Source organism: Wolffia australiana, chromosome 2, assembly GCF_029677425.1.
Source record: "Wolffia australiana isolate 7733 chromosome 2, ASM2967742v1".
NCBI lineage: Eukaryota > Viridiplantae > Streptophyta > Magnoliopsida > Alismatales > Araceae > Wolffia > Wolffia australiana.
The window spans coordinates 16,458,347-16,528,565 of NC_135836.1; the positions used below are offsets into that span (position 1 = coordinate 16,458,347).

The 70,219-nt window shown below is 41.8% G+C and overlaps 5 protein-coding genes and 1 long non-coding RNA gene across 9 annotated transcripts; 3 read left to right on the forward strand and 3 right to left on the reverse strand.

Annotated features, from left to right (window-relative positions):
* Positions 1-6,955: 6,955 nt before the first annotated feature.
* On the reverse strand, positions 6,956-9,981 carry LOC144717014 (protein PIN-LIKES 7-like). Its single transcript, XM_078592323.1, has 10 exons — positions 9,672-9,981; positions 9,445-9,524; positions 9,254-9,378; positions 9,039-9,160; positions 8,781-8,951; positions 8,589-8,696; positions 8,411-8,511; positions 8,292-8,344; positions 8,030-8,215; positions 6,956-7,194 (listed from the first exon to the last, which is right to left on the reverse strand). The coding sequence occupies exons 1-10, from the start codon at positions 9,912-9,914 to the stop codon at positions 7,070-7,072; spliced, it is 1,314 nt and encodes a 437-aa protein (XP_078448449.1). The 5' UTR covers positions 9,915-9,981; the 3' UTR covers positions 6,956-7,069.
* Positions 9,982-26,355: 16,374 nt separating this feature from the next.
* Positions 26,356-30,314, forward strand: LOC144717018 (phosphatidylinositol-glycan biosynthesis class F-like protein). The gene is made up of 8 exons (XM_078592331.1): positions 26,356-26,582; positions 26,653-26,718; positions 26,808-26,850; positions 27,450-27,504; positions 27,629-27,677; positions 27,884-27,951; positions 28,376-28,484; positions 28,866-30,314. The coding sequence occupies exons 1-8, from the start codon at positions 26,433-26,435 to the stop codon at positions 28,974-28,976; spliced, it is 651 nt and encodes a 216-aa protein (XP_078448457.1). The 5' UTR covers positions 26,356-26,432; the 3' UTR covers positions 28,977-30,314.
* On the reverse strand, positions 28,741-30,045 carry LOC144717017 (FKBP-like peptidyl-prolyl cis-trans isomerase family protein). Of its 3 annotated transcripts, none has more exons than XM_078592328.1 (6): positions 29,823-30,045; positions 29,657-29,727; positions 29,500-29,586; positions 29,287-29,436; positions 29,142-29,201; positions 28,741-29,061 (listed from the first exon to the last, which is right to left on the reverse strand). In XM_078592328.1, the coding sequence occupies exons 1-6, from the start codon at positions 30,043-30,045 to the stop codon at positions 28,999-29,001; spliced, it is 654 nt and encodes a 217-aa protein (XP_078448454.1). In that variant the 3' UTR covers positions 28,741-28,998. The 3 variants fall into 3 exon arrangements, with proteins under 3 accessions (XP_078448454.1, XP_078448456.1, XP_078448455.1); XM_078592330.1 differs by having other exon boundaries at positions 29,801-30,045; XM_078592329.1 differs by having other exon boundaries at positions 29,795-30,045.
* Positions 30,315-38,977: 8,663 nt separating the features above from the next.
* LOC144717019 (uncharacterized) lies at positions 38,978-41,014 on the forward strand. Its single transcript, XM_078592332.1, has 5 exons — positions 38,978-39,210; positions 39,902-39,965; positions 40,289-40,388; positions 40,528-40,614; positions 40,725-41,014. Exons 1-5 carry the CDS (start codon positions 39,150-39,152, stop codon positions 40,857-40,859), a joined length of 447 nt encoding a protein of 148 aa, XP_078448458.1. The 5' UTR covers positions 38,978-39,149; the 3' UTR covers positions 40,860-41,014.
* Positions 41,015-41,344: 330 nt separating this feature from the next.
* On the forward strand, positions 41,345-43,982 carry LOC144717016 (protein PIN-LIKES 7-like). Of its 2 annotated transcripts, none has more exons than XM_078592326.1 (10): positions 41,345-41,591; positions 41,791-41,870; positions 41,935-42,059; positions 42,134-42,255; positions 42,330-42,473; positions 42,551-42,664; positions 42,744-42,844; positions 43,239-43,291; positions 43,371-43,556; positions 43,627-43,982. In XM_078592326.1, the coding sequence occupies exons 1-10, from the start codon at positions 41,457-41,459 to the stop codon at positions 43,749-43,751; spliced, it is 1,185 nt and encodes a 394-aa protein (XP_078448452.1). In that variant the 5' UTR covers positions 41,345-41,456; the 3' UTR covers positions 43,752-43,982. The 2 variants fall into 2 exon arrangements, with proteins under 2 accessions (XP_078448452.1, XP_078448453.1); XM_078592327.1 differs by having other exon boundaries at positions 41,504-41,591; positions 41,832-41,870.
* A 12,593-nt stretch (positions 43,983-56,575) lies between these two features.
* On the reverse strand, positions 56,576-57,381 carry LOC144717020 (uncharacterized). Its single transcript, XR_013585036.1, has 2 exons — positions 57,165-57,381; positions 56,576-56,942 (listed from the first exon to the last, which is right to left on the reverse strand). It is a non-coding gene; the product is annotated as an uncharacterized LOC144717020 (long non-coding RNA).
* Positions 57,382-70,219: the final 12,838 nt, after the last annotated feature.

A 70,219-nucleotide genomic window follows, 5' to 3' on the forward strand; every position in this document is an offset into this window, starting at 1 on the left:
TATGTCTTAAGTTGAGTTTTTATAAATTTTATTGCATAAGCCAAAAATTCACAACGACAAGGGCTAAAAATTTGCGTAATTTTCACCCCTATTTTTGGCTTATCAGATGTCCTTGGGAAGGACAAAAAAATATCATTTAAGAGTTCCCTGATGATTTTCAATGCATCAGTACTAGTTGGGATGATTGATTAAGGTTTGACAGTTGGCCATTCAAAGGAACATCAAGGGGATGAGCAACTACATGTACATGATAAATGAATGACCATAAAGTTCCATGAAAGACGTTACGTACTCAATTTTCTCTTGTAGAGCACGAGGTGTAGCTTGGCACCATTCAAGTTTTTCCATTCAGTAAAAAGCCACCACTGAATTTTTTTCCCAATTAATTTTAGCGTCGTGACTTTTTCATTAAAAATATCGGTTGTGTCCATTCCAGTATTTCATGAGTGAAGGATGGGAGTAGTTAGTCTGATCAAGGGTCATGATAAAAAAAATACCAATCAGATAGTTGGGAAAATGATATGTTTATCCTTTTTGCTAGTGTATCTTTTTGAGGATAGCCTAGGTCTTCAACTTTGCCAACAAGGTTAATTTGGATTTATGCAGGGTACCACAAACCCAGTCTCTTCTTGAGGTAAATCAGGTTCCATTTTTTACGTACTAGTGACACTTATCCACATCATGCCCTCTACTTTGCTGCCTGTTATAAAGTTTTAATAGTGTTTCACAATCCCCGCACAACATTACTTACTGGTGTCATGATTCAACATTGCCAGGCACTATCGAAGCCTAGGTTAAGGTAGTTTAGTTATAACTAAGAGTAATTCCCCTGAAAATATCCATTAATTTCTAAAATTAAGATAAATTAGGTTGAATGGGAGAAATATTTTCTCACGTTCTTATAACTATTTGCAATTTTTTCTAGTTGGCTTGCATTAAATCCCATCTAATTCATAAAATGTCAAAGTCAAAATAACATAAATTAACTGCTTTCATTAGATTTTACTAAATTAACTAAAAATCACCTTTTGCATGTCAGATCTCTCGAGACTTTATTACATTAAGCAAAATGTCACCTTTTCTTCATCTGCTCTCTCTAGATTAGACTAAGTTAGCTAAAAATCATCTTTGAAACGCATGATCTCTCTATATTTGACTAAGTTAACCAAAAAATTATCTTTTCAATGTTGGTCTCATTATATTTGAACTTTGCTCATTGTGGTCTAGTAAGGAAATTTATGATATTGCCGCATGAATCAGAAACCTCAAATGTATTTTTCAACCCTAAGTTATGGTTAATTATTCTGCGATATCCCCAAGCAAGAACCCTTTTTACAACCGCTTGAAGCATATCGATTAGTAACATTGCTTGATTTGTCATGTTTGTAAGGAAATGTTGGGGTTGATTATTTTAACACTAAAGAACAGTAAGCTGACATTTTTGTCACCTGTTCGCAAAGACTCAGGTTTCTCGAGATGAGGACAGATTAGGGAGTTCAAGAAGTTATTTAGGTCTCGGGTAACTCCTGTAAATAAGGATTGGGGCTCGCATCGATCAAACTTTGATTCAATCGATCAAAACCTTATTTTATAAAAATGATGCTTGGAGTCAAATGATTCAATCAAATGGATCTGATTCAATTTCAGGAGCAAACAGTGAGTAGGATCGAGATCATCTTGAGACTCGATCAATTTGATTCCAATAATCATAATCGATTGAAAGGTTAATCGAACTGTTTTAACAAATTCAAACAGTTTGAAAAGAATTGAACGGGCTAATACAGTTAAATGCATGTTAACTCAGCCAAATAACATGCTACCAAAATAAAATATCCACAGTAATGTGTGAGAGAGATGTTTGAAACACTAAATGGACAAGGACGATTGCCCCTATGTGGGGTTTGACCTTTACTAGGTCCACATGTTTTTTATTTCCCACTCACCACATTTCAACTCCCGCTCTATGTTCCTTTGATAAAGGGAACATTCTTGAACATTATTTTCTAGAACGACTGTTTCTTCTTTTGTGGTTTCATGCTTCCTTCTTCTTCTCCCTTGTTCTCTCCCACTAGGACATGTGCTGCCAAGGAGTGGCAGCTAGGATTCTATCCCAACATTTGGTATGAGTGCTTGAAGTCTGGTCCAAGGAGGAAGTAGGAGCAGATCCATGACACGATGGGCTGGTGAATTTGTCTCACAAGCAGGTGGGATGTCTTCGGTAGAAGGTGAGTCTAGTGGAACCTCTGTTGTGATGCCCAGGTCTTTGGTCAAGACTGGACATTGTTTCCCCATTCTCTCCAAGCATAACTATTCTCTCTGGACTATGAGAATGCAAGTTTTGTTGGAGGCGAATGGCTTATGGGAAGCTATTGAGGTAGAGATGGTGACGAAGAAGAAGGATCGGCAAGTGTTGTCGGTTATCTATGGCGCAATATCTTATGAGATATTGGCTTAGTTGGATAGCAAGTTGACAGCCAAGGAGACATGGATGATGTTGAAGACGAAGAATTTGGGAGCTGCTCATGTTCTGAAGGCTAGAGTGCAAGCCCTCAAACGCGAGTTCGAGCTGCTCACCATGAGAGAAGATGAGCCTGTGTCTGATTTTGCAGGGAAGCTGTCCAAAGTTGTCACTCAGCTAAGGACCATGGGAGAGAAGTTAGAAGAAGAAGACGTGGTGGCCAAGCTACTCTGAGCTACTCTGGCAAAATTTGATTCCATTACATCATCCATTGAGAAATTTGGGGAGATGGAGTCAATGACGTTGGAAGAAACAAGGGATCCCTCAAGATACATGAAGACAAGTTAAAGGATCGCCAATCAAGAAGAGAGGAACAAGTTCTGTTAGCAAGAGCTATCAGAAAGGGCAAGAAGAAAGACGAAGGTGAAAACTCCCATGGCCATGGACGTGGACACGGGAAAGGAAGAGGTCGTGGCCGAAGCAATGATGACAAAGGATGGAGCAAAGATGACAGCTACAGACCTCGAGATAAGTCAAAAATTAAATGTTATAATTATGAGAATTAGGGGATTTTGCTCCTGAATTACGCATCGATAAGAAAGAGGAGAAGGCAAATTTGGCCAACGCCGACGAGAAGGGCAAGTCAACCTTGCTGATGACGTTGATAGAGCCTCTAGATCATGCACTACTCTAGGGGAGTGAGGGCTATTCTCCGATGCCAGATATGTGGAACCTCGACACAGGGGCCAGCAACCATATGATGGGCATGAGAAGTTTGTTCTATTAGCTAGAAGAAGCTCACCTTGGCAGTGTTCGCTTTGGTGATGGGTTGAAGGTGGATATTCAAGACAAAGAAAGCATCATACTTTAGTGTCAGAGTGGAGGAGAAATGACACTGAGTAATGTTCTCTTTATCTCTAAATTACGCTCTAACATTTTGAGTATTGGGCAGCTTGATGAACAAGACTGCAAGACTGTGATGGAGCGTGGTCATTTGATCATATACGATCAGCAGGGGAGACTGCTAGCTCGTGTAAAGAAGACTAATGGTTGTTTATATATGTTGAAGCTAAATACTATCAGAGGTTGTTTGGTTTCAATTGATGATTGTGATCGAGTATGGCATGAGCACTATGGGCATCTCAACCACCAAGCATTGAAGTTGTTAGCTGATTGAGAGATGGTCAAAGGATTACCCTCTCTACCATCTCAGGACCAGCTATGTCGAAGTTGAATAGTAGACAAGCATTCGAGAGCTCCATTTCCATCTTCATCAACATATAGAGGGAAGAGACCACTTGAGTTGCTGCACGTTGACTTGAGTTGTTTGGTCCAATCACTCCGTCAACACAGGGTGCTAATTCTTATTTTATGTTGATAGTTGATGATTTTAGTTGACTCACTTATTTTGCCTTGTTGAAGAAGAAGTCTGAAGCTCTTGGCGCTTTCACAAAGTTTAAGGAGATCGCGGAAGGCGAGAAGAATTTGAAGGTCAAAATTCTGAGGACTGATTAAGGAGGAGAGTTTGCTTAAGTAGAGTTTTCAGCTTATTGTGATAAGCATGGGATAAAGAGACACTTGACGGCTCCATATTCTCCGCACCAGAATGGTGTCGGTGAAAGATGGAATCAGACAATTATGTCCATGGTGCTATCTATGTTGAATGGGAGTAGCCTACCCTAGGAGCTATGGGGAGAGGCAGTGAGCACTGCCATGTACCTCATGAATTGTGCCCCGACTAGAAGCCTAGAAGGAGCTACACCATACGAAGCTTGGACGGGGTCAAAGCCTAAGGTTGTACATCTTAGAGTTTTTGGCTGCCTAGCTCATGTGAAAGTGTTGGGTGGGCACTTAAATAAGTTGGATGATTGAAGCAAGTCTATGGTCGTCAGTAGTTATGAAATTGGGTCTAAAGCTTATGGCTGGTATGACCCTAACAGTGGAAAGGTGCATTTGAGCAAAGACATCATCTTCGAAGAAGATGCAAAGTGGGACTGGGATGTCCATGAAGTCAAGAAGAAGCAAGGTACCCCGCTCTCTCATGATTTTCTAATGTTAACTAACGATTGTGACGGTCAAGTGGATGAAATACCGATAGAGGAAGCTGATGTTGCATCACCTCCACATAAAGTGAGCCCTGAACCATGGGAAGGAGATCCTCTTCTCACTACTGAAGAAAGCTCGTTCGGGAGGTTTTGATGTTTACGTTGAGTTTATGAAGACACTGAGCAAGTTCACCTTGACCAAGAAGAGTGCTTAGTGATAGAGGGGAAGCTTCCAAGGAGGAGGTTTGGAGATATTCCATGAAGGAGGAGATGGACTCCATTGAGAAGAATCGGATATGGGAGCTGGTAAATCCAACTAAAGGATGCAAGAAAATTGGCCTTAAGTGGGTTTTCAAGCTCAAGAAGAACTCACAAGGAGAAGTTGGTGAGACACAAAGCCATACTGGTTGCGAAAGGCTATGTCTAAAAGCTTGGAGTTGACTTCGAGGAGGTGTTTGCACCAGTGGCGAGAATTGACACCATCCGTGTCTTGGTGTCTCTAGTAGCACAAGGAGGATGAGACTTGCATCATCTTGATGTCAAGTCAGCTTTTCTCAATGGAGAGATAAAGGAAGAAGTGTATGTGAAGCAACCCGAGGGGTTTATAAAGAGGGGCAAAGAGCATATGATTTTGAAGCTGAAGAAGGTCTTGTATGGCCTAAGACAAGCATTGCGAGCATGGTATACCTAGTTGGGTAACTTTCTTATTTTCATTGGTTTTACCAGGAATGTTCAGGAGCACACAGTCTACATGAAGATTACAGATAATGTGCACTTGCTCGTGGGAGTGTACGTTGATGACTTGATCATGATCTGGCCAGAGAGCTGTCATATTGAGGCGTTCAAGGGTGAGATGATGGACATGTTTTAGATGAGCGACTTGGGATTGCTCAACTCTTACTTGGGAATAGAAGTTATTCAGTTAGATGGGCAGATGAAACTGAGTCAGAAAGGTTATGCAATGAAGATTCTACAACAGAGTGGGATGATGAATTGCAATCCAGTCCATACGTCGCTTGAAGGAAGACATAAATTTACAGTTAAAAGCTTGTTCGCTTTCGTTGACTCCATGGATTACTGGAGTCTGATCAGTAGCCTAAGGTATTTGACTCATACCAGGCCTGACTTAAATTATTATGTGGGAATTCTAAGCAGGTATATGGAGAGACCGACTACTGAACACATGACGGCGGTGAAGAGGCTCTCGAGGTATTTCAAGGGAACATTAGACCTTGGTCTATGTTATGAGAAAGCTGTCGGAGAACAAGAGCTGGTTGGCTATTGCAATAGTGACCATGCTAGAGAGCTTGATGAACGTAAGAGCACCACTGGTATGGCATTCTTCATCGGGCCAAACGTGAATTTGGACCTTAAAGAAGCAAAAGATCGTAGCTCTCTCTTCTTGTGAGGCAGAGTATATATCCATGACTGCTACGGCGTGTCAAGGAATTTGGTGGGCCAGGTTGATTGCATATTTGAAAGGAGAAAGTTCGAAGCCTATGAGACTGATGGTTGACAACAAATCTGTCATTGCCCTTGGCAAGAATCCTGTCTACCATAGCTGCTCGAAGCACATCGACATAAGGTTTCATTTTATCAGGGAGTACATTGAAGAAGGTGAAGTTAATGTGCATCATGACAGCTCAGAATATCAGCTGGCTGACATATTCACGAAAGCTCTTAGACGGCTGAAGTTTGAGGAGCTGCGTGTGAAGCTAGGAGTTCGAAGCGTCTATGGGGAATGACGTCAAGATCAAGGGGGAGATTATGGTGTTTGACCTTAACTGGGTCCCACATGTTTTTTATTTCTCACTCACCACATTTCAACTCCCCCTCTATGTTCCTTTGATAAAGGGAACATTCTTGAATATTATTTTCAGAACGAGGGTTTCTTCTTTTGTAGTTTCATACTTCTTCTTCTCCCTTGTTCTCTCCCATCAGGACCTGTGCTGCCAAGGAGTGGCAGCTGGGGTTCTATCCCAACACCGTGCAGGCCTGATCGACTTTCTCATCTATCTCCTCTATCCCCCCAGTTGTGTAAAATATTGTTAATTTGGACGCTTTGCCATGAAACATTGTTAATCTCGCCCCATCATTCCGCCTTCTTCCTTGATGGTCATTAAAAACTCGGAAGGGCTTGTCACGTAAGGCAGGTTTGTTTCAATGACGTTGTTTTTGACTTTAGAGTTACGTTTCCTTTCTGTAAGCTATTGCGTATCTTCATCGTTCTCTTAACAAAATCAAAATCTTCTTTCATCTTCTCTGGTTGCCATCTGTTCGTCTCAATTCCTCGAATACCAGTTATATATTAATTGCGTATCGTTGTCGTTTTCTTCTCCATTTCATCAATTTCCACTGGTTTCTGCGCTCATGCTTTCTGTGCGACGACCACTTGGCACTCTTTCTTTCAGGAGCAGCGACCTTTTGACGGATTAGTAATCGGGAAGAAGGATTTTAAATCTCACTGTAGATATAATTTCTGAATCTTTAATTTCTTTGGAAGATAAGACGAAAAAATTGGAAGGTGAGTACCACCCAAACAAAATCGAGATCTCCACGCGAGCGCTCAGGAAAGAAACCAGATGTAGAAGGAGGTCCAGAGGGTGAGGGCGAGCGCGGAGAGCAAGTAGTTCCATAGTAAGAGAACGGAACATTCCTCTCTCGCCACGTCGAAGAGCTCCGCCATTGTTCCTGCGCGAAGCGTGTCCAGTCATGATAACAGCTAGGTGATGATGTAGAGAGAGAGAGATAGAGGGAGAACGCGAGAGCGTGAGAGAGAAAGAGAAAGAGAACGAGGGAGCGTGAGAGAGAGAGAGAGAGAGAACGAGAGAGCGTGAGAGAGAGAGAACGAGAGAGCGAGAGAGAGAGAGGAGAACGAGATAGCGTGAGAGAGAGAGAAATAGAGAGAAAGAGAGAGCGAGAGAGAGAGAGGGAGAACGAGATAGCGTGAGAGAGAGAGAAATAGAGAGAAAGAGAGAGCGAGAGAGAGAGAGGGAGAACGAGATAGCGTGAGAGAGAGAGAAATAGAGAGAAAGAGAGAGCGAGAGAGAGAGGGAGAACGAGATAGCGTGAGAGAGAGAGAGAGAACGAGGGAGCGTGAGAGAGAGAGAGAACGAGAGAGCGTGAGAGAGAGAGAGAGAACGAGAGAGCGTGAGAGAGAGAGAGAAAATGAGATAGCGTGAGAGAGAAAGAGAGAGAGAACGAGAGAGCGTGAGAGAGAGAGAGAGAGAGAGAGAGAGAGAGAGAGAGAGAGAGAGAGAGAGAGAGAGAGAGAGAGAGAGAGAGAGAGAGAGCGTGAGAGAGAGAGAGAGAGAGAGAGAACGAGAGAGCGTGAGAGAGAGAGAGAGAGAACGAGAGAGCGAGAGAGAGAGAGAGAGAGAGAGAGAGAGAGAGAGAGAGAGAGAGAGAGAGAGAGAGAGAGAGAGAGAGAGAGAGAGAGAGAGAGAGAGAGAGAGAGAGAGAGAGAGAGAGAGAGAGAGAGAGAGAGAGAGAGAGAGAGAGAGAGAGAGAGAGAGAGAGAAGGTACCGATGGCCATGGCGGCGGGGTTCGTGTACTGAAGGAGCAGTATGTAGCGAAATAGAGGATCTTTGGGTAGCAAGCCAAGCCTCACTGCTACTTCTGTGACGACGAGCCCCATCGCCGGAAGGAGAATTAGCTTGACGATCATCACGGCGATGATCGTCGACAGGTTTAGCCTCGACTTGCGGAGACCTGTAGGGAAATAGAGGATCTTCTCCGATTAAAGTTTTTTCATTGAGGAAACTTGTCTCAAAAAGGTTTTTCTTACCCTTGGCCAAGTTCCCGCCTAAGATAATCGTGATGGACGGTATGGTCGCGTTCCTGCATCATCTTCCACAGTGAGAAAGAGAGAGGAGGAGAGAAAGAGAGAGTGTATGAGAGAGAGACCCCATTAGGCTGATGGCATCGAAGACGGACCGGAGGGGAGCAGAGGGGCCGATAATCAGAGTTTTAAGCCATGGTGTGGCGCCGAAGACGAAACCCATGATCTGCGCCATTTCCGGAATCAGTTTTTGGATGAGAGATGGAAAAGGGTGAATGGAGAGAAAGATTGGGAGGACCATACGACTCCGGCGGTAGGCGGCGACATGAGCTCTTCTGCGATCTGCAATGTCGATTCTTTCGCTCTCTCGAAGAAATTCTGAGGCGCGTCGTCTTCAGGGAGTTTCTGTGACTGCGGCGAAACAGCTTAATAAATATGGACGGCCATTTTCTTGAGTAAGATTCTACTTCTCCAGGACAACGATTAGGATCATACGCCGTCAATGGCGGCGGAGCTCGTCGATGGAAGCAAAAGCGGCGCCTCCATGTCATTCTGTTTTTCCTGGGCGTCATCCTTGAGATCGCCGTATTCCAACATCTTGATGCGAATCTTCCCCGAGTTCTTCATGAGGCTATATGTATGAGTCCAGATGTAGATGCCCCCAAGCTGCAGATGTAGATGAAGGTCATCTCACAAGATTTGTTCAAACCGCGTGGTTGTCAAGAGATTCTACGTCTGTTCTAAGATTTTTACCGCCATGGAGAAAGAAGAATAGGACAGGGCTCGGGAGTGGCAGCGAGTCGTCTCCCCGAAAGAGCCGCTGTTGTCACTACAGATCGCGGGGGCGACGATCACCATCAGGTTTCCCAGATTTGCTGTTCCAGCAAATCGAAAAGGAAAGGGCAAGTGTGAGTTTCTCCGAGAAACTCCAAATAAGGAGGAATAAGACGGAGAGGCTATGGAGATACCGGCGGAGCAGACAGCTATGATGAGGCCACGGAGGTGTGGCTCGGGTTTCACGAGCTTCACCACGAGCCAGCCAAGTGCACCGCCGATGACGAAGGTCAGCCCAATATTCACCGGCATGAACCACCTGCCTCAGAAAGGAAGGTTTTTCGGTTTGTCTCTTCGCTCTCGATTCACAAAATAACGACCTTACCAGGATATGATATCGCCAAGCGTGATGGTCTTGGCCAAGCTAGCGAATATGAGAGACGGTGTGAACACCACGTACACTACCTGCAACGAATCGAACCAGACACAGGCTAGTCAATATTATCTTTTCTTCCGAATAATCGAATTATCCTCTTCTTCTTCTCCATTCTTGTCTGTTGTTTTCTTCTTTATTTGTTTCATGGGTAGAGAACAAGAGATATGGGAGGGAACCTTGTTCATGTGCTTGAGGGCGTCGGCGGAGAGGATGGCGTGCGAGCCGACGGCGAGGAAGGCGCCGACGAGGCCGATGAGCATGACCTGCACAACTGGCTCGCTGGCCACCACCAACAAATCCCAGAACCCCATAATACCTTCCTTGCTGCTTGACAGGAAGCTCTGGGCGATGACACGACTGAATTGGACAGAAATACGGCACCCCCTTATAACGATGCTACTCAATCTTATCCTTCGCATCCGGCGCTTCGTGTGGCGACCGAGTTCTTATTTCAGATCTTCGAGAAAAAGGTCTCGAAAATGCGACAGATATTATGTTGGAGTTAAAGAGATAGATAGATAGATAGATAGATAGATATATAGATATATATATCGATCGATCGAGAGAGAGAGAGAGAGAGAGACGCATTCTCTACTTCCATGCACATCGATCCAGAGAGAGAGGTCGAAACCTTTGTTTTTTCTCGCTTAAAGAGGAAAACAAATATCTTTTTGCATTTATTCACCGACGTTTAAGGTGTCCCACTCAAACCAGCTTTTCTCACCACCGGACGCTGTCATGGCCCGTGAAAGCCATAGGGTCTCCATGAGAGAGAGAGAGAGAAATAGAAAGAGAGACAGAGAGAGAGGGAGAGACAGAAAGAGAGAGAGAGAGAGCGCGAGAGAGAGAGAGGCGAAATCAAACTGAAACTCATGAAGTAGACGATGTCTGCTTACGCGATGTGCGGCTTTCGTTAAGATTTCGTTTCTCAAAGTTGGTCCAATGACGGGTCCTACTCTGCTTATAAATTAATCGAGACACGTCGTCTCCTCGAGAAGTCTATCCATATATACGACCAGTCAAATTAACACAAAGTTCCCCGGGCCCATGCTACACTACTGGTTGGTACAAAATCCAGAAAAAATATACGGAGATAGGACAGGAGCAAGAGTGAGAAAAAACAAACCTTAACGTGGAACATTTTGCAATCCCGAAAGCGAGCAAGAATGTGCTGAGTGCGCTGCAGCGTAAGAATTAGTTACTTCCTCCGTAGTCAGAAGATGCCCATCAAACTGAAGATGGGAGTTTACATTAACATTAAATAAAAGCTGATTAATTAAGAGATGCTAGATAGATATGGAAAGTGCCAACTAGAAAAGTCACGTCATTTCTAGTCTCTTCGTATTATATAACAAGGATTGATTACAAAGCGGACGCTATTACAGAGCCGAAATGGTTCTTGTCCTATCAATGAAATAAACCTAAAAACGATAGGGACAGCAATACCTTATAGAAAAACGACCAGCACAAGAACTTTCCAGTGTTAAAAAAGGGATGTAGTACGATATCCAAAAGCATAACCCATGTTATGATATGGTTAAAAATGGGTAAGCAGATATTTTGTATGATGCGAATGTAATAAAACAGATCCACTGAACACAGATATTTTGTCCACGTCACCTGACGATCGCTTGAAAGACGTTGGAGAAGGCTGAACCAAACAAGTCACATCGAATCAGTGTTATTGACATAGTAATAAATCAAATCACAATGCTGACTCTTGGTTGCTTAAAGATACTAATGATGTCGGGAAAATATCCAGTGAACCAATTTGCTCAGGAATAGAATGGTAAAAAGTTACATAATGATCAAGATAATTCCACGCAACCTAATTGGCTGAAAGACAACAAATTTTAAAGTTGTGACCCCACTGAGCTGAAAAAAAGTAATCGTTGATGGTAAAACTTAATGACATTGGACAATTCTTAAATATAGAGATGTACAAGCGGGATTTTCTACATATACATACTTTAAACTACAATATATAGATTCAATCATACTCAGAGCTAGTTGGAAAATTTCTATTTATTTAATATCACTCTTTAGATTTTAGGAAGCAAATGTAACTTTAAGTGGATGATATTAGACCACAATAACACACAAAGCTATAGATAAAAACTTTGGTAGAAATTGATTGTTGTCGAAATTTATACATAGTCAAAATAATAAAACAAGACAATACAATATATTAATATCATTGTTTTATACCACTAATATGTGCTGATAATGAACGTTTTTACTTGAACTGTATCCTAGGCATATTTTTACACATTGAGGTACAACACAGGAAGCATTTGAATTTTTTATCAATTATTCACATTCTCACGTATCAAAATCACATCTGGGGTGCTAAGTCAAAATTCTGGAGAATTTTAGTCATTATTTATTTAGACTTAATAAATATAATTACATGATTTTACGTTTACACTTCACAATTAACAAAGGGTGAGGAGGTTAAACCACATGGTATAAGGATAATGGTCTCTTCACATACTTAAAACTAGATGATGAAAAGTAAAAAAAAAGGTTTGTAATATGGGACCAAATGAGGAAGCAGACAATCCACCTGGTGTGTGGTGCTCGATGCGCACAAAAAATGGAACCATCCAACAAAAAGGGAAAATGCATTGTTGGCAGAAAATGCATCTCTTGGATGAGTTTATAAAATTTATAAAAATATGTTTAGTTCACCCAAATCAGACATTTGAGAAAACTTCAAGATCAAGGAACCAAAATTTTTTTTCTTCAACCTGGCAAAACAACTGGATTTTAGAAAAATCCTTGGTTGATATGACCAGAAACTACTAAGTATAATTCCATAATGCGGATAGAGAATATGGGAAATAGTATGTGTAGACGTGGCCATCTTCATAGAAGTCCCTTCTCTGTTTTTTATTTCATATTTTGCTTTATTGTGATGACCCACAAACTTGGGTTAATTCATGCCATTCAAGGCATCTGATTTAAACATAAATATTTCTAGTTTCATTTACCAGCACAGAATGAGTAAGAGTCTACTCCATAGGAGCTAGTGATGGAAACATCTAATACATATTTCTGTTCTAATTCTTTATCGGATAGTCATATACTAATTACCTACCTTGAAGAAGGCTATTGGATCACATGATAAATACATTGTTTAGAAACTTTTCCTACAAAGATCAGTCAAACTCTTGGAGGAAGGGTGGTAAAGCAAGCTTCCCCTTTATGATAAGGCGACAAAGTCAATAGTTTCTCTAGCCAAATTGACTAAAAAAGTACCTGGACTAGGTCTCCAAAAAGGAGCTTTGTGACTAGTGAATACTAAGTTTCATTTACATTTTTTTGTATTTTTATATTAATTTTAGTAATTAAACATAGTTTAATGAATTTCAACTCATTAGGTGCCTTAGTCAGTGCTTTGACAATGCTTGGTGATAATTGATTGTGGTAGTGTGAATGGGCTGAGAATATTAGCCAAATGATGTGGTGAAGTTGGAAACAAATACACAAGATTAAGCTTTGGGACTGGGTGAATGATGAGGTTTTTTAACCATCGCTGGTAGAAATGGATGGAAGCAGATATTTTTCGACTAGCAACAGAGTTCAAGATGGCATGAGTGATGGTAAAAAGTGAGCCTATCAACAGCGATAACCTAGGGAAAAGGACAAAGACACGTCCTAAAAAGACAAACATCATACTAATCTCGTCATCACACGCCCAACAGGCACATCGGTGCTTTCTCTTCAGAGTCTTGATATGGAAGTCACTCCTTCAATCCTTCACTCTTGGAATGTAAGAACAGATGTAAATGCTATTTTGAATGAGCATATCATTCTGCTTATCGTAATAATAACCAATCCAAGAGGGCATTTTCCAAAAGGATGAAGGGACCTATTTGTAGATTTGAGATGGTAGATGATCAGGGAAGAAAGACAACGCATCTCTCAAAATTTCAGCTCGAAACTCTTTTAATATCATTAAATATTACCATTTGAAGCTGACACAATCTAGGCCCTTCATTTTTCTCTCTCCTCATCATGGACCAACCTTGTGGCACAAAATCATCAGATTCCCTAAAGATTTGAATTACAATCTGGATTACAGTATGAATTAACATACACTCTTTTTTGTCAAAATCCCACCAATAATTAGTGTAAAAATACATACGTTGAATCAAACAGACACACATATATCATGAAGTTCAACAAAAATCCCAATTATCCATGTGTCCAATCATGCCTCGGTGCATAAATAAAAAAAAGTGAAAACAAGAAACTGATTTTGGCACATTAAATTCACATTTTTTTCTTTATGATTTTAATATCATAAAACTCCATTAAAATGCTAGAAATCCATAAAGCAGGATATCATTCCAAAAAAATCAACCCGTAATAATATTTGAAAAATTTTGTACTATAATTTTTTTTGACATGTAAATTTATTTTCTTGGTGAAAGTAATATCTTAAAATCTTCTAAAATACCATAAAATCCACAAATTTCATAAATTCATTTAAAAAATATAATCTTCAATAAAAAGTATTTTTTAAGTTAAATAAATAAGTACATAGTATCAAAGAAATTACTACTAAATTTATTGTATTATTTATGATTATGACATTGGGACCCTGGAATTTAAATTTTGTGATCCTCCTTTAGGATGGAAGTTTATATGCTACTGGAGAGAGTGACACATATCTATAATGACATCCTTGAAGCTCACTTGTGTGATTTCTCCTTCTTGGCTCATGATCCTATGTTAGACTCTATCTCCAAGCACAACATTCCTTCACAGTATAAAATAATTCTGAATTTATTCCCGCGTGATTATTTTTCTCATATGTAAATCATGTAAATTGGTTTAAGATGTCATGACTTCTGTCAAGTGATGTAGGGTTAATCAAAATATCAATTTAACACTATAATTTGTAATACATGACATGGGGTATATTATTCTTCATGTTGGATTCTGTGTAGTAAATGGCATTCATAGTCTGCGTAGAGTAACAATAATAATTACATAGAGAATTTAACTTTAAAATAAATAAAAAAAATTTGTTAGAGCTCATACTACATTTCATGGAGTCAAATCCATGATTAAATTATTTATTGCAGGATTTTTTTGGAACCGAATAGTTGTCTAGCCTTCAAACATACCACAGTCCTTAATAAATAGAATATGATCACAGTTTTGTCTAATATCATCAACAAAAAACTGAGAGGATCTCATCACTATTCCACTCTCTAAGTTAGAGGTTAGGTGCTCAACAAGAAGGCGTCTATGAGGATATCATCACTATGGCTCCTTTTAAACTCGCGTCAGTAGGTTTCTTAAAAGAGATACTTTCCCTTTAATACACAAATGGTAAATTTATAAAAAATCTCCTAGACTTAATGTTTATCTTATGATATCCAACAAAGGTTACGTGTGTGACCCTCTAGGATCATGAAACATTATTGCTTGTAAAACAAAAGACTCACTAATTCTTTATTAACTAACAAAATTATTCTACTGTATCTAACGTATTGATTGATTCATCATGGATTTCTTTCATTCAATCAAATATCATGTCTTCAACAATTGATGTGCTAAGGTACATTAGTGTTCCAGAAAAAGCCAAGGGGTTTAGTAACCCTTTCAAGAAACATGATCCCTCAATTTGTTGTGAATTTATAATTCATCAGTTATTCAACACTTTTAGAATGACTTAGGTAATAGCGAACTTTCAAGCCCTAATCAGTCATCCTAAATAGGACTAGTATATGTTAAAATACTTAGAAAAGTCATCTCATAATTTTAATACCCAAAAAACTCAAGTATCTTATCTTCCTTGAGTCTGTCCTCTCTTACACAAAAGGTAAATGATCCCATGTATGACCCTTCTAGACTTGTTGCTCTTGGGTTCTTAGGGCTTTGATTGACTACTTGAAATCAAATTTTATGCAACAGAATGATAAAATCACTTCATAATTGATCAAACAAACCGTAGATGATTCTTATCATCTTATCTGTTACTGATTCCACTCTAAATTTTCTTCCCAAGTGTTTGTAAAAGACATTCACTTTTGTAAGTTTAGACATATCCACACAATCAATATGACGATGGATCTGATCTTGAAGTAATTAAACTCTCCTTCATGATCTTGGAGTTCTTCTTAACATCAAGTCACACCAGTGGAGGGAGTGGTTTGAGAACAGAAGAATACTAAAATGGGCACTCATATCTGTCTAACATGTACACCAAAAATGGGCACCTCTAGTTATTATGCAACTCTTCATAAAAGCCATTATTTAAGTTTATCCACCAACATCCATAGATATTTTGTTTATAACACTTTAGGCCTATGTATAACTCTATTCAATAACTTCAATGGTTCAATACAACTTATTCTCCAACATTATAGATTGAATTTATTAACATAGAGATTAATTAATCAAGGCTCAGTTTTACCCAATCGATAAGAAAAGGTTTCAGCCCATGGAATGGTAAGATGCATTGTGTGTTTTCAAAACATGTATATTGGTAAATTAACTATCTCGTGGAACCTTTACTGTTGTCGATTACTGGATATATTTTGACTTTTATCCATGTGAGACTCGTAATAAACATAGGGAATAGTTAAGTATCGCACCCAAATGTGTTAATCCAATGTGTATTGATTCATAACATGCATCATTGGAGACTTTGCACTATGTTGGTCATGTATTTAATGCATATTCTTACTCGATTGACTATCCTCTCATAGTGATGCATAGAATCTCATATTGACCAGTCAATCACCTTTTTGTACATCTTTCTATGTATGTGCAAATAAGTTTTTGAATATTTGAGTAGGGGCTCGTAAGTTATATCAAAACATAGCTTCCCATCTATAATGTTTCTTGATGTCTCAGATTAAAAAACCATTAAGCGATTGTGACATGAATCAACCAAACTCATGTTTAGTTAGAAAACCATTTGGGAATTCATACAAACTAATTCAATGAATTCTTCCTCTAACGTGCATGTACCATCTGATATTAATATCTCCACATTAATTTCCAAGAGGGAAACCATAATTATCATTCAAGTAGGATCAGAAAGTGATTTTCTTTTCTGATAGTTTGATTACTGTTTGAGTATCATTTGAATATAAATTTAGTAAGTTTGTATTTAAAGACCAATGAATATGTATATAAAATACTTATTTGAAGACCAATAATCATTATATTATGATCTCAACGTAATTCACTACATCATTGCATGAGTTTGGGGACTTAATATAAAACTCACGTGAGAACAATAATAGACAAATATTTATTCCAATGAACATAGACATGACATAGAATTTTGATAGGCTTACCAACCACATAATACGCTTAAAACTCCAACTTGGACTAAAGACAATCACCCTTATTCAGAAATCCTTTTGATGCTATAAAAAAAATCCTGAGCTAGGTGCTTCATGAGTGGATCTCTAATGTTTGAATATATCCTTAAGAAATGATCTCCCTAATGAAGTGAAATTAGCTCAGAATGTTTTTAGACTTTTAATTAGACACTATGTATTGATTGTGATATTGCATAATTATTGTCAAACAACAAACACATGTTCTGGGATAAAAAACAACACCAAATTCAATGATGAAATTCTTCAACTATAGAGCTTCCTTGCAGCATTGACTGCTACAATTTATTCAGCTTTTGTGATTGAGTCTATAATAGTGTTTTTCTTAAACTCTTAAATGAGACTACACATTTTTTCAAATTGAATCAGAATCCAGATGTGGATTTATTCTATATAAAATTTGACTATAGACTTGAGTTGGTGTAAGCCTAAAGCTTGACCTTCTCTCCAAGATAAAATGAAATAGATCCTTAGTCCTCAATACTTAAGGATGTATTTCACTGCTGAATAGTCTTCTCCGAGCAAATATACATTAAGTCTAGTACATAGCATAGCGTAGATGATAGATCCGATTCTTAAATCATATGGGACTTTATCCGTCATTGTTCTATCTTTAAGAGACTTACCCACGTTTGTGGCCGTTGGAGTAGGAACTGCCGCTACCTTCTTTCCCCACGTTTCCCACCTTCTTATTCCACTCCATGGATCTATAAGATCCCAAAACTTCATTGTTTTCAATGGCGATTTTAATTTGAAGAAAAGATTACTTCAGGAAATCTCGCCCATCGGTTTCTCCTCAGGAGCCGCTGTAGCCGCCGAAAGTGCCGCCGCCGCCGTCGCTGAGGGGAGGCCCTTCTGCTGCCATCTCCATTGTTTGTTATCTCCATCGGGGCGTTCTTTCTCCTCCGACGGACTGTTTCTCCCTCTCAATCGCTCTCTCTTTCCCCATTAACTCTCTCAATCCTCCCTCTTTCTAGGTCCCCCTCTCATTCACGCTCTTATTTCTCGTCTCTCAAAATCGTCTCTCTTCCTAGTTATTTCTCCTTCGCCCTCTCTTTTCCCGTTGTCTCTCTCATCGCTCTCTCTTTTCCCGTTCACCCTCTCATCGCTCTCTCTCTTTTCCTGTTCACTCTCCCATCGCTCTCTCTCTCTTCCCCTTCTCTCTCTCAATCGCGTCCCGTTCTAAATCCCCTCTTTTCTATCGTTATTTCTCTCGTGCGTTCTCCCTCTCGTTAACTAGTCTCTCCCCCTCTTATCACACTCTATTTGGCGTTCTCCCTCTTTTCTATTGCATTTACTCGTGCTTTCTCTCTCTTAGTAACTCGTCTATCTCTCTCTCTCTGCGCGCTCACTCTCCGTGTATCTCTCTATTCCTGCTGTGTTCCCCCTTGCCCTATCTCTGTTTCTTTCTATTTCTTTCTCAGTAACGCGCTTCCTCCTCTCGCCCATGCTAATTCTCTATTCTTTCTCTATCGACTATCTCGTTCACTCTCTCTATCGGTCTTTCTCTCTATCGGACCCTCTCTTAATCGTATCTCTCTCCCCCGTTATTTCTCTCAGTCAACTCTCTTCCCAGTTCTCTGTAGCTCTCTCTCTCTATCTGTCGGTGAGCTTCCCTCTAACGCTATCTCTCTATCACTCACCCCGTTTTCTCTATCTCCCCGCCTGCTCCCTCTCCTTCTGTTGCCTAATTCTTCCCTCGACCACGCGCCTATCATCCACACTCTCCTCTTTTCTTTTCTTTTCTCTCCTTATATCTTATCTATTTTCCCTCATTCTATCTTCTCTATTTCTCCTGTTATCTCCCACATCCCGCTCGTTATAATCACATCCCACTACTCTTCCTTTGACTCTCCCTCTCTTCCTCTCCTTTTTTTAAACCCCTCTCTCTCTCTCCGAGCGACGTCTGCGATCCGTCCTGCATCAAGTATACTCAATGATTGAAGAATCATATCCTCAATCTATTCCCTCAAAATCGAATGAAATCGATTTAGAGCAAAAGCCAAACTATAAAAAAATTCTTGTTTAGGCATTTCTTCAAATACTTGGTGTGCTTGTTTTCTAAAGGATCTTTAAACAACCCCATTCAATATTTTTAAACCAATTAAAAACTACAAAAAAACAATAAAATTTAGGAAGATATACTTCCTATTTTATATACATGTTAAGATAAAATACATTAAAAAAATCACTCTTGTTCCTTCTAAATATCCATATAAATCCCATTTCTTCTCATTTTATCAAACACTTTGTTTTCAATATTTGACCCTGCATTTTCTCCTATATATCGACCTTTAAAATTCAAAAAAAATATCCTAAAATCACCAATCCAGCTATATTGCATACATATAAAATTTGAGGTCGAAATAAATTATTTGATGGAACTTCCTTTGTAAAATCCCTTCTCTATATATCCTCTATCTCATTCATTAAATTTGACTCTAATAGCCAATCCCTGTGGAGACAACCTTACTCAACACTATACACATCTAAGTAAGATTACACATAAAAATTTTTATTTGATTGAAGCTAAAATAAAAACAATGACACAAATTAACACCCCATTTTTGCTTCGTCAATAACCTCTTTCCATGGAAGAGGTAGCTGTCAGAGATATAATAATCTCGATACACGGACTTCGGACTGTCGCGAATGGCACAAATAATCTTTCCAAAGTCTGGACAGTCGATGTAATCATGTGGGATTTGATCGAAACTGAAAACTCAGGTCCTCATCAGATTGAGGAGGACTGGCCTCCAGCTAAGAGTGGCACTGACGCCATTATCCTTCCCTTTCTTGTGCCATATGACGAATGTGTAATCCTATAGATAGGAGATCCAGTGGGCGTGTCGGTCACTGACTTTCTTCTGATCGTGTAGGTGCCATAAGGCACCATGATCTGAGAAAAGTACGAACTCCTTAGGTAGTGGCACCAATGGCGAAGAGACTGAACGAGGGCGTAGAATTATTATCACATCGTTGCCTCGTGTCGTTCAGATTCTCGATGAAATATTCAACCGGGTTTCTGATGGTGCACGCCATCAAGGATCATCGACGACATCATCCGCACCACCCGCCATTGTCATCGAAGCCGGGGTGAAGATGCTGTTATTGCCTTTTGATTTTCGTTGTTTCTTTGTCGAATTTAGTTTTTTTTGTATTCGTCATTTTTTTTTCGTCGCATTCGCAATGTGTCACGTATGTCTGTCTTTGTCGTCATGGGAAGGGGCCCCTAGTCCTTTCCCCTTTCCATTTTATTTTTATATTTTCAATTTCCCCTTCTATTGTGTAATGAGGGGCCCAATATATAAGGGCCCCCTAATGGACCCAAGCCCCTTTTGTTGACCCACTTAAGGGCCCATTTCCTCCCCCTTTATAAGGGAAGAGGGGGGCGCCCTAAGAGGTAGACTAAGAAGAACAAAGAAAGAAAAATCATGTTTTTTTTTTCTGGTCTCCCTCCATAGCATAGAGAAGAAGACAAAGGTGAGAGGAACTTAAGGATATTGAAGAGGATAGGAGATGGGGATTTTCATGCCCGCAGGTTGTCCCTGATTACTAATTAGGGAGCGTGCAATCCCTATCGAAATCGCTGGAATTTCCGTTCCTGAACAAGCAATGGTCGTACTCGACGTTGATGAATCGAACCGCCAGATTGGGGCGAATTCCCGACTTGGAAGGTCGACTCAGCCTCTCAAGTTCGTTGAGCGTGCTGCCAAGTCGGTCCTGTTGGGACAGCATCATTTCTTGAGCAAGTCACGGCAGTTTCGGTCACCGACGATCCAAATTCTGTCCCACGAAAAGAATTCCGTCGGTCATTTACAAAAGGATGATCAGTTTTGCTGGTTCCTCTCCTGAGATTATGACATCCCCAGTGATTGATCGGAGTTCCTGCGTATTCTCGCCTGAATAATCTACCGTATTCTCGCTCCTATCGAGCGCCCGCCATTAGTCAATGGCTCGCGCTAGAGTTGGGACCAATGCTGCTTGAGAGGAGCAGACATTTGACCTTGACTGCCTGCGTTACTGGTTGATTGGGGAGACTTCTGACTCTTGGATGGGGATCCGATCCGTGGAGCATTGATTTGCAACACCCCCGCGGTTACCCTCTTGGTCGTGCCGGTGTCCGTAACACGGTGGGTGTGGCTGGCTGCCCCTTCTTGGATCGGCAGCCTAGGTGATGAGGATCTCTCGTGAGATTCTCTTCCCGCCAAGTGTTTGACATTAATCCACCGGAGCTGATACACCACCAGCTGACTCACAATTGCGCTGGGGAATCACTAGCTATGTGAACGTTGTTCCCCAGAGCAGTGTGAGCGCGACCGAACGTGCACACCTCGATAGCCGTCACACCAGCGATCGGAAATTCCTGCCTCAAAAGGTGGATTATCCATTGGCCCGCTATCCACAGCCGCCCATCTTCATCGACAGTGCGATCCCCTTGGGTTCGTCGACCAAGACTGGTGGTTGGCTTGAGCCATGACCGCTGCATCTCTCTTCTCCTCGCCTCCTCTGACCTTTACCCAGAGCTTTGGCATCATCATCGCCCATCGAGCCATCGTTCACTCTCTGGTGCCTCTCTGCCACACCCGCTTCGACCGTCGCCGGCTGTCGACAAATTCTACACCACAAGCCACGTCGACGAGGTATCCCGTCCTCTCCCGTCGCTTGTTTACTTACCTCTTGTAGTATAACTTCAATTTGACTCCATCGTGCTCGACCTAGGTAGGTGAGAGAGGAATAATTGAGAGAAACTATGATATATTTGAGTGTCTTACTGGTATGGATGAGTTCGACAGTTACGTGAGAGCCCGACGGATTGATTATGTTCGGCCGAAGATGCCTTCATCACTCCGATGAGGTTCGAGAAGCCACCGTCGTCGTCACTCGGTGACCCCGTCTAGCTTGGAGCTCGGCGCCTCCCTCGAGTCAGAGCCTTCACGTAAGACACGTAGGGCACTCATTCACTGCATTGTAGTCACATTGACCCGTTAGGGTTTCATCCGTCGGACGACGAAAACGTCGACGTTCAATACCTCCATCTATTATCGGTACCAAGCCATCATACTTGGTGCCGACCGGATGACGTCCTCAATGACGTCTGATATCAGTGTTCTTCATGGCTAAGGACACCACGAACACCTATGCCTGAAGCGTCACAAGCGACTTCAAACACCTTGTTGAAGTCGGGCAATCGTAGAACAAGGGCTTTGGTCATGAAGTGCTTGATTTCCTCGAAGGCCTTATCAGATGCCTTCGTTCACTCAAACTTGTTGAGTCCAATAAAATTTATAATAGGAGCAGTAACATCGCTAAATCCAAGAACAAACCTCCGGCAAAAAATCACCAATCCTATGAAGCTACATATATCATGGACATCTTTTGGCTTGGGCAACAACGTGATGGCCTCGATCTTGGCTGGGTTGGCGGAAACTCCATGAGCTGATATGATGAAGCCGAGGAAGGAGACCTCGGTCATGAAGAAACTCAGATGAGCGTAGAGCTTCTCCCGTTATAGTGCAGCACACATCTCTCGAAGGTGTTGTAGATGGTCTACGTGGGACCCACTAAAGATCATTGTAAACAATGACAAATATACCAATGAACGGACATAAGAACTCGGTCATTAAATGTTGAAATGTGCTCGAGGCATTGAAAAGCCCAAATGGGATGGCGTTCTACTCGAAAAGGTCATCCTTGATCTTGAAGGTCGTCTTCCACTCGTCCCCTTGTTGGATGCGGACCTTGTAGTATCTGCTACGTAAGTCGATCTTCGAGAAGATGGTCACTCTGGTCATCTGATCGAACAAATCCTACACTCTAGGGATGGGAAAATAATACTTTACCGCCATCTTATTGATGGCGCGAGAGTCACAACACGTGCGCCATATCCCATCTTTCTTTCAGCGCGAGTAGTGCGGGAATGGGGCATGGACTGAGGCTCTCCTGTATGAGGCCTTTGGTCAGAAAATCCTTTACCTCGAGATATAACTTTTCGTACTTTACCAGATCCATCCGGTAATGTGCTAAGTTCAGGAGTGCGGCACCCAGAACGAAATCAATGGTGTGTTGAATGCTATATCATGGGCGTGAGCTAATCGGGGAGCTCTTCGGAAAAGACATCCCTGAAATTGGCCATAAACTCAGTCAGCCCAGGAGCATCACACACTCGTGGTAGATCCTATGATGAAACATCTCGGGTGAGAGCGAAGCAAACAAGTAGGCCTTCCCACTCCTGGTCAAGCTCTCGTCAAAATATGCATTTGTTGGTAATCAATAGTGCCTTCGGATATGGAGCTTGCGTTGAGACAGTCGGCGGTACCTGAATGGATGGCCGTAGCAAGGGTGCCATATCAATCGTCGTCCACCATACATGAACAAGCATGTGTTCACTCGGCCCAATAGTTGAACGTCATTGTCGTACAGCCAGGGACATCGTAGTATACTATTACAGATCTTCATAGGTAAGCTCGTCATAAGTGCTCATCTTCAAAGGCATGTGGCACTTGATCGTACAAGAAGAGTCGAAGCATCAATCTATGATACGTTATAGGGCACACAGTGCGGCGTTAAAGTCAAGCCGACCTTGGTACTGGTATCTCTGGAGACTGCATTGATGTAGCTCCCACTGTCTATAATCAACTTGCATGTGTGTCCACCGATATTCACTTAAACATAGAAGATCGAAGTGCGCTGCACAATCTCGTCTAAGTTAGGCGCTTACTGTCTCCTTGGAGGTGTCAATGAAGGTAGACGAGCCTGGGACACCTGTGGCGTCGGTACTGGAATCGATAGAGTCCTAGCTGGTGGCACTGGTGGCGCAACTGAAGTAGGTCACAATGCTCTATGGACGTCACGGTGCGTAGCACCCTGCTGAATTCCAAAGTTTACTATTGGTGAAATAGGTGCCGGGACCGTGGGGTAATCTGGATGTGCCTTAATGGTTCCTCACAGTATTTGTCCTCGTGACACTCGCTTGGATATACATTGACTTCGATATCATCCTTAGGAGGTGGATCAATTGGGTTCCCGCTAACATCCATAAAAAGTGGGAATGGACAGTCTGATCTTTGGTGTCCAAATCCCTTGCATTTAAAACATTTTAGTTCCTCGTGGGTCATGGTCAGAGCGCGAGCCATCAAGACGACGAAAAAGGCAGCAAGAGCCGTAGTGGCCGTCATCGATGGAGGAGCGGTGCTCCTAGTGGTGGTGGGAACTCCTCTCATCGATCTAGTAGTGGAGGGTGATCTAGTAGTCTGGGTTGTGGCACCGAATGAAGTACAGGTAGTCGGGGACCGTTGAAGGTGTATCCTCGATGGAGAACTCATTGCTCTCCACTATACTATATGCCTGGTCCACTGATGTTGGATTCTGCTCCAACACCTTGGCTCCTAGCTCAGAACGGAGGCCGTGCACGAAGAGTGCGATCTAAACCTATGAGTTGTTGACAAAGCAGCAACGCATATGATATTCCTCGAAATCCTTGATGTATTCACCTACTTTGCGTCTTCCCTACTTGAGATCCATCCACTTCAAGAGGAGTCGTATCAAATAGAGCTTAGGGTTATACTTGTCCTTAAGCCTTCTCGACCTGATTTCCCAAGTGATCAGTGGATCTTCTTTTCATCTCATGGCATCCTTCTCGTTCTTCCAGAATATCTTGGCCTGGCCTCCAAGCTTGGCTTTGGCCTATGCAACGCATAAGTTGTCGTCCATATCATACCACTGGAAGTAACTCTCTAGATCAGACTCCCATTCCATATTGTCTTTTGGATTCTGCGTGCCCTTGTAGACGGGAACCTCGATTCGAACATTCTTCTGAATCATGGCTCGATGAGCTTCTTGTCTATGGTCTCTACCATCGTCGCCATAATGTTGACGAGATGGCTGGTGTCAACAGGTATCTTGTGGTCTAGATGGATCTGGGGGATCTAATGTCGGGCAGAAGACCGGATGATAGTCATGCGGTGTACGTGGTCCATGTGGCACGTCTATGGTCCTCGGTGTAGGAGGCGTTGGCTGGGTCTAATGGTTGTATTGGGCGGAAGCTGCGTATTGCACGTAGGCTGCAGGCGCGGGGTGCAGTGGGTGGTGCTAGAGTGGCATAGGGATCATGCGGTGTGTAGATCGGCGCCGGCGCTTAAGTCGGCTGTATCAATGTCGTGTGCACGAGGCACCCCGTAGTATTGTTGAGCGCCGTATGGTGGTGCAAGGGTCGGTGCTGGTCCGTACGGTGCTGTGTTCGCTTAAGGAGCCGACGAGACATCAATAGAGACAAATAGAGACCTCAATACGCCGTACAATGGTGCTGGTCCGTACTGTGCCGGGTTCGCCTATGGAGCCTGTGCTGGTCTGTACGGTACCCCCAATTGACGTCTCTATTTGCCTCTATTGATGTCTCTCTTTTAGTCTTTCCCTTTGTATCTCTTGCTCTCCCTTTGTTTCTCTATCTCAATCACTCTTGCTTAGTGTTTTCTTATTCGGAGATCAGTATCGGATGACAATGTTGAGACACATGCTAAACCGGGAATCAGATATAGAATATCTTAATTTTGTCTTTACCAATGTCTAGATATCGAATGAGGATATCAGAAATTGGTTGATATAATGCCAATATTTGACAACGTGCTCTGTCTTAATAACGGCATAGATCTTTGTCTCAAGGGTTAGATGATGATATCAGGTATCAGTTTTTTTTATCCCACATATGAAACATAATCAAATATATATATTTGTTTACTCAGAAACAGATGTGCATAACTAAACCATAGGATTTATATTTATTCTCTATGTGAGTAGAATTAAACTATTTTGATAACTTTTATCAACATTCAACCTTGAATTAAATTCAACCAGTATCAGATATTGGCTGAATTTGGAGTTAACAATTAGCCAGGCCCATCCCCAAATGGGCCTGGCTCCATGAACACTCAAATGTACATTATGACTATGTCAACATTATCAAAGACTTGATGCATAGAACACATCACATTTTCATTACATTTTTCTTTTAAAGGATTTACATTGTGTTCTAATTTACCTTTTTTAGATATCGAACTATGGGATCTTATTTTTGAAACATATCTGAATCTCAGATATCATATGTCGATTCTGATTTTTGGTACAGATTTAGATAACCCATACATGGTACCGACACACGCAATGTCCTGACCCTTACGTTATCCATTCCGAAATGTGGTTCTTGAAATATTCCAGATTTCATCATGATATTTGATATCGGTTGCCAAGTGTAGGATATCAGATGGGCAAACACTACTCTCACCCTCTCTTCACATTTGACCATCCATTCTGTTTTTTATGATAGGTGAACGATGGAACGGGACTGATGACAGTGTTGGGACGGATGACGATTCAGAGGAAAGGATATGCATTGAACGGATGACGGAACAGCATCGGTTCCGAAATCGTCATCCAATTTTTCGTCCATCAAAGCTTAACTTCAACCGAGTTTCAACTATAAGAGTCTAAGGTCAGGTTCTAAAACCGTTACTGCGTTTGTATCATCTTCAAGAGCCCGTCGATCGGTCTCCTGGAGAGACGAAGGGAAGGATGATCAGCGGATCTTCGCTCCCGATTACCAAAGCTTCAGCTTTCCTCGTCGCATGTGTTGTAGGACTGGCAATTGGCTGGAGGATCGCTCGGCAAACGTACAACTTGAATCTCGTCTCCGAACCTGATCAAGTACTCAGCCTCCTCGTGGTAAGTTTGAATTAAAAATGATGCCATTGTGTATCTTTTCAACATCTATTTTACGGTTCTACGATTTCAGATGGTGGAATCGCCGGTAGTTGTCGTTGCATGCAGTTTATTGAGGCCTGATAAAGACCGGACCTCGGTAAGGTTTTTATTGATCCGGTTGTGCATCTGGCGTTTCTCAGCATTAATTACCAGGGGTTCATTCCGTTGGGGCAATTTTTTTGTCAGTTCCTGAAGGCCGTAGGACGAGGGCTCCTCGGGTTCCCTTTAGGTATAATTCTTTTATTTTTGTTCTAGGTCAAATATTATTCGCCAGTTGTAAATGTAGTAGTTTTTCATTTTAAAATGGATTGTGTATCTACTTGATGTTCATTTCTAATTCTTTGACTATTTCTCCTTTAAAAGTTTCGGTTCTTTACGACAATGCCGTTACTTGATCTGCTTCACTATTAATTAGTTGAGCTATTTTCGTATAGAAGATTCCGCTCTTAGAACATCCTTGAAATTCATGCTTGATTTTCTCCTCCCTAATGACGAAATGAATTCTTCTAGCACCAACCTGGATGCAGACTACCACTTTCTCCATCAGATTGCTTTCCGTTTAAAATTTGAATCGAGACAGTAAGATAACAAAAACTCACCCCCGAAATTTGGTTGTCTTTCTGTTGTTTATTTTCTTGTATTCCTTTCTTTTTCGAAATTATTCGCCTTCTCTACAAAATTCATGAAGAAATTTTGTAGCGACAGAACTACAAGATTCCGCAGAACTATTCAGCTTTCACGTACATGAAAGAAATGCCAAAATTATATTGATTTGATTGTTTTATTTGCAATAACCTACATTTATAACTCTTAATTCGTGAAGCGCAGGTGCTCTCGTAAATGCCTTTGGAGCTATAATATTGGGTGCTCCTTTTTGGATCCAGTGAGTAGTATATTCCCCGTGTGACCACAACTGCGAAACTTAACGCTTATTTTTTAATTATGATGTTGAAAATTGTTTTTTTGGGGTTTCTCAGTTAGGTTCTAAATAACTTAATTTAATACAGGTACCTGAAACGGACGGTTTGTTGGTCCCTTCTGATGTCTGTCCTCACAGTGAGTAGATCGAGCTCTCTTCAAAAATTTTTGCCGGCATTATTGAATTTAGAATTTTTTTATTCTAAGCTTGAGTATTATGTGATCTTTCTATAATGATTTCGTTCCCTTGCCAATTGTTAGTGGGGACATCGATTTGGATATTATCATCAAATGCAAGGACGTTGTGACAGTTTTCAACTAATATTGCTTCCTTTTAATGGCAGTTTGTTCCGGCAGTTTGCGTCTTCGGATTTTCAAAGAAAGATTGGATGCGGATATTGGCCCTTTCCAAGTGAGTTTCGAAAAATTATTTAAAAAAGGTTATCACTGCTGCTGCGGAAAATAAGCTTAGATCATCTGATTTCGCGAATGTAGTATTTCTTTTTCGTGAATTGTTGAGGTAAGACGGATGTGATTAAAATTCTGAGCTATATGATTGTACTCTACACTTCGGATAGAAAATCATGTTACTCTTCTTGTCGATGCCTACGCATCCATTGATGCTATAATTGGACAACTGTGTTTACCTCTATCAAAATCAAACGCTTTTACACGAAAGAATGTGATGATAGGTCGGATTTTTCTAGCTGCAAAAGGCTTTAAGATTAGGGTGATATTTACATCACTTTGCAGTCCTTTTTCTCTAATCTTCAAGAAAATGGATTTTATTCCGGAAACTCTGTAAGGATGCCACCAAGATTTTTCATTCATGTCAGGCTGGTTGGTCCTCTTGATTATATGGTTAGTCTGCCGGCACACGGAGCAATCATCGGTGCATGGTTTGGGGCCTGGCCTATGCCCCTTGATTGGGAAAGACCATGGCAGGTAAACATCTTTTGCAGATCCATGCCCATGTTATAGTATTGCTCATTTTACATGATGTAGACGTAATTCAGTTCATTTTTGTTGATGTACAACATCCTGCTTAAAGATGATAAGTAGCACCCTTGCTACTAGTTATAACAAGAATCCAACATAGTATCAGAGCTAGGTGTAAGGTTCATTATTATTACGTACTATAGTCAGCTATAGCTTTTAGCACAGTTGGCAAGCGCTTGAAACCAACAATTTTCATTCAAGCTGGGTAAAATGATTATCCTGTGTCATAATTTTATTTCACCTTTTCATGTGACAAGGAATTGACATTTGAACAAGAGAAAATTACATTTCATACAATGGGCGTAATATTTTAGATAATGGCTGCAGGAGTGGCCAGTCTGTGTCACTTACGGAGCTCTTCTTGGATACACTGCCGGGGTTTTGGCTTCCCTCCTGTTCATTCTTCTAGGGAAGAAGCTCCCCAAGAAAGATGATTAATCTCTCTCTCTTCTACCATCGTCTATTTACTTGCTGGTGAGACCACTTCCAAGAGCTCCACATTCAACTCAAATGTGGCCCCCGGCTGCAACATAGCATGCAATGATCAGCATCAACTCCAATCTAAAAGAAAAAAAGCAACTTTTTTCCTGATTTCTTCTTTACCGGAATTTCGTTCATCCCTCTTTGTCCGTAACCAGCTTCGGGGGTGACGATCACCGTTCTCTGCAACAGTAAAAGATGAAAAATCAGAGATGATCTTCATCTGGAAAATGAAAATTAGGGTTTCTGATAGTGTAGACGAACAGACCTTCCCTCCAACTCTCATCCCTTCTGTGATCTTGTACATGGCGGCAGGAGGCTTCGGAGCTGCTTGAGCGGAGAAGAGGCCGTTGGCTTTGTCGACGAAATCTCGCTTCCGCTCCTTCCCGGGCGTGGCTCCGACCGTGAACTCGTATGGCTGCTCGAGAACAAAATCTGAGAATCGGCAACTCTGGAATTTCTCTCGCGATCAAGTTCGTACCTGCGCGATGATCCGATTCCCGGCGAGCAGCTTCGATTCGCGGCTGGACACCGCGGTCACGCCGCGGTAGACGCAATCGAAGTGCACCTGCGAAGATTTTTCAAGAAATTTTCAGAATCTCTGTACACGATCGAGAGGATCGGGACAGAAGGTTTGCCTGGACGGTGGCGCCTGCCTCGGCGACGGCACCATTGCCTGGGAGAAGATCGTAGTACTTCAATCCGTCGGCTGCGGGAAAGAAGATCAAAGCAAAGATGAGATCTGGGCTGGAGTCTGGAGGAGGAGGAGGAGGAACCCTAGCGATGGCGAGCGGGGGGACTGACGGCCGGTGAGGTAGTCCTCGGAGGGGATGACCTTGCGGCTTCTTCGTTCTCTGGCCGCGGCGGGGGGGGCGAGCTTCAAGGCCAATAGAGGCGCGGCGCAGAGCAGGAGAGCGTCTCTTCTGGCGACGGAGGTCGGCAGCGCCGCCGTGGTTTCGGGGCGAGAGCGGCGGCGCTGCGGCGGCGCTCCGCCGGCCGAGATCGCCACCGCGGGGGAAGAAGCCATGGAAGAGGCGTAACGGGAACCGGTCGTTATGTCAGATAGCCTCTATCCGAAACAATTTGGGCTTTGCTTCTCTTATTTATAGCTCCGTATCGTCCCGGACGTCGACGATGGACGGGACGGGAGGAATTTTCGTCCAATGGTACTAAACCGTTCCGTCCCGTCCTCCTATGACGAATTTTCGGACCGTCCTGGAAGAAAACAGTCCCGTCCCTTGGCCAGACGAAAAAAACCTGTTTATATTTTTAATATATTAGTACAGATTTTTCTAAGTTTTTTAGGGAAATTCGGAGGAGAGAGAATGCAAAGGGAGATATGTACAATTATTTCTGAGCGGCGTCAGTTTGCACGCGCGTAAAAAACAGGAACTTAGATGCAAATTGTCATAACGAGGCCACATGGCTACATCTCAACCGTCAGATGTGTCTCCGGCAGTTATTCGTCCAGATTCGTCCGTCCATCATCCGAGACCTCCGGATTGGACGGTTTTTTTGTCCCACGGGACTAAAACTGTCCCGTCTGATGATCCCTGAGACGAATTTTCATCCCCAATTTCGTCCAAACCCTTGTTTTTTGTCCCAGGATGAAAAATTGTCCCGTTCGCATCCCTGCACTATAACCTTATATTCCCCCTCCCTTCTTTAAGATTTTTACCCAAGTTGGCTTTCCCCATTTTTGCTTGAGTATTAATTAACTTAGGAAGATGATAGATGCTTCAAGATCAGTGCAAGTAAAGAGAAGGCTTGGATGACAACCATCACTTGAACAAGAGAGGTTGTGTACTGGACCTGTACGACAGACGAGGGGAGGCAAGTTCGGTGCCGAGGATAGAAGAGGGGTAGTCGTTGTTTCCTTCTAGCTATGCTGCAATCGAAGCACGTGAAGGATAATTTGCCATTTTTCTGACAAGTTATGGAAGCAATTTTCCCTCTCGTTGTAAAGTAAGAGCATCTGGGCTGACTTTCTGGTAGTGAGCATTGGCATGTTTCTCCCACACTGGCACTGACGCAGAGAGAAAACCTGGAATATATCTCATTGTTACTACCTATACTGCAGTTGAAGCACCTAAAGGACCATTTGGTGACTTTCTGGTCAGTCATGGAAGCAATCGTCTCTATCGTCGTAAAATAAGAGCATCTAGGCAGACTTTCTGGTAGTGAATATTGGAATTTGTCTCCCAGATGGAGCTTGCGTATGGATGACTAAGGCATTGTGTAAGCTGACATTGTATGGGTGCTTATGCCAATTATTGTACATGGTAAATGGCTGATAAGATATGATGTGAGTGTTTTACAAGGCATGGCTTCTTCTACCACGGCCCCTGGTGCTGCACATAGGGTGTCGGACCAGAGGGGACATCGGAACACATCAAGAGTAGGCCCCTTAGGGCATCTTGTGCCGAGACCTTCGATGTGATGAGGAGAGGCTGTCAGATGAGCATGGGAGTCTCATAGTCGGATAGGATGGGGGAACAATCCACCTTGGGCAGTAGGGTTTGTTAAGCGTCATCCATCATGTCACACGTCACCATGACGGAAACGTGACGGATGAAGTGATTTTGACGATGACGGGTTTAGGGGTACGTGACGGTGACGAATGACAAGGAGGGTGTGATGGGGATGTGACGGTGAAAGGGTGCCCTGGACGCGTGACGTGACAGAAAGGCCGTCACGGATGATGGTGGTGGCGTTATTTCTCAATCGAAGTTTCGATCAGATAAACGAAATACAATCGGCAATCGATCAGACTCGATACAATCGACCGATCAATCTGATTGATCAGATTCTATCATGGAACTGATCGTTAGTGTGTCGTCCAACCAACCGATGAAACGATGCAAATCGATCATATTGCAAATAAAAGAGAGAGAAATGCAGCCGCATCAGCTCTGGATACTTCAAATACCATATGAAATTCAAACACAAGCACAAATTAAGATGAACAATTGGAGCAGAGGACTTACACATACATTCGACGGAGGGGTGGGGGGGAGCTTATTTCATGCGAGGAGAATCAGGGAAGAAGTACGTGGCTGTCTTCAAGCCGATCAATGAAGAACCAATGGCTGCGAATAACCCACAGGGTCTTCCGTTTTCTGTTGATGGCGAAGGTTGAAGAGAGGAACAAGGCTTGGAGAAGGGGCTCTGAGGGAGGTGGCTGCCTACATTCTGGACCATCCAATCAGTGGGCGACGGGGGGCCAGGATTTGCTGGTGTTCCTCCGATGACCATGGCGTGCTGCTTGAACGAAGGATTCAATCATCCTGATTAGTTCTCGAGTAAGTCCACGGACACCAAGATCGGGTCTTTGCAGATGTTCATGGAGCATATCGGTACGTGCGAGGATATGGTCCTCAGGCTTTTCCGTCCGAAGATATTCATCGGATTGCCATCGTGGATAATAGGGTTTTTTTACGTCAACGGTGACGGTGACGCTGTCACAGTGACGGGGACGTGACGGGACGCCCGCTGGAGGGACGCATGACGTCAACATGATGGTTTTTTTGAAAATGCAGGGACGCGTGACGTGACGGTGATGCGACGAAATTTTCATCACGTCACCAACTGCCACATAATGTCATCCGTTCCATCACGTCCAGGCGTCACGTCCCAGACGTGCCTTTCCCCATTGGGCAGTCAAGGATGGTCTAGCTTGTCAAGTGAGAAAACCATTAGCAAGTCATTGGCAACCAAGGAACCATATGTAAGGAATGGTATCCTATTAAGAGGATGTGATCTATGACTACCCATATGGATTTATTGTCAGATTGGTAGTGCTTTGACAAATCACAGTTACTGAGTCACTGTAGAAGTTTTAGTTTTTTAGATGAACTCAATAATATCAAGATTCGTTTCCAAAATTTTAATAGTTTTACATCTTGAAATTGGCCAAACCATAAATTGATTTTGCAAATAAATATGAGGATATTTCCATGAACTATGTCAGAACTCATTCCTACAAAAAAATGTCTCCGATCAGCTACGTAATATATATATATATATATATATATATATATATTACGTAGGATTTTTTTTCATAAATCTTGATAAACTTGATACCAAATTCCTTTTTTCATTAAAAATCTATTGTAGATATCTGTTACGTTCAGATTGTGTGATTCCTTTTGAATCCAAATTCAACATTGATTGATCTGATCTTGTGAAAATTGTTTATAAAAATGTAATTTGAAGGAAATTAAATTAAAAATGCTTTTTTTCAATGTGGTGTCTTACATATCCTTTTGTACAAACAACTTAAGTATAAAATTTATTGTGAATAACAATTTGTCATTTAAATAAATGATTATTTCATCTGTAATCTTGTCGAAAATGATGTAACCAAATAAGTCTAAAAATATGGGAAGCCTTCATCCTTTTAATAGGAGAGATGCCACAGGAAAGAGAGAAAAAATACAAACATCAAGATGTGAATGTATTTGAACCGATAAGGACAACTTGTACACTCCTCCCCCAAGTTGGAGCATAGATGTCAAACATTCCCAGCCCGGTGCATATGAGGGACAATAATCCCTTCAAGTGATTCATGAAGATGTTGGCCTGTTAATATGATGAAGTGACATGTGACGTGGTGTAACGGCCTTTAAGGGCCATTTACATACATATTTTCAGTTTATCAATCCAAATCTAGGATTTTTTTTGTTCCTGTTAAGATATAAATCTACGAAAAATATTTTCACCTTAAATACTAAATAAAAAATATAGGGTAAGGAACAGTTTTACATCTAGGATTTTTTTATCAAATTTTAGAAAATATTATATAAGAGGGATATTATGGTGAAGGTTTAGATGGAGAAATGGGTTGTAAGATGGTAATAAATCAGGGAATTTGGGTTATACTCGAAGGATAATATTAATGAGTGGAATGGATCAACTAGGTTTAGACTTGTGAAGGGATGATGGTGATGAAACGATTTGGGGATAGGCAGATAGATATAGGAGATGTGGAATATAAGAATGGATGAGAGTAGAGGTGAGGAAAGAGGATAAATGGGTGATGAGTTATGTAGATATTGGTTTGAGAGTGAATGAAATGGAATCTATACATAGGGTGTATTCATAGTTAGTATTAGGTTTGCTTCTTAGGATGGGCCAGATGCCCCCATTGAAGATTCAAGGCCACTGACTTGAAGCCAATATATGGATCTTGATGAAGTTATGTCTGAATTTTGATGAATCTATCATATGGAAGACTTGATGAATCTACATGCACTTTGGTCAAAAAATGACCATTCCATGGTCAAACTATTTATAAGCCATGACAAAACCAATTGAAAACATTTCTGGAGAGTTTTAGAATGAGTTGAAAACTCAGAACCATCTCATACTTACACACATCACCTACACTCGTGGAATGTCCTGACATGCACCAATATAAAAAAAGCCTATGATAGTGTGTAAGGTCAATGGGTCAAACTGACATATCTTGACTCTAAAAATTGGGTACTCAACCCTGTACTACATTTGTGTCTAAATAACAATACATGGTTTCTGTTTTCATGTCAAATCTGAGTGATTTAATTAAAAACTTTAAACGGGAGAAGATAGGTGGAATCAATAATTGATCTTCAAATAAAATATTGTCTAATCTTAATGAAGAATGTTAGTATTGTTATTTAAAATTATATGAAGAGTAGTTATATAGGTAGAGAAGGCAAAAGGATAAATAGACCTCAACATACTTGTTTTGGGTCAACTGTGCATGAATTAACTGATTAGTATTTTTAAATGAGTATAATTAAAAATAAATTCATAATGTTTAAATGAAGTTGTATAAGTTTAATTAATCTTCAAAAAAATATTTGTTTCATATTTTTTTACGAGTATTCAAGTAGGAAGGTCTTTCACATCTGAAGGTCTACAGCCATGTGATTTTGTTTATTTTAATGATTTATTATTTTATAATATTTTTTATGCTGATCTGGATGGTGTGGCATCATCATTGGAACGTAAAGCGTTCCCCAAAAGTTCAATGTAGCTCTCATGAATTTTGAGCCTGGTAAGGGAAAGAAAAGGGTAAGAATGTCATGCTAGTTACTTTAATTTTAAAATGCTGCATTTAAAGCTGCCGCCCATTTAAAAAAAAAAACAAGAACGTCCCTTCCATAAATTCTCCAACCTTGAATGAGATTGGGTTACTATATTCAAGCATTCCTTTAGCTTCAAGTACTGCTACCTGCAAAGAGAAGAAAAAAAGCTCCCAAGTCATTATAATCTCATTCTCAAGAATTCAACATAAGGAGTGTCAAGGATATAGATCCAACATCAACCCCTCTGTGGTCTATTCCTCCACCTTTCTGGGTTTTCTTTGCATCTGTTGTAGGTTATCCAATAACTGGACATGAGACGAAAAGAAGAAGATTAGAAGAGGACGCCTAACATTGAAGAGGGAGGGATAAGAAAGGAGTAAATTCGTAAACACATCTAAAAGATGCACAATTCCATTTCTCTTATCCTTGAATGAAAATATTGAAAATGAATTCTAGTGAAGAAAATTTGGTGGTTGATTTGAGAAGAATAGGGCTCAAATTGAACTTAGCTTGTGAAGAAATTAATTTTATTTGAATTGAGGTTCTGTTGAGTGTGAGTGGGAGAAGAAATCTTGAGAACTGCATTTGAGAAAGAGAAGTTGTGAATTTGTAGATGGTGAAAGAAAAAAGTGGAGAAACAAAAAAATAGAGAGAAGAAAATTATAATTGAGAAGACACAATATAAGTGATCAATTTGTAGAGAGCTGGAAAGAGAGGAAAATGAATTGTTCTTGAGATGATTAAAATGGAGCAAATAAAAGAGAAATTTTGGGTGAACAGAGAAAGGAAAGATAATGCAATCCATTTGAGGATATACAAGAACTAAGAAGGCCTAACCTACATTGATTGTGAATGGAAAGACTTGTGATTTCCAAGAGAGAGCTTAGTGGGATCGATTAATAGTACTATTGGACCATAAAGTTAGTTTTATAATGGACTAATTTTTAAGAGTAGTTATAGTTGACTTAGAAGAGAGTAATTGGGCTATCAACTTGATTCTTAGTGGACAAAGTTTGATAAAAATTAGATTTGACTTCATGAAGTGAGTTGAAATAAATTATCAAGACTATTGTGAAGTGGATAATTAGACAAGAAACTATGAAGGTGATCTTGATTTATTTGGTCAGAGGTTTGTCTATTTATAAACATAGGTCAATAACCAAAACAACGAAGACAAAGTCAATGGGTTGACTCTAGGTCAAAAATACAAACTAGCTAAACTATTGCCAAATCAGCCACTCGCCTCGATGAATTAAGTTTAGGTTCTTTGTCCATATATTGCAGGGCAAAGGTATTATTCATAGAGCCTCCAGACTAGCGAGAACACCTCATTCAAAGTTGCTCCATTTCGAGGCACTTTGTATAAAAAAATTTACCCAGGTCATTTATTTTTCTAGAATTTTTACAATGTTTTCAATTTGTATACTTCTTTTAAAATTAATTAATAGAACCGAAATAATATATGTGAATATTTTTAAGACATTTCATGAAAATTTGGGCATATAGATTTTTGTGGAGTGGCCTTCTGGAGTAGAACAGTGGGTTTCAGGTAGAAGTTTCAGCCGATGGGGTTGTAGATTCGGTTAGTAAATTGCGGCTGCAGAATGCATAGTGGAGAATATGTCGCTGGGCTTTGATGGGGTGATGTTGATCAAATCTTGAGGGCTTGTGGGATACATGATTCACTTTGGAGGAGTACGATTGTCACTCATCCTCAAGAACACAAAATATCACCACTACCCCAATCAATATCATTGGGCTGGATTTATTTGTATTTGAATTAATACATCCCCCTCTTTTTTCCTAAAGTATCTACAGAGAATGAGAGAGAGAGACAAACAGAGATGGATAGAAAGAGAGAGAATGAAAGAGAGAGAGAGACAAACAGAGAGGGATTGAAAGAGAGAGAACGGAAGAGAGAGAGAGAGACAAACAGAGAGGGATTGAAAGAGAGAGAACGGCAGAGAGAGAGAGACAAACAGAGAGGGATTGAAAGAGAGAGAACGGAAGAAAGAGAGAGAGAGAGAGAGAGAGAGAGAGAGAGAGAGAGACAAACAGAGAGGGATAGAAAGAGAGAGAGAGAGAGAGAAATAGGAGAAAGAGAGAGAGGAGAGAGTGAGAAAGAGAGAGAGAGAGAGAGAGAGAGAGAGAGAGAGAGAAATAGGAGAAAGAGAGAGAGGAGAGAGAGAGAAAGGGAGATATATATATATATAATTATATATATATGAGAGAGAGAGAGGAGAGAGTGAGAGAGAGAGAGAAATCGGAGAGAGAGAGTGAGAAAAAAGAGCGAAAGAGAGAGAGAGAGACAGAGAGGGAGGAGAGAATGAGAAAAAGAGGGAGAGAGACAGAGAGAGAGAAATAGGAGAAACAAAGAGAGGGAGGAGAGAGTGAGAAAGAGAGAGAGACAGAGTGAGATATAGAGAAATAGAGAGAGAGAGAGAGAGAGATAGAGAGAGATAGAGGGAGACCGAGTGGAGATGGAGAGAGAGGAAGCTAGAGAGAGAGAAAGAGGAAGATAGTGAAGGAGAAAGAGAGAGAGAGAGAGAAGGAAGAGAGAGAGGGAGAAAGAGAGAGAGAGAGAGAGAGGGAGTGATAAAGAGAGGGAGAAAGAGAGAGAGAGAGAGAATGATAGTGATGGAGAAAGAGAGAGATAAAGAGAGGGAGAAAGAGAGGGAGAAAGAGAGAGAGAGGAAGATAGAGATGGAGAAAGAGAGAGAGAGGAAGATAGAGATGGAGAAAGAGAGAGCGAGAGGAAGATAGAGATGGGGAAAGAGAGAGAGAGAGAGAGAGAGAGAGAGAGAGAGAGAAAGAGGAAAATAGAGATGGAGAAAGAGAGAGAGAGAAAGAGGAAGGTAGAGATGGAGAAAGAGAGAGAGAGAGAGAGAGAGAGAGAGAGAGAGAGAGAGAGAGGGAGAGATAAAGAGAGGGAGAAAGAGAGAGAGGGAGAGAGAGAGAGAGGGAGAGAGAGAGAGAGAGAGAGAGAAAGAGGAAGATAGGTAGGGAGGAACAGAGAGAGAGGGGGAGAAAAAGGGGGAGAAAGAGGAAGATAGAGAGGGAGAAAGAGAGAGAGAGAGGGAGAGATAAAGAGAGGGAGAAAGATAGGGAGAGATAAAGAGAGGGAGAAAGAGTAGGCATCGGGGATAGGAACAGATCGGATTGTTCGAATCTTGATCGAAAGGTTCGAACGAACAAATGCCGATTCAAACTCATCTGTTCGAATCGTTAGATCAAACAGACCCTTTGTTCGTGTTCAACCACCGTTTGTTCGAACTATTCGAACAAGTTCAAACAAATGGCCAACAGCCACCAGCAGCCTCCAGCGGGCACCAGCGGCGCTAGCAACCGCCAGCAACTTTCTCGCTAGCAGCCGCTGGGCAGCGCGGATTCGAAGATTCGATTCAATCCGATTGGAACAATGTGTTCGAATCAGATGGAATTCAAACATTCGGTATTAACATCCATCCTGTTCGAACAGACAAATCCGAATCCAATGTGCAGTTCGGGTTTGGATCGGATCTGAACTGGACAGATCGGTGTTCGGATTCAATTGTTCGAATGCCAGATCTGATCGAACATTCGAACGATCTGTCTGAATCCCCAATGCCTAAAAAAGAGAGAGAGCGAGAGAAAGAGAGGGTGAGATAAAGAGAGGGAGAGAGAGAGAAAGAGAGGGAGAAAGAGAGAGAGAGAGAGAGAGAGAGAGAGGGAGAGAGAGAGGGAGAAAGAGAGAGAGAGAGAGAGGGAAAGAGAGAGAGAGAGAGGGAGAGATAAAGAGAGGGAGAGAGAGAGAGAGAGGGAAACAGAGGGAGAAAGAGAGAGAAAGATGGGAGAAGCAGAGAGAAAGAGAGGGAGAAAACACAGAGAGGGACTTGGTGGCCCACGTGGCGTGTCGAGATGAGGACGAGCAGCTTACGTGGCATATCTCGATGGCGTCATCCGGAATTCTGCTAGCCCATCGAGATTATCGACGAGAAAGAGAGAACGAGAGAAGCTCCAACGCAACCGTCCTGATTGCAGGTTTGGCACTCGCTGGGCAAGCTCCGCGAGCGAACAAGATATGGCTTCTCTCACGATTCCCTCCATCTCCTCCAGGGATTTCAACAGAAGGGCAACAAATGGTAAAAATCTTGTCTTGATTTCGTCCGGCCGTTCCTTCAAAACTGTTTCTGACACCATCCATCGTCCGAGTTTTAAGTTTTCGTTAATCTTATGGCAATCTGGTGAAATCTTGCTCGAGTAAACGTCGATTTGAACATCTTAGTGGAGGCTCGATGAAGCTTCCCTTATTTTATTTTACTTCTTCTTATTCACTAGCTTAAGTTCCGTGACGAATCCCAGCAAAGTTCGTCATATGATTTTGCCCCAAAATTCTGTTCAAATTCGGGAATCGATCCAGCATCTGAATCGTATTGTGGATGGTTCTAGGTTGTTGGTGACCATCATCAGGCCATCTTATCTACCTTTACTCCAACTAACTTGAAAGCATCCGATTGGAATGTATTCTACTATGAATTCCTCTTTTTGACTTGAAGTTTAAATTTCAATGCGGATCGGCGGAGGACCTGTCCATCATTTCGATCAGACTTGAACCCAATTTCTTTAATTTTCTTCTCTCAGGTCTGCGATTCCTTTTAATGGGCTCAATGAACATGGTAGATCGATAAAGATAAAAGCGCGAATTTTGGGGGTTTATAAGTCAAGTTTTTTTAAAGTCGTCAATCTCATCTTTCCGCCATGAAAACTTGTTTTTTTTCCAATTTTTGCCATTCAAATTTAAATTCTCTGTTCCTTTATTTTCACTTGTCCCAGCGCACGACAGACGAATGAAGTCCATGGTAAGTGCTCGTCGCATTACCATTCAAGCTAGATACAGGTACATGCATCTTAAATTCTGTTTCTTTTTTGACATCTTTTTTTTTCTCTTAATTTCCTGGAACTGATTCTGTTAGCCCCAGCCTGACACACTTTACCCTTGAGGCCAAGATCGATTAAGGACATACTGAAGTCATTTTAAAGTGGAAGAAACAAATATGGACATCGAAGATTAATTGGAGATTAAATTTGAAACCTTAATAGAATTTAACAACAATGGAACAGAGAACGGTTCCATTTTTATTTCCGTTGTTTAAAAATTCATTGCCGACGCGACAGCTTCCTCTATCACTGAAAAATACATTGTAATTCGGTCAATCTCAGCGGAGATAGCGGAAGACCAAGCAATGCGAGTTCTTTCATGGGGGGTTTCATCTTGGGAGGGCTTATAGTCGGGGCTTTGGGTTGCGTCTACGCCCCTCAGGCATCATACTCAAACATTCCCTTCATTTTTTTACCGGAAATATAATATGCACTCTGATCATAAGTCGATAATTTTGACTTAAACCCAACCGTCAGCTTTTGATTTACGAGCCTAACAGAGAGTTTTACATTTTCTTCAGATTGTCAAAGCTTTGGAGGGCACTGACAGGAAAGATCTGATGAGAAAACTACCCAAGTTCATTTACGACGAAGAGAAGGCCTTGGAGGTAAGACTTCCTATTCCATATTCATTGTAGAGAGAGAGAGATAGTGGGACAAAGAGAGAGATAGAGAGAGAGATAGACTAAACTTTTGTGGGTTTTATGATCTACTGCAGAAGACCCGCAAGGTTTTGACAGAGAAGATCGCACAGCTCAACTCCGCCATTGATGATGTGTCTTCCCAGCTACGCGCCGAATATGACGCAAACGAGGTGACTGCGGCGTCGGAAGAAATTGAGGCTGCAACGTAGCTAAATACCCACCGCATCTTCGGTTTTTCCTTCTCCAATCCGAGTATTTTCTCTCTCTAAAAGTCTGAAACGACCCATTTCACCGGGGATCATCCCCACCATGTTCCGAAGACGGTATCATGTGGATCGTCTTTAAAATCATTGACGGAAACGGATATGGTGCGTCTCTCTCTACATCTCTCCTCTCTCTCTCTCTCTCTCTCTAAATCTGAGATAAAAAATCCGATCTTTAGGCGTCCGTCGGTGCATGGGTGCAACCCCCGGCAGGGAAAGCAAGCGACGGGCCCAGAAATTTAATTGAGAGATCCAAAGAGGAGGGCCCCCCTCCCGAATTTCGAGTATTAAAGGCATCATGTGCGGGAATATTTGTTTATAATTTTCTTGTAACACATGTATTCATGTGTGAACCTGTGAATGTATGCTTATCAACTTACCAACCAACTTAAATGCCGACCCATAGTATTTTCTTTGGTATAAGTGAGAATAGGTCAGCGCGCGGGGTTGCCGTGAACGTTCTACTGATAATTTCCCTAATTCCGTGTACTCTTGCAATTTCTTCGCCTTCTCTTGGACCAGAAGAGGTCTGATTCAGAAGCAATGGGATTCTGGGCGTTGTTGGTCGCCGCGAGCGAGCCAGTGGTGCAAGTCATGCTCGTCGGTCTCGTCGGCTCTCTCCTCGCCAGCCGCTACTTCGGCGTCCTCACAGTCGACGCCCGTACTCGCATGAACAAGGTTCCTCCTCCGTCCTTCCCTCAACCCATGATAGCCTTTGCAATGAGACACCCCATGACCCCTCTCTCTCTCTATCTTGCCATTTATCTATCTCTCTATCTTTCTATCTATCTCTCTATCTCTCTATCTCTCTATCTCTCTCTCTCTCTCTCTCTCTCTCTCTCTCTCTCTATCTTTCTATCTATGTGGTTAAGAGCAGGTGGTGTACATGGCGTTCACACCGTCGCTCATGTTTTCCAGCGTGGCCAAGACAATTACTCTAGCTGATATCGTCTCCCGGTGCGTTCTCTTTCTTTTGCCTCTTCCGAAGTACTCTTAATGAGGATGGTACATTGAAGGGCAGGTGGTTCATGGTGGTCAATATCGGGATGACCTTCGTTATCGGCGGGGCTCTCGGCTGGATAGTTGTGACGATTGTAAGACCAGAGGCTGATCTTCGAGGCCCGGTCATGGCCGTTTGCTCCGCGGGTAGGTAATTCAGAGACTGACCGTCCCTTTTTTGAAAGAAATATTCGGAGATTATCGTCTTCTTCCTTTGGCAGGTAACCTCGGGAACTTGATGCTGGTCTTGTTGCCTGCCATCTGCAACGAGAGCCTCAGTCCTTTCGGAGAGACTGATGTCTGTCGCGCCCGCGGCTTATCCTACGCCTCCTTCTCCATGGCGGTAAAAACACATCTCAGAAAGTTCGCAAAGCTCACAAATTATTCATGTAAAATATTCATGTGGCCTGCGTTCAGCTCGGCTGCTTCTACTTGTGGACTATCACCCACAGCCTCATGAGAAGCGCGTACGAGATTCAGAAGAAAAAGTTAGTCGCGGCGAGCGTAGAAGAAGGAGCCATTGACGCGGCGCCGCTTCTGCCAACTGCAGCTTCTTCTAGTGTATGCGCTGTTCTCTTTCTAGAGAGGCGAACTTCGTGTAAAACGTTGATCTTTGACTGGTTTTTGGTTCGTTGAAGGGCCTTCTGGAGGGGGAGATTGCTGAGGTCGAGGAGCGTAGTTTTATTAAGAGGGTGACGGAAGTCGTCGTCCAGTTTTTTATGCAGTTCAAGTCTCCTCCCGCCGCCGGCGCTGTACGCCGTGCTGATCTCTCTCTCTTCCGACCCATCTTTCCCTTCTTTTAATCAGCTATTGTCTCTGGAATTACTGCAGCTTACAGGATTGCTCTTCGGCGCCAGTCCATGGCTCAAATCTCTCATCATTGGTCCCACCGCCCCCTTCCGCGCGGTCTACGACTCCATCAGCCTCATGGGGTACACAACTCTCTCGCTCTCTCTCTCTCTCTCTCTCTCTCTCTCTCTCTCTCTCTCTCTCTCTCTCTCTCTCTCTCTCTCTCTCTCTCTCTCTCTCCCTCTCTCTCTCTCTCGCTGTCTCTCTCTCTCTCTCGCTGTCCCTCTCTTTCTCTCGCTGACTCTCTCTCTCTCTCTCGCTGTCCCTCTCTTTCTCTCGCTAACTCTCTCTCTCTCTCTGTCTCTCTCTCTCTTTCTCTCTCTCTCTCTCTCTCTCTCTCTCTCTCTCTCTCTCTGTCTCTCTCTCTCTCTCTCTCTCTCTCTCTCTCTCTCTCTCTCTCTCTCTCTCTCTCTCTCTCTCTCTCTCTCTCTTTCCCTGTCTGTTTGTAACTTATTCTTACTGGCTTGGACTGTTCAGGCAAGGGACTATACCGTGCATCACTGTAATTCTCGGAGGAAATCTCACCCAGGGTAAGATCTACCTTTGAACTAGTCATTTGATGAGGATTTTTCTGCGAAGGGAAGCTAAGCTGGCCGAAAACCCTAACAGGCGTGAGGAAGTCGAGGGTGAGTCTCTCGATCATTCTAGCCGTTCTCGTCGTGAAATTCATCTTCCTTCCGGCGGCGGGGATCGCTATCACTGAAGCCGCTTCCAGGCTCGGCTTTCTCCCCGTAGACCCTCTTTTCCGCTACGCGCTGCTCTTGCAGTACACGCTCCCCCCCGCCATGGCTATCGGTAGAGTTTATCTCCCCTTTTTCATCTCTATGCTCGTCTCTTCGGGGGCGTGACAGGAAACGTCGTGCAGGAACAATGGCGCAACTGTTTGACGTCGCCAGGGAGGAATGCGCCGTCCTCTTCCTTTGGAGCTACCTTCTCGCGGCTCCTGCGCTTACTCTTTGGTCCTCCGTTTATCTCTGGATTCTCTCTTAGAGTCTACAAGAAAAAAACAGTGCTCATGATTGAAAGATGTTGATGCTTACAACAGATCCCTAGCGTTGAAGGGGAACTTTTGTCGGTCAGTGATTGCTCCTGACGACTGCTTGCAACAGATCCCTAACGTTGAAGGGGAAATCGGTCAGTGATTGCTCCTGACGACTGCCCGGCCCAGTGAATTTTGTTGTACTCGAGTTCATCCAGCTAAAATGAAGTCTTGTTTGCCTTTGTTAGTAATAATAACAACAAAGACAGAACCAACAGAAGAATAGAATGTTTTTGTTGTATGTTGAAAATGTCAAACCCTCCATCCCTATAATTCAGGATGGTGGAGGTTGACTTGGTACATCTAAAAAGTAGGATTACTTGGTACATCCTAGAAAGTAGGATGACCCAGCACATCCCTGAGAATAGGATCGTGCCTGCTTTCTAGGATCGTGATTAGTTTTTTGGGGGCATTTAGGCCATGGGTTGTGCCAATAAAAGGCCCCCCATTTCTCTTGTTTTCACCATCCCCAACACCACCCTTGATGTATTCTCTTTTCTCTCTCTTTAAGTTGAGTAGAGTGTCTTGAAAGTTTTTGAACTAGAAGTCTCTTCCTCCTTCCCTTTCTCCCTCTCTCTCGGAGTTGGTGCTCTCTTGACGGTGACGACGCAGGGACATAACGAGGCTAACGATTACACCTCAATATTTCTCCTCTTGTCGTCTTGGGATCATCCTCAACATCGTTTGCAGCTGTTCACGTCCAACTACGCTTTTGTAAGTATTTGCGCCCAACAAGGTATATATAGGAACAGACGTTCCTGAGTTTTTAAAACAAATAAGGTAAATTCAAATGAAGTTCAGTAGTGTAACCATCATGCCACCTGTTATCATGTTAAGGTCGGTGATGCTTGGTGTTAGTTGGCGATGGCAGCTGCTTAGAGACTGCATTGATAGACTCGAGGGAGTACGTGTCTTTAATACCCCCCGCAAGGTTAAGCCTGGTTGAAGATTGAGCTTGGATTGAAGAAGACAGAAGCGATGCAGAGCAAGAGGCTTTGTAAGGAGATCATGGAGTTGATCACGTATAGAAATGAAAGAAACCTACATTGAACCTCGTGAAATGTATTCCCAAAGGATAATCTGTTTCAATATGTTTTGTACGAGCACAAAATACTGGATTTTTACTAAGATAGGTGGCACTGAGGTTGTCACACCAGAGTGTGGAAGTTGAAATAGTTGTACGATGTAGTTCATGAAGAAGAGATTTTATCCAAATAAGTTCAGTAGTAGTATTCGCTATGGCCTTATATTCTGCTTCAGTGCTGGATTGGGCCATGGTGATTTGCTTTTTGGAGGCCCAGTTGATAAGATTAAGACCTAGATAAATTAAAAAACTGCCGGTAGATTTTCGATCTACAGGATCACCAGCCCAATCTGCATCACTGAAGATGTAAAGCGTATTTGGTGAGTTCGCACAAAATTGTAGGGAAAATTTAAAAGTCCCTTAAATATAATAAAGTATATGTTTTAGATGTCTCTAGTGACATGGTAGAGCATCCTACATCTATTGGCATGCTTTATTGACCGCAAATACAATATCAGGATGAGTAAGAGTCAGGTATTGCAAACTACTGACAATTTTCCTGTGTAGATGAGTTTGTTGGAGAGCATGAAGTGCTAACTAGTTTGTAGTTGGCCATTTTTGTCATACGGAGTATTTGTATGAGATAAAAAATGATTTAGGACTAAGAATTAAAATATCATCAACGTAAATAAGACTATATTGTGGTATCTGGTCAATAATTGTAAATAATAATGATGAGTCAATACAAGATCCAGTGAAACCATGAATGGAAAAGAATGAGCTTAACTTTTGAAACCAAGCTCGAGGCGCTTGTTTCAATCTGTATAGTGATTTTCAGAGATGACAGACATGGTGAGGTTGTTTAGAGAGTACAAATCATGGAGGTTGTTGCATGTGGATAGTTTCAGTGAGCTCACCATGAAGAAAATCGTTAGAGATATCAAGTTGGTGGACGTGCCACCGATTACTGACAACACGAGAAAGAAGAGTGCAGAGGAGGTCATTTTAAGAACATGACTATAAGTTTTGTGATAAATACCTGGGGTTTGACTAAACCCTTGGGCAAGGAGGTGAGCTTTGCACCAATAAAAAAAGCCATCTAGTTGCAATTTTGCATGAAACACCTAATTACAGCCAACTATTTTGTGTTGAAGTGTGGAGGAACTTGATCATATGTATGGTTGGTGATAAGAGCAAAGTATTCGTCATACATGGCTTTGTGCCAGAGAGGATCCTGAAGAGTGGAATCTATGTTTGTGAGTTCTGTGGGAAGATTTATGGATACATTGCATGAGGGAAGAGAGTATTTGATGCATGTATTATATAGCTCAGAAATTTTCCAAAAATGTCTAGGAGGTGTAGATGTAGGTGGTGTGGTGTGAAGTGGGGTGACTGGTGGAGTGCTGGAGGGTGTGGTGATGTGTGAAGGAATGGGCAAGTTTATGTCTGGGGTGGCGACTAAGAGATGTTATTTGGTGACGATTCAGGTTTGGGGGCTAAAGGAGATGAGACGGGCCAAGAAGACACATCAGGTGAGTTTGGACAAGAGTTGGACAAGGGTGCTATGGGAATGGTAATGGAAGAGAAGGGATATACAGTTTCATCAAACGTGATGTCTCTAGAAATAATGATTTTATTTGTGCGACAGTTAAGGCATCTGTACCCAAGGTGGCGAGAGCTGTAGCCGAGAAGCACACATTGGTCAGACCGAGACCTCAGTTTTGAAGTAGCATATGGCCTGAGATTGGGAAAATACAGAAAACCAAAACTTTTAAGAAAACTGTAGTTTGGAGTTTGATTGTAACATACCTCGCAAGGAAATCTGAACTGTAACTATGCCATTGGAAGATGGATGATGAGTTAAGTTGGAATTGTAATGGCTTTATCCCAGTTCCGTTGAGGAACAACAGAATGATGCATCAAAGAAAGAGCAGTTTCAATAATATGACGCTGATTGCATTCAGTGACACCATTTTTTTTATGAGCATAGGGGCAGGAGATGTGATGCTGAATGCCATCCTTGTGTATTGCTTGATGCAAAGACATTCTCCACCCCAGTCTGATTAAAAAGCTTTGATTTTGAAATTGAAGTGTCATTCAACTGATTTTTGAAATAGACGAAAGGCGTCCAAGAGATCACTCTTTCTTTTAAGAGGAAATAGCCAAGTATATCTTCTGAATGCATCAATATATGTAGCATGATAAGAAAATTCAAGATAAGAAGTAACAGGAGCTGGCCCCTAGAGATCGGAGTGGATAAGTTCCAAAGCTTTCAAAAAAACATGATGAGAGTGATCATAAGGTAAAGGTTTGGCCTTCGACACATGATTCACATATGTGACGTCGAGGAAAGTTCATCAAAAGAAAACCAAAATGTGAGATAATATTGTTCATAAATTTTAAAGTAGGGTGACCAAGTCGATGGTGCTAAAGCTCTGGGGAAGCTTACCTGACAAAATATTGTGGAGACGCTCGAGGCTTCAAGTTATATAATCCACTTCGGACATCACCCTCGAGTAGAATGGCCCTTTTCCATCGATACTTGACAAAGCAATCATGTGGATAAATTCAACATAGGCATTATTATCAAGAGTGAGCTGATGAAGAGATAAGAGATTCTTAGGAACATGAAAGTGTTTTGAAGAAGAATCGGATACGATTTTGTAGTGAGAAATGAATTTCCCATAGTGTAAATGGATAAAAACTGAACCATCACCGATGAAAAGTTTTTTGGATCCATGGTAAGGTGTTGGTTGATTGATAACTCGAGGATCTGTGGTGACGTGGTGGGTTGCTCAACTATCCGAATACCAATGTATTAGCGTGGGAGTTGATGGGGAGGATGTGGCACCTAGGGAAAGAAAATACGCTTGAACGAGAGGGTAGTTTGATCTGTGTTTGGCGATGGAGGCATATTCCGGGGAGTACATGTGCCAAAGCAATCATAACATATGTCAGTGTGATGTTCAATCTTTGAACATATTTAGCATCGAGAGCTCATTCTCATGGGCTGATGGGAGGTTTGTGATCCATGACAGCCATGACCACGACCATCGTGTCATTGATTTTGCGTGGTTGATGTTGTTCGGAGTGAACTTGATTTACTTCCGGACGTATCTGCTCCTCCCCTTCCTCTAAGTCACCGAAGGTTAGCATATTCTCTTTGGACCTTAGCATAGCAACTATGGCATCAAATGAAAAAAGACCACTATGTGTTCACACTAGTTTAAAAGGCCTGATATTTTGGGCCAAGTCCCCGTAGAAGAACAAACTTTAGTGTGTGTTCTTGACCAGTGCATTCAACTAGGCCGAGGGACATCCCAATGCTCCGTGTTTCCTAAATGAATTCATCAATAGTTCACGTACCTCATCGAATGTTGTGCACCTTATCGTGAGCTCCATGACTCTTGGATCCAAGCTGGAGGAGAGTTCAGTGCTAAGTGTTCTCCATGCTTCAAGACAATTCATACTTTCTTGTATGATAGGGATAACTTCGTCGCTCATAGACGACATCATGATGGTCATGACTGCCATACCCATCTTCCACCACATGTTTTCTGGATCTGTACACATTGGAATGGAAGTGGGCTTTTTATTGGTTAGGTGATTACCTAGCCCTTGCGCCACAACTGTGGCTTTCACACAGTGCATCCACAATGGATAGTTTGTCTGAGTGAGCTTGATCCAACTAGAGGACATGAGGTGCTGAAGCTTTCTCTGATGATATTTTTCTTCACCCATGTTGGCATTGATCGACGTCTTCATTAGATGATGCGCCTTCAGATCCCGATAGAGCGCACTCTGTTACCAAGTTAGTAATAGTAATGACAAAAAAATAGAACCACCAGAAGAATAGAATGTTTTTGTTGTATTTTTAGGCATAGCTTTGTACAGGTATGCTAAGTCAAAATTTAGGTGGTTAACCTAGTCGATGTGTAATTACAAGACTTATGGAAAAATATTTATAATTAACCCTTATTCACTTATTACTGATGTCAGTTGGTGAGTAAGGGGTCGAATCACTGATAAGGCTTTGTGATTAAGATTGATATTGAGAACAACGTAATGATTAAGAAAGTGGTTAAGATGAGAGAGCGTGGAAAGTACAGATACTAGATATATATTGTGATTTTAATTAAATTAATTTATGTATAAGTTCTTAATTCTTACTCATAAGAATTATGAACTTATAACAGAGATTAAGATAGTATTAAACTCATGGAGTGAGGATAGTATGAGAGGAATGAATCGATGTGATGAAGAAACCCTAATCAGTGGTTTCCTATGGAAATCCCTAATTAGGCATGGGTGGTATAAGCCATTAATCCATACTCATAGGGTTTGATAACTTATAACAAAGAGTGAAGTGATATGAGAATGTGGAATGGACAGAAAGATGGGGTAAATGGAATAAAACTCCTCATTAAATTTATAGGACTTACCTCTTCCTTCGATGATGCTCCCAAGCATTAATCTCACTTCATGGACCCGTATATTGCACCCAATGCCTTGGCGTGTTGCAATAGACAAGAAGCTAGATCAAGACAGGGAAGAAACTCACTTTTGGAAGAGGGGAAACCGTAAATTGGTACTCATACACCTTTGTTTTATAAGGTCTCCCACATGGAGAAGACAAAACGAAGTACAAGAAGAGTCTAATCTTGGGATCTATTTATAGGCTTAACCATAGGTGATGGAAAGAGAAAAAAGAGGTGGCTATTTGATCCAAAAGTACCCATGGGGTCAGCAGTAATGGCTATTTTAATTTTGAGCATTTCTAGCAATTCATTTGTTTGAGTAATTCCACCAAAATAGGGAGCCACCAGAGCATACCACATCATCCATCCTTGTAGGGCAAAAATTTGATATGTTCCACAAGAAGAGAGAGCCAGCAGTTGTTCCACATCATCCCTCGTCTTAGGGCACGAAAATAACTTTTTTCCACAAGAAAAGAGAGCCACCAGTTGTTCCACATCACCCCTCCTTAGCGGGCCTTGATTTTGTAATTTTTTAACCTTAAAAAAATACTTGAAAATATAAAATATGATCCAGAAAATTCTCTAAAATTTAAAATTAAATATCTCTTTATCTACGACTCCATTTTGGATGAAAGTTTCACCACTTTAGTTATTTTTGATATACTGTCCATTTCAATCATTATAAACATCAAAATATACTGATTTTATGCAAAAATAATTATTTAGTGGACATATATATTTTTGGTAAAAATTACATAAAATTCATGATAACATGCATAAAATTAACTTAATTATGATCTAAAATGCATGAAATAAACAAATTATTATGCTTATTTGCAGGTTATCAAGGCATATACCAGAATCAACATTATTGAGTTTGTAAAACAGATAAGAAATTCAAATGAAGTCTGATAGTGTAATTATCATACCGCATGTTGTCAAGTTAAGGTCGGCGATGCTTGGCATCAGTTGGTGATGTCGGCTGTTGTCGACGACGGCTGCTTAGAGGTTGGCTCGGTAGGCTCGAGGGAGTATGTGTCTTTAACAGCCTTTCACCCCAATGGACCACCGTGTGGGGCCAATGCATAAAATCCAAGTTCCATAAAAATTTGTATCACGAATAGAGATCTGAGAATAACTAGAATGAAGAGGAGGCATGGAAAACGACAACAACCTGGGCGACATGTGGAGACTCACCACCCTGTGAGAGGGATTAGTATAGAGAGGAAAACCACTAAAGTCTATTGGATGTTTATTCTGCCTTAAAAATGCAACAAACTCTAATACAAAATTATAAAATTATCCGTAACTTGGTTCATATGTGTTGGTTTCAAGTTTCTCGAAAAAACCTAGGAGTGGGGGTGTCTTCAGTACAGAGCACTAGATAGGTACTTCGAGGATGCCTACAAAGTTAATATAATATTGTCAAAGGAATGGAATAGAGTATTAGAATTCGAACAAAGTTTTCTACAGTTTTAGCCTCAATCTTATTGTGAGGCCCCCAGTTTGTCTTGCACACCGATGGTACAGCAACTGCACGTGGGCCCTAGGTGCCCACAGGCACGCGCCTTTGCAGCATTGCTCACGGAGGTGAGGTGCCATCTAGGCACTCTCCTGGCAGCATCTCACATGGGTTGAGCCTCTTTCTACCAACTCTGCAGTAGTAGCAAGGCTACACTCATTCTTGGCGGTGGTGGCTGCCAACATTGCGCTACATGCGCAACAGGGTAGCGCTCGTGCCATGTTAATGCGAGTAATGGCATACATGCCACAACTGAAAGCAGAGATGTGTGCACTCTACATGCACCCGGTGCACAACATTAGGGTGGCAATGCTTGTCCTAGTCTTGGGTGACGACTTATGTAGATTCGATGTCGATCTTTGTACAAGTATTGGGTGGCAAGGGATGGTGTCAATGTGAGGTAGGGAGGCTTCATGCTTGGTACCACATCTTCCTGATGCTGCATATATTGTATCAGATTCGGAAGAGGCATTAGAGCCCAACCTTTACGTAAGTCCAATAGGTGCTCTATGCTCTAGGCAGAATTAACTACACGTGTGTACTCTATGGGAGCGGAGTTGTGGAATCAACATTCCAGCACCAGGTCAGGGAAGACAACGGGGAAAGTTAGGTGTGGTGCCTTTCTGGCAATGTTGATGCCATAGACAAGGGCCAGATTATGTAGGCCGCACTAATGCAGCCAGGCACAGGTGACTTTGTAAATTCTCATGGCAATATAGTACATAGTGTTCTATCTCTCAAGGGGCTGACCCCACTACATTTCCCTCAACTCAAATATACTTAGAGACTTCTGTTGAAGCTGTGAAGGCTTCTCAACTTGCTCAACAAGATCAAGGCCGGTCCTCTAAAATGTGAATTCAATCCCCACAAGTTTAACAGATTGACATCCATCTTTAGAATTATCCCATCCTAGAGTCTCAAACTCACACTACCACTATTTCAAATGTCTAGGGCACCAAATGACTAAGCACATTCAACAAAGGATAATACAATACCAAATATTAATAAAAAACAGCTGCCCATCAGTATTATCTCATCCTAGAGTCTCAAACTCACAATATCACTCTACGAAATGTCTAGGGCGCTAAAGCCTAAAAACAATAAACAAAGGATAATAGAATACAAAAGATAAATCAGAAATAACTTCCATTGAGAACTTCTCTCCCCTATCTACCACCAAGGCTTCCACGAATCAAGTTTCCTAACAGATAATTCCTCTACCTCAGTGTCGGCGAACAGGTTTCCAGGAACAAACCCAATACATAGATTTTTATTCAATCACAAATATGTCTTTTTTTAATAAATTATTTAAATTTTAAAAATTTATATCAAGTATCGTTCAGATGACTCTTCAATTAAAGCCTCAAAATTCCACTTCTTCAATCCGTCTCCTTTTCAGTTGAATTTGATGGTCGAGCAACATTTATCAATAATATATCATTCTATTTTGCAATCAAATATAATCTCTATTCATTCAATCTAATTTCAACATTATATCATCTATAGATATCATCATGCTCAAGTTCTCCAACTCCACTTAAATCCAATATTCTACCAATCGAAATTAAATGTTAAGAGTACATGGGAGAATTAAGCCAATAAATTAAGGTGCATAATTTAATAAAGAAAATATTTTTCAAAGCCTATTATCTTGATAAGATCGTCTCTTTCTGTTTTTATATCTGTAATTGTCATTTTTATCTAATGTTTGTCATCAAAACCATTCTCTTGTATTAGTAGTAATGTCAAGGTAATAACTAGTCTCTTTTTTTAAATGGCAAAATCAAAGTGCTGGGTACGTCCAACCCTGCGGTTGTGCTTGTAGACCGACCCATCCGTCTCCTGGATGCCACCCAGGGGTGTTTATTTATAAAATGTAGTGTTTTTCATCATTTTTAGGTGTGGAGCAAGTGTACATATCCCAATTACACACGAACTCTACTCGCCCATGCCCATGTTGCACGAAAGAAAAAGGTACATAGGTGAACTTGATGGTTGTGAAGGCCGGGAGATGGTCACTCGTGCCAGCAAGAGCTGGGGAGCCCTCGTAACGATGCAATGTGTGGAGTGCATAGTCCACCCCGTCGTTCAAAGATGTCATCATGGAGGTGCGTGGCTTGAGACACATATGAAGGGCCGATAAGCCGAGGTGTTCAACATGATAGCATCCACGGCCTGTCAAAGGGAGTATCTGACAAAGGAAAAGGGAGGAAGGGTTTTGTGTGTGTACCGCGTGGTTGGCAAGGGCGTCTGCTATCTGATTTCCCTCGCGCAGCTGGTGACAAACACTAGTTGTGCGAGGGCGGTACCACATGATGTCTTGCCATATGTGTTGTAGTCACCACTGGGAGCATTTGCCTGCACGAAGCATGTCAACTACTACATGTGAGTTTGATTCTACGGCGATATGGTGAATGTTTTGTTCCTCGCATAACAGTATACCATCACGTATCGCCATAGCCTCTACTATTGTATTAGTTTGTATGTCATAAAAGAGCAGAAAGCAAAGATAGTACTCCATGTATGATCCCTTAGGATACCACCTCCCTTTGTTGGCCCCGGGTTCCCTTTGGCTGCACCATCCACATTTAGCTTGAGGATGTCGATTGGCAGTGGGTGCCAACGAACAATCTGTAGCCGAATGCGGATGGGGCGAGGGTCACCGGAATACTCCAAGATTGAAGGAGGTCGTAGGCTAGGGCTGAGCTTCGGGTGCGAGGTGGTAAGCGGTGTGTACGCCGTATCCATTGCTTGACTCGTCGCGTGATATCCAAGGCACACATGGGAGTTCCTACAAAGCAAGAAGAATTTTGCCCTTTCCAAATCTCCCATATTAGTAAGGTATGGTGACGTGTAGGAGAGGGCTTCATTTGGAGTGTATTGGCGAGAGATACATCTTGCCAAAACACTCTAACGATGTCAGAGTAGAGGAGATACCAAGGAGTGGACGCCAATGGTGTATGATTTGGTGTCAACAATCTAGAGTTGTCTTACTATGGAAGAAAAGGTGCTTCATAGTCTCAACCTGGGGAGATGTGGGACAACAATGGCAACGCAAAGTGAGAGATTGACTGATACGCGTCACTGGATCATCAGTCGGGAGGTCACGATGCAAGAGTCTTCGGAGGAACAAGGAGACACGAGTAATGATCGCCGGATGCCAGATTCGGCGACCCTAGTACTGGTGGGAGATTTCTCACATAAATGCTCCCAAGAAGAGCGGCAAGAGAATGACCCATCATGGGTAAGCGTCCAAATAGGACGATCCTCAGAGTACACAAAGGGAGTACTCAAGGCAAGGGATAACATATTTATGGGAATGCCATGTTGCTCCCAAAGGTGGCGCATGTCGCCTAGGAGTAGCTGTGCTACGGTCAATATAAGGTGATGGGGCTCGAAGTGGGGGTGACGGGCTAAGGTGTGTCAATGAGCCATGTATCATACCAGGTGTTAATTACGCCGCGGCTGACACGCCAAAGTGTGATTATTGCTATCTCAAGCCAATGTCGCCACCAAGTCTGTCACTTGAGATGGCTCGGATATCCATCTCACTATGCGCCCACACTCCATACTTCGATGAGATGGATCTCCCCAATGGGGAGTGCGTGGTACGCATACACCACACGAGCTTCTTTTGAAGCATGTCTTGGACATCCAGAAGACGTCTAATCCCTAGACCCGCCTCGTCCATCAGCTGACAAGCTTTCTCCCAAGAAACCCAATGGTGGCGACTCTCTCCTTTGAGGTGACCAGACCATAAGAAATGTGCGCAATCACCGTCTCTCCTTCGAGGTAATAAATAGTCTCAACTCAAATTTATTTGCAAAAAATTCTCAGCAGTCAATCATCTTTCAAAATCTAGTGATGTCTACTCAAATCAATGTGTTTCTCAAGTCAATAAATATTGTTTTTTGAATCAGATATTGATATTATGTTAATATATAATAAATCACATAAACATATTCTACATTTTTAGTTTTAAACATATTTGATCTCATTCCTTTCATTTCCCTCTTCTTGTACAATATCTATGCTCACTTAGATTGCAATAACATTCTATATGTGCCAAAATAATAAAAAAAACAGTAAAAAATACTATTTATTGGTAAAAGATTGTGTATTTAGGGTATTATTTATGTATCTTATTATTATGTCTTTTATATCTTTACCTATTTTTGGAGAGAGAATGTACGGAATATTTTCTACCATTGAAGGTGAGAACCATTGTGAGATGAATTCCTGACGCTTATGTAAAATCATATCAATTTAACAATCATGCAAATAAATTTTACTTTAATTTTTCACTGGCATTCTTCTTGAACAATCCATAGTGCAGGTTCATTTTGATTTGTATTAAATGTTTTTAAAAATACTGAATTCAAAGAACATTTTGTGTTATAAAATACCTTAAATTGATGAAGGAAAATTTGTGTATATAGAACTAGGATCTTTATATTAGTCTGGGTAAGTTTTGACTGCAACTTTATGATGGAATTTACAATCCAACCGTATATTCAAATGTGTTCAAAAATAATTAATACAAATCATACATTAATGATGCTTATAATGAAGCCCAAACATATCTCCAATGATGAGAGCTTACTATGGTAGTCTCTTATGTTTACACTTGTAGCCTAAACATTCATATTCATAGGATATTAAAGAAAGACATTCAAATCTTTTTGTTAAAATAGCATCATCTAATCCTTCTATATTTGTGTGGAAACATCAAGGATATGATAACAAGTTGGGTGGAAACATTAAGGATATATAATGGGGGTTCTCTAGCGAAAAGCTCACTCAAATTTTGTTGCTGAATCAATAATGTTTTCACATTATAAATGAAACCAATCACATTTAAGAAATAATTTATTACCAAATATATTTTTCTCATGAATTTATAGGGAACTGGTTTCTCTTTCATGTGTTTAATGAAACTAACAGATAAATTTTGTACCAAAGAACCAAATGCAAGGAACACTACGGAAGAAAGTTAAGGGTAACAAATGATAAAATCATAAAGACATTAGATGGTCAAATTGTTTCAATTTCAGTTATCTTACAAAATAATCTTAATTATTTAGTCATAATATCTGAATTATATGATATATCAATCAAGGTAAAGACTGAAAATAAAGATGGAACAAAGTTGGAATATTGAACTTCATCTATTGAGTTGTAAGTTAAACTGAGATCTGCGAAGGATCAAGCAATCAGAAAGCACCACCAACTCCTGACATGCAGTGATGATATCTCCTTCTACTTAAGGGCAACCTCGGAGACATCTGCAACTTGACTCAAAAGTTCAGGGCTGCACGTGTTGGAAGTTTGTGAGACTAACGGTGAGCCCGAAGTTAAGGAAGACTATAGGCTGCAGTAGAGGTTGATGTTTATACGTTGAGGTTAAGACTCTTGGGGGGAAAGTAACCTTCGGGACAGGTGTTGCAAAAGTCCAAGTTTGTAAATAAAATTTACTCCCTTTCTCATTTTGATTTTCCCTACTTAAAGAGACGGTTATAGACTAGGAGAATCAAATATACTTGGTTACATTTAAGTAGAACTAGAGGATGATAATCTAATTTGTCGAATTATTAAGAGACACCAGAGATGAAGTTTCCTTCTAAACAAAAACCTTCATCGCATGGCCAAACAAGTATGAGCCATCTCCAACTTCAAAAATTCTGAATCAGAAAATCTACTCAGCCGTCAAGGACCAGGTACGTTTTAATTTGCTTCAAAGCTTCCCATAAATTTACAAAAAAATGCAATCGTATCCTTCATGTATTCTGTTGACTGTTTATCCCAATAAAACAAAGCATCGAAGCACATCCAAGTTAAACAATACATCGGAATTTGTCAACGTAGCTGCCTTATGGGGAAACAATAGAGGGAAACGGCGGTGAGTGACTCTGGCGTTTTTATTCGGGGCCGATCAACTGTGATTAGCGTCAAGGGGAGAATTGAGAATTACCTTTGCTCTGACGTAGGACCCCCCTCAGGCGGGCTGGATGATCTTAAAACGCCTTCAAGATAGCGCATCTGCTCTTCTGATGGAGGCTGCGCGTTGTTCTTGATGGATCTGTGGACATCGTACGTCGTAGAACCAACGAATAACAGCCTGTAACATGCATACGATTGGAAAACCGCGATTTTGGAAAATGGGTCGTCTCTGGCAGGAGATAATCGATGAATTTCGACCCAGTACATGATTATCGATGCATATCTGATTGAAATTAGAAATCAGTCCTATCACGCGAGGAGGAAACTGGGTGTAGAAGAGATGGAAAGCGAAAAGCCTTAATTCCTAACTTGGGGAAAATTATCGATCGATATTACGTACCCGGAAGCGGCGAGCACCAGCTGTCTCGGGTATACGTACTTCCCGAAAATCTTCATTATGTTCCTGCCAGATTTTCAGTCGGGATCTCTTCCGTTTCTTTCCTCTCAACCGACCAGTTTTCGTTAAGACAATTGGGCCTCTTTTCGGTCAGACCGGACCGAACTGGACGGATATCTGTCCCTCTCAACCGGACCGTCGCCCTCGCTGACTAGTGATAGACCGTCCAATATCTGTCCCATATCCGATATCAGACAACCAGCATCTGATATCCGGTAAATGACAGTGCGGTTTCTGATACCGGATATCGGATATCGAACGGATATCGAACGGATATCGACATTCCTATGTATAACAGATATCAGGACTGATATCAACTAGGCTAGGGACGAGGCGGATCTTACATACTGCAATCCGATATTCAGATATAGATATCCTGTATCAAGAGAAAAAGGCAACAGTGAACATGAATTTAGATGTTAAACGCAAACAGCACCCAAATTTTAAAATTTGGATATCAATAACCGATGTCTGATCTGTAGATGTAATTTTAAACTCCGAATCTTATTGTCCCATAAGGAAGAACAAAGCAACTTTTGAAGCGTATACATTATATGTGGTAAAAATTCTCTTGTTACCTGTTGGCCGAACGATTTCCTCTCCAACCCATTCTCACTTACAAGTTTCAACGAATAAACCTATTTTTACAAGGATTAATTCGTTGGATATTAAAATCCGATATCCAACTCCGAGATCCCATATTGTCATCCATTCTGAGAGGCGGAGGCGGATGACAACATCAAAACAGATAACAATATCGGGCATCGTTACTGTAGCAACCTATATCCAATATCGTCATCCAATATCTAGATATTGGAACAGTAAATTCTGATACCCGATTCAGCATCTGTCCTGATACCGTCATCCAATACTGAGTACGGGAGAGAGGGATAACGATTCGATATCGTTGCTCACTCTCTTCCTCTTTCCCTCTTGCCATCTCTCCCTCTTTCCCCCTCTTGCTCTCTTTCTCTCGCCCTCCCTCCCTCTCCTGCTCTTTCTCCCTCTCTATCTCTCATCCTCTCTCCGCCTCTCGATTGTTTTCTCTCCCGCTTGTTCTCTCCCCTCTCTATTTCTCGTTCTCTCTCTCTCCCACCCCTCTCTTTCTCATTCTATCTCTCTCTCTCCCTCTCTCTTTATCGTTCTCTCTATCTCCACCCCACGCTTTCTCATTCTCTCTCTCTCCCTCTCTCTTTCTCGTTCTCTCTCTCTCTCCCCACTCTTTCTCATTCTCTCTCTCCCTCTCTCTTTCTCGTTCTCTCTCTCTCTCTCTTTCCCCCCTCTCCCTCTCATTCACTCTCGCTCCCTCATCTCTCTCCCCCTCTCCTGTCCTCACTCTTTCCCTCTCATTTTCTTTCCCTCTATCCCTCTCCGCTCTCCCTCTCCTCATCTCTCTCTCTCACCCTCTCTGATGGAGAGCACCCGTCCAGGATCACCGCCACGTCATCAAAGCCATCATCATCGTCACCGAAAACCCGCCGGCTCGCGGGCCGCACGACCGGCACACCAAGGCTATGGTGAAGAAATCCAGGTTGAACATCCCAGGTGAGAAGCACAATCGCGCCATCGACTGAATCAAATCTCTCGCCGGCTCGTGCTTGTTTCACTTGCCAATTTATCATGCTTTCTTTTTCATCGTCAGTATCATTATATTTTTGTCATGTTTGTATCGCTGTATCCATCCGTATCTTTTATTGTTGTGTCGTATTAATTTACCTAGTTTCTTCATTTATGTTGTAAAAGGGGATCACTTAATGGACCTCCCTTATTGGACTCTTTGTAAGGGGCCATCATGGCCCTATATAAGGCTATGATGGGACCAATTCTCATCAGATCTGTAATTATTTGTTTGGTAGTTACTCTACGTCCAGATCTCACCAAGAGGAGGAAGAAAGAGGAGGGAGGAGAAGAAGAAGAAGAGAAAGAGGAGAAAAGTGGGAGAGGAAGGGAAAATCATGGATTGTTCAACCTGGATAGCACATGTACTGCCGTGCCTCAAGTTGACTTCTAGACCTGCCCACGCCAAATGCAGTCACCAGAGAATAGCACATGTTGCGACTCTGGCTGACTCCTGCCGCAAGGTTGAGCTTAGCATCGTCACTCCTTGGGTTGCTACTGATCGTGCTCAAAACCATTGGCAACCCATATGCCTATACACTGCATAATTGTTCGATGCATTGGCGACGGCCAATATCTGGGCGACAGAACAGCCCACTAGGGCCGGTCGCCCCGTTTGAGAACCGTCCTTGTCCGATGACAACAATTCTACAGAGTTGTTTTCCTGCTCGGCGGTCAATTAAATTCGGCCTTCTTCATCACCACCAGGCACAGCGTGTTGATCGTGTCTTGATGCTGGTCGGATCTTCCTAAGCACGCCGGACTATTGAGCATCACCGCACCATACCTAGGTCATCGTGAAATGACAGCTTGCACTCGTCGGCACTGGTCATCCACGCCATCACCATCTTCGACCCCTCCACCTTCCTCTAGCGACATGCCCCAGCACAGTGTTATCGCCTCGTGCCTACCTCCGGCACACCTCTATCTCGTTTGCCCATACTAGCCCATCGCACCAACAAAGACAACAACGATGAGCGCCGACACCGACGAGGTACGGCGTTCCCCTTGCTCGTCAGTTATATTAGGACTTCAAGTATATTTTTGGCTGCAGTCCACTGCTCTTGGGTTAGATTAGGTGAGATGACTTATCGAGAAAATTACGAATTGAGTGAATTCTTTGTTACGGGTCGAGCCCATCTATAACGTGCAAACGCCAACAGAAAGTCTTCCGTTCGACGCCATAGTCACCGTCGTCACTCCAACGAGGGTCAGAAGGTCAACGTCACCGTCATCGGCCGCCCACTCGGACCTCGGACCTCGGCAAATCTCCCCACGAGTCGGGACCTGTACGTACGTCCATGTAGGATTCACGTCATCACGTAGTTACATCTCCCTAGTGATTTACCGCTCGGATGACGTCCTTGACGACGTCTGACATCACTCTCTCCCTCTCCTCCTGTCAAGGCCCTCTCTCTCTCTCATCCTCTCCTCCCGCTCTCCCTATCCTCCTCTCTCCCTCTCTGTCACCCTCACGTTCTCTCTCCATCTCTTTGTCACCCGCTCTCCTGCTTTCACTCTCCTCTATCACTCTTTTTCTCTGTTTTGCTAACCCTCTATTTTTCTCTTGCTCTCTCCCTCTCTCATTCTCTCTCTCTCACTCTCTCCCTCTAGCCTGCTCCTCCCTCTCTCCCTCTCTTCTTCCTATTGAACTCTCTCCCTCTCGCCTGCACTCTCTCCCTCTCCCCCTCTCCCCCTCTCTCACTCTCGTCCTCTCTATCTCTCTCATTCTCTATCTCTCACTCTTGTACTCTCCTTCTTACCCTCTTCCTCTCTCACTCTTGTTCTCTCTCTCTTGTAATCTCCTTCTTACTTTCTCCCTCTCTCCCTCTATAACTCTCTCTCAGTCTCGCCCTCTCATTCTCTCGCTGTCTTACTCTCTCTGGTATTCTTTCTGTCTTGCACTATCTCCTTCTCAATTTCCCTCTCTATCCCTCTCGTACTCTCACACTCTTTTGCTCTCTAATTATATTCCTCTCTTACTCTCTACCTCTCTCCCTCTCTCACTCTCTTATTATCCAACACAGCTTCGGCTCCAAAGGCGACATTAGATGTAGTGAGATGGCTAAGTCAACTTAACATGGAATTGCACCTTGACTAGTCAACTTGACCGACTGAAGACCAGACCGGACCCACACCGAGACGGACCAAACTTCAGGTCTAGGTTTAGGTTTTCAGTAAAATCAAACAGAGAATGGACCGTGTCCTTCCCTAGGGGTCACTTCCTCTCTTATTCTATGGAGCATTCAGCAATCTCATGGAGATCAAAGAAATAGATGAATGTTTCATCTGAAGCAGTATGATCATTGTTCCCAATACCTTACCTGTTAAAGCAGATGAGCTTCAGTTGAAGCAGCTGAAACTCATGGAAGACCTTACCTATCAAATGGCTACCATTAAATGGCCTGGTACCTTTGGTTAATGAAGTTTGGCTTCGTTCAACCCATGCTGAAAATCTTAATACATTCCATACAGCAACTGAATTTTGATTATGGAAAGGGATTTAGTTTGGAATAATGCACATATTTGACTTTGATCATCCAGTCAATGTCTTCAAAAAGTGGATCCAGAATTGAATTATTCTCTCCTCATCAAAAGTTCAGGTCAAACTGAATCCAAGTCATTAGTTGAATGCCTTGGTAAAATAAAACATAGAAACAAGTCTATCCATACTCTCTCTTATTTAGAAACAAGAAAATAACTATATTTTAACATTAATTTATCATTAATTTATCCAACTTGTTGGAGTATAGTTAAATGATGAGTAGATGTAATGTAATTCATTTTTAAGGTTATATAACTATATTTTATATAATTTATAGTTGCATATTTTAAACATAGCATAATTGTAACTTTTTGTCCTTTAGGATTATTTAGAACTTCCCCGAATGAAGGGTTATTAAATTTATCTATGCGTGAGAACTACATTTCTTGGATATTAACAAATGGAAAATAACCTCACCTTTTCTTGGATTTTTTAATATCTGATTATTACTATTCATCCTGATGCCTTATATGTCTAGCAAAACTTCGCCTTATCTTCCAAAGAATTTAAAAACTAATGGATTACCATTGTATTTTCTTTCTCTACTATGAGCATAGTCTATGTGATGTTTGTGCAAATATTGAATTCTGAAGAATAAAAAGGAAGAATCATCATCCAATTTTTATTTTTGTCATATGTTCATAACATCCTGAGGTCTTTTATATTCCTGTTTTTAGATTTTTCATGCAGGGACAAAGGATATACAATATCTATTATTAAGTTTTCTGATATATGTGAATATTGTTCATATTAAACTATATCAGATAAATTAAAACAATCATAAATTTTATGATAAACGTACAGAATCAGAAGAATTTTGAGAAAAAGGCCTTACTTTCAAAGGTTTCTTCTGAAAATTTATTATAATGCAACAAAAGGCCTTACTTTTATAGGAGGGAGGCCAAAAAGATAATTGTCCCAAATGGGAAAAAGGAATATTGTTATGGTGAGTATGACAAAAGGTCAAGTATCCTATTTGGCCTATTCACCGCCAAAAATGCCAGAACAATAAGTTCAATGACAAAGCTAGGTCTTGTTGAGGGAGTACTGAAACTTTGGTCGTGGAAGAAGTTTTGTCATCAGGTCTACAGAGTTTTGGAAAGTTAAAATCTTATTCATAGACACATCCCCATCTAAAAATATTACAAAAAGATAATCAACATCAACACGCTTTGTCCATTCATGAAACACTGAATCCTTTTCCAAATTATGGCACTATAATTGTCTAAAAACATCTTGTGAGCTGCATATCCCGACATCCTTCCCCAAAGAGCCCTCTAACCAAATGGCTTCTTTTGAATGCTTAATTAATAGCTTTATATTATCCTATTTAATGTACAGGGTATTATGAGGCTTAGGGAAGGTCACAGTCTGACCGAAGTTCGGTCAGTTCAGACCAAACCAGACACATGTCTGGATTTCTAGGGCAGAACAAACTTCTAGTCTTGATTTGGATTTCACATAAAATGGAACGAAGACCAATAATAATAAACTAATGAATAAAAAGATACAGGGAGATCCCTTATGATTTATGCTCCCCCTCGATCCCTTTCAATCCCACCACCATCTGTGTGATCACTGCTCAACCATTTGCGACCGCTGCCTTGCAACTGTTAGCCAGTCACCATCGGCCCCACTACAGCCGGCCAACTTGATAAGTTGTCCCTCGCTCATTCTCTCAATCTCTCTCTCTCTCTTTCTAATTATTTCACACATTAACTCTCTCACTCTTGCATCCTCTTTTTTTCTCACCTTTGTTATCTCTCAATCTCTCGTCATTTCTTGTTCTCATCTTCTATATCTCTCAATCTATCATCCGTTCTCTCTCGCTCTCTAACCTATCATTCTTCATCACTCTCTCACTATCTTCCCCCTGTATTTATCCATCTTCCCATTCATGTCTTTACTTATAATCCCTCTCTCAAACTGTGCCTCACTCTCTTATTATGTATTTCCATCTAGCATTCACATGCTCTCAAAATTTCTCTCTCTCACTCTCTCGCTTTCATTGTCTCTCTCTAACCAACTTTCCTCTCCATTTCTCTCCATCTCACTCTCCTCGCTCCACACTCTCTATTTCACTTCACTCTGTCATTACTTCTCACATTCTCAAGTTCTCACTCTCCTCCTTTAAATCTATCTTTTTCAGTCTCACACTCCCCCCTATCTAATTCTGGCTTTCCCTCTCACTCTCTCCACCCCCCCCCCCCCAACTCAATCCATCTTTTTCACTCTCACTCCCCCTTGAATCCACCTCTTTCACTCTCACCCCCCCCCCGCTGAAACCATATATTTCACTCTCACTCTCCCCTTTTCTGACTACATACCTTTCTCTCTCACACCCCCCTCTAACTCCATCTCTTTTACTCTCACTCCTCCCCTATAACTCCAACTCTTTGCAATCTCACTCTCCGTCGCAGCTCCATGTCTTTCATTCTACTCTCTTGCTCTCCTCCCTTCTAACTCCATCTCTTTAACACTCTACCCCTCTCTAACTTTATCTCTTTCACTCTCACCCTCCTCTCTCTCTCTCTCTCTCTTACTACATCTCTTTCATACTCTCCCCACTCGCTAACTTCATCTCTTTCACTCTCCATTTCCTCCCTCTCTAACTACACCCCATTCATACTCTCCCCACCCCTACACCACTGGCTAACTACATCTCTTTCATTCTCACTCTCCTACCCCTCTAAGTACATCTCATCCATATTCTCCCTCTCACTAACTTCATCTCTTTTACTCTCACTCTCCTCCTCTAACTCTATCTATTTCATACTCTCCCCCTAGCTAACTTCATCTCTTTCACTGCCACTCTATCACTCTGATATTCTTTGTTGCTCCCTCACTCTCTCATTTCTTCTCACTCTCCCACTATTTTATTCGTTCTTCGTATCTCACTCTCTCATTCCTTCTCTCACACACACTCACTCTTTTCCCTCTCTCACTTTTTCATTCCTTCTCATTTTCTCCCTCTCTCTCTTCCTCTATCATTTTCTCATTCTTTCTCAGTATCTCACTCTCTCACTGGCTCATTCCCTCTCGCTCTATCATTCCTTCTCATTCTCTTTCTCTCACTCCCTCATTCTCCCACGCTCTATCATTCCTTCTCATTCTCTCACTCCCTCCCCTCACTGTCTCCCACCTGTCTAACTCTTACTATTTCCATATAGCTCTATCACTTTCTCTCTCTCTCACTCTTCTCCCTTTCTCACTTGCTTATTCCTTCTCACTCTCTCATTGTGTCATTGTGTTACTGATGTAGGATGGCTAGGGGATAGAGGATGCAGCATGACGATGGGAGCTGGCTACTAGGACAAGTAGGGGAGGGCTAGGATAAAACAGACCACAAATCACACGATCGAGTCCGAGAATTTAAATTCGATGAAAGTAATGGTGGTGCAGCCCCTTTCCTTGTCAAGGGCAGGAGTACTGTCTTCAACCACCGCGGTGAAAACAAAGCAACATGTTCAATAAATTTGGACGGCGATCGCTAGAAGATTCAAAGACCTATTCAACTAGTGGCTTGAAGATTCAAAATCCAAATCAAATCCGACGACGGTGGATAAACACTCGAAGAATACTGGATAAAGAACACGATCACCAAAGAGTGTAGAGAGTACCTCGGCACTAGAGTAGTGCGTCGTGGCAATGCGAGAGATTATTGATGCGTCGTTGGCGCTGGCGATTGGCGTGCGCTTCGACAGGGTGTCGTGGATCCATCTATGCGGTCAGTTGGTGGGGGGTCAAGGGGGGAGTCGCCCCCTTGCGGGGTTTGGGGCAGCGCCTCGAAACCTAAACGGTATGTGCGGCGGCAAGTTGCTGCGAGGGCGGCCAGGGGTGCAGCGGGCGTGCTGACAGCCGGGGGCACAGCGGGAATAGGCAGCCAGGGCGCGGGGGGGCGGGAGCGAGGCAGGTGCAAGCGGTCGGGGGTGCGGGCGGCTGGGGCGTAGGGTGGCTGCCAAGGGCGCAGGCGGCCGAGGGCGCAGCAGTCGCGGGCGGGTGGGGCACAGGGTGGCTGCCAAGGGCGCGGGCAGCCTTTCAACCTGTTATCGGGTACTAGCCTTTCGATCCTTTTTTGACATGTTAAAAATGATAAATATTATGTGGTCTATAAGCCAATGGCACTTCTATTTAAGTTCACTGAAATAAATAATTTTTCATTAGTGTTATTGTGTGATATGCAATGTCTAAGTGCACTATGATGAGGTCATAATACTGAGATGAATTACCTTTAAACATGCACTACAAATATTCATATTTAAGGATACTCATATGATAAGTGTGTCTAGTACTCTCCAATCCTACTTATATAATGAGTATGGTCGATATTGAGGTGGTACTATAGAGACACTAAAGATGTATGGTGGGTGATTTTTTAGGGAAATATTTCACTAAATTGATTCTTATGGATCCCTAAATGGTATTATACCTAATTGTCAGGTTGTGAAGAAGGTTGGATGTTCAAAATGGAATTTTCCACCCTTAGCATGAGATAAGATTGAATTAATGAATAATATGTGTTGGATTCCATGTCCAATGATCTATATTGTGTATTAGAACTAAAGAGAAGGACAAATCAGGGATTGACAATGAACCATACCCTAAGTCATTCGAGAGACTCGTGCGAACAAAGAATTTTATAAATAAAGTAATCGATGACGGTGAATGTTTCATGCGAGAATTTCTATAATATTGTATCTTTTAGCGCACAAGGTGTAGGGTTGAATTTATGGAAATATGTATGGTCATCAAGCCAAAATCATATTCCACATCATAGTTAGTGTTTATTAATATAGTGTATACATTATTGTTCATGAGTGATGCTTATCATGAAGTTTATGAATTCATGATAAAACTTAGTTAATTATGATAAGATTATAGTACATAGATCACTAGTATTTAAGCTTGAGCTTCTAACCACAGAATTATTATGTCTTAGTACAGGTGCAGAAATGAGTTCCAAAGATGATTGAGTGGTCAAGATGGGATGGTACACCCTCATTACAAAGATGATGTGATGAAGTCCTTAGCCGAGGCGATGGAATACCAAAAAAAAGTCCTCTGATTATTTCTCAACGTATTAGTATTAACCCAGATGACTAATTAGGGTTTTACAGTTGATAGTAACCTAAGTCATCCTAAGAATGTCAAGAGGATGAGAGACATTAGATACACACTAATCGATGATACACAAGTCCCATGAGTGAGTCAATACAATCATGTGTATCTTCTAAAGCACAAGGTGTAGCTTGCTAGTCCATAGAATGAAAAGTTGACCTATTGATTAGCTTAAATCAATGTCATTTCTTAATCTCTATGGTGATATTTGTTAATTAATTAAGAAGGCGAATAGAGATTAATGGGCCATTGAAGTCAATAAATAGACTGATATATGGGCCTGAGGGTCCCAAGCAAATGGTTTTTTGGATGTTGTAAATTAAACTTAAACTTTAGGGTTTTGTGAAGAAGTTCCACTTATTAAAAACAGTGGAAGGCCTTGAAATTAGGGCCCTACCGCAAGACTAGATGGTGATAATATCAACTAGATCTTCCAGAAGGTTCGAAGAGATAAAAGAGGATATACAAAATTAAAGAAATGTTTCAAATACATCTAGAGGTCAGAAAGGTGATTAGAATGAAGATATTCTTCCAAGGAATCAAGCAAGAGAAGAACTGGTTTCACATAAGGTGATTTGATCATTATATCTTTTTTAGTTTAATCTTATTTATTAGTTCATTAGGCTACAAAAAAATCATTTTTGATTGTGATAAAGCCTCTATAACCGACCAAAGTATTGGAGTTTGAAATAGTTCTTGAGGACATAGTACTTGTCAAAGAACCTTTTGATATCAGAGCAACATTTCGTCTATTTGACAATCCAGTTTAGTTAAGATCAATATTTTATTGACTTAGTCGTTAGATTAAACTGTAGAGAATTTACCCCAATCAGCAACCAAAATCAAGTCAAAATTTAAGTCAACTTCTATTATAAATTTCCTTCTTGATTCCATAAGCCGTATGGTGTAACAGAATTAAAGTATAATCATCGCGTGTTTATTTATTGAGATAGTTTCTAGAAGGTGTACCATGTAGAGACTGATTGCAGGATTTTCAAAAAGCAATAAAATTTTTTGTATCATTCCAAATACTTGGTGTTTGTGCAAAAATATTTTCACCATCTGAATAATTTTGAAGTCCCCGACAAAGGAGTTATAGAATTTTCCAAGTAATTGATGCGACAATGTTATCTCACTTTGTTTTTTATTATAGTGATACTCTCATTAATCAAGTATACCAAAAGCAAAAAATTTCATTAATTCAAAATATTTGAATCACAAAATAATATTGTTGTTGGAACAGTGATCAAAGTAACTACCCTCGAAGTTACTTTGAGTTGGGTTAGTTTCCTTCGGGATCATGAAACAGAAAAATAACAGGAAGGATATCACATTGTTATCATTGTATTAGATTTTAGTAAACCCTGTAGTTAGGTTGAATGGGATTGATGGGCTGACCAAGTGTTCGGAAATATTTTGTTGGATATCCTAGAAAATAGGCTCATGCATATTTTTCTATGATCTTGGGGACCACTACGGCCTTTATTTTGTGTGTATTAATTGGTCGGGTTTCTCCTTATTTTTCATCATTCTTATTGGTGATTTCTTTGAAGCTTATCCTTAGAATAACTTCCTCTCACTCTATTAGAACAAAGGATCTTCTCTTCGCGGTGAATACAAGAGGACTTGATGGTAGGGACCGCGTCTCCAGTCCACCGGTGACTCAAGGGGACACGATCTCTTCATCGTTTGGGACAAGGTAGGGCACACACGTACATTGACCCTTGTAGAAAGACCCTTGATGTAACACGTAGTTGCTGGGATTGATCGGCATGTGTTACAACACAGTAAAATAGGAAAAAGTGCACAAGATGGTATGGATGCATTTTAGAAAATAACTCTTGACAAATGAGTAAAGCAACTGATGATCCAGATACTCGATTCACTAAGGTTTCAACAGGAGAAATTATCACAGTTAAACTCTCAATGACCCGCGAGATTATCTAAAACACCTATGACGCAAGGAGCTTGAAAGCCCGGTAGCGTCCCAACTTTCCTTATCAAGCAATCAATCCTCAACCACAAGGAATACCCTATCACTCAACAATGGTTGCTATCCTTTTTGTATTACTTTTAAATCCAACAGAGTAACAAATAGCGGGAGACAGCACTGAAGAAGGTAATAATACTGAGGAAGAAGAGGAAGTCGAATGGAACCTGGCGTAGGCAAGGAAACGACGATTGATTCATGATGTTGGGCCATGGTCGCGAGCAAGGATGATTCTTGAGGTGCCCTGTGAATCACGTGATGCAACACTGAATCACTATCGGTGACTGTGCACATTGCACGCTCGACAAGGGATGCCGTGTAGTGCTTGTGGCACACCCAAAGTCACGCGCGCATGCATGGTCATACGCAGCGCGTGCGACAATGGCGGCAGCAGATGCAGGTGTGCGCGGTTTTCAGTTGCAGGGCAATGCGCATAGAGGAGATCGCACACACACGACTGCGTGTGGTGCGCGCAGTGGAGATGGCACGCTCAGCGGCGTGTAGGCCGCGCGGCGACAAGAAGATGACACGCAAGGGGCTGGTTGTGCTCAAGTAGGGCGTGCAACGCTGTGCGTCTGGGTGTGGTGGGCATAGGGTTGCGCGAGCGGCAGCGGCAGCAGCGACAGCGTCAGTGGCGATGACATCAGCGGCGACGACGGCAATGACAGCAATGGTGGTGGCAATGACGGCAGCGTTGGCGATGACGACAATGATAGCAATAGTGGTGGCAATGACGGCAGCGTTGGCGATGACGACGGCGGTGACGGATCTCAAGAATAATGCCAGGAATAGGTGATTCTTGATGGTTCTTGCATGACAACTATTCAAGAAACCAACCTCTTGATTGATCCCAAGAGCTCAAAGGCAAAGAAGAGGTGTTGTCGACGGCGGTTCTTCCATGGAGTGAACTCGATGTGGTGAAGCTGGCACAGCAGCGAGGAATCCATGGTCTCGATCTAAAACTGCTAATCTAACTAAGTGGGAAAAGAGAACTCTAAGAACAAGATACTTTCAATTTTCAGGATACAACCCTGAACTGTCCTTGGGCATACCATCCCTTTATTTAGGAGAGGGAGGATCCCAGAGTGGGCTAAAAAAGGGGAAAACTGTTGCGAGACGAGAATCCCCTTAACGTATAGTGAAAAGGAAAATGAACGAAAACACTGGATAAGGCCCAAAGCACGGTGGCCCAATTCCAAAAGTATCCAGAAAATAAAAAAACAAGAAATAAAATGCCATACTTACTAAGATCAGCGACGCCCAGTACATGAAGCCGGGGTCGCGAACATTGACTCGAGCTGCTCAGCGTGGTTGATGTCGTCATGTGTCGAGGTTGCAGCGATGGTCCCCCATCAACCCTGATGGAGCAGGAGATCCCCCTCCATCAGGAACAATGCCGAAGCCCACACCGTTGCCAGCGATAGCCACTGGCTCAAGCCCCGCCAGATCGGCACGCCAAGAGGAAGGTGTAGGTATCCCAACTCTAGTTAGTTTCGGGCTATATCCCACGCACTACTTCTTCATTTTCTTTTAGAACCTTTGTTTTCATCTTTTATTAATTTATTTGCTTGTTTTGAGGGGGGTCCCTATGTCTAATGGGCCCATCTTGTGGACCTTTATTAAGGGGCCCAATAACATTCCCCATATAAGGGATGGAATGGGCTCCCTAGCAAGGCGGTCAAAGTCAAAGTTTTATTTTGAAACAAGGGACCCACCACTCCACGTTCG

Coding starts and splice junctions, on each gene's coding strand:
- LOC144717014 (XM_078592323.1), bottom strand. CDS start 9,914: ATGCGAAGGATAAGATTGAGTAGCATCGTTATAAGGGGGTGCCGTATT. Junction 8,512..8,588: donor CGCCGCCTACCGCCGGAGTC/GTATGGTCCTCC, acceptor GAAATGGCGCAG/ATCATGGGTTTCGTCTTCGG. Junction 8,216..8,291: donor AGGCGGGAACTTGGCCAAGG/GTAAGAAAAACC, acceptor ATTTCCCTACAG/GTCTCCGCAAGTCGAGGCTA.
- LOC144717018 (XM_078592331.1), top strand. CDS start 26,433: ATGATCAGCGGATCTTCGCTCCCGATTACCAAAGCTTCAGCTTTCCTC. Junction 26,583..26,652: donor AAGTACTCAGCCTCCTCGTG/GTAAGTTTGAAT, acceptor CTACGATTTCAG/ATGGTGGAATCGCCGGTAGT. Junction 27,505..27,628: donor GGTGCTCCTTTTTGGATCCA/GTGAGTAGTATA, acceptor AATTTAATACAG/GTACCTGAAACGGACGGTTT.
- LOC144717017 (XM_078592328.1), bottom strand. CDS start 30,045: ATGGCTTCTTCCCCCGCGGTGGCGATCTCGGCCGGCGGAGCGCCGCCG. Junction 29,437..29,499: donor GGAATCGGATCATCGCGCAG/GTACGAACTTGA, acceptor GTTCTCGAGCAG/CCATACGAGTTCACGGTCGG. Junction 29,202..29,286: donor GGATGAGAGTTGGAGGGAAG/GTCTGTTCGTCT, acceptor TTACTGTTGCAG/AGAACGGTGATCGTCACCCC.
- LOC144717019 (XM_078592332.1), top strand. CDS start 39,150: ATGGCTTCTCTCACGATTCCCTCCATCTCCTCCAGGGATTTCAACAGA. Junction 39,966..40,288: donor ACCATTCAAGCTAGATACAG/GTACATGCATCT, acceptor GGTCAATCTCAG/CGGAGATAGCGGAAGACCAA. Junction 40,389..40,527: donor GTTGCGTCTACGCCCCTCAG/GCATCATACTCA, acceptor CATTTTCTTCAG/ATTGTCAAAGCTTTGGAGGG.
- LOC144717016 (XM_078592326.1), top strand. CDS start 41,457: ATGGGATTCTGGGCGTTGTTGGTCGCCGCGAGCGAGCCAGTGGTGCAA. Junction 42,060..42,133: donor CATGGCCGTTTGCTCCGCGG/GTAGGTAATTCA, acceptor TTCCTTTGGCAG/GTAACCTCGGGAACTTGATG. Junction 43,292..43,370: donor CGGAGGAAATCTCACCCAGG/GTAAGATCTACC, acceptor AAACCCTAACAG/GCGTGAGGAAGTCGAGGGTG.